Source organism: Pteropus alecto, unplaced genomic scaffold (assembly GCF_000325575.1).
Source record: "Pteropus alecto unplaced genomic scaffold, ASM32557v1 scaffold3, whole genome shotgun sequence".
Classification (NCBI taxonomy): domain Eukaryota; kingdom Metazoa; phylum Chordata; class Mammalia; order Chiroptera; family Pteropodidae; genus Pteropus; species Pteropus alecto.
Window position 1 is genome coordinate 65,683,310 of NW_006442484.1, and position 63,273 is coordinate 65,746,582.

At 36.6% G+C, this 63,273-nt stretch overlaps 1 protein-coding gene across 1 annotated transcript; it reads left to right on the top strand.

The window, feature by feature from the left end:
- Positions 1 to 8,181: 8,181 nt before the first annotated feature.
- On the top strand, positions 8,182 to 36,473 carry CD28 (CD28 molecule). The gene is made up of 4 exons (XM_006921375.1): positions 8,182 to 8,348; positions 29,466 to 29,822; positions 30,071 to 30,195; positions 35,665 to 36,473. Exons 1-4 carry the CDS (start codon positions 8,294 to 8,296, stop codon positions 35,791 to 35,793), a joined length of 666 nt encoding a protein of 221 aa, XP_006921437.1. The 5' UTR covers positions 8,182 to 8,293; the 3' UTR covers positions 35,794 to 36,473.
- Positions 36,474 to 63,273: the final 26,800 nt, after the last annotated feature.

Here is a 63,273-nt window from a genome sequence, read left to right on the forward strand (position 1 = left end):
AGAAGATGGGGAAAAAGATGTTTGTTCACGCCTCCAGAGATTTTTAGAAATCAGATTTAAAGCTGAAGAGGCCATTCACTCGCTCCCATCCTTCATTCTCCAGGACACACACTGAGTCATGGTTTCTGAAAATGCCTCTCCCATTGATTCACATAGTCTAGCGGAATTTGTTCCAAAGCAGTGGTTTAATGGCAAAGAGTAAGGAGTCAGATAATTTGTCAGCTTTCCCAAGATCACAGTCTCAGAGCTGGGAGAAGTGTGTTTCAGTCTTTTTCTGCTACTTGGTAGGTCTTCTCATCTATTAAATGGACCAATAAGAATGGCTCTAACACAGGGTTTTCATGAGATAATATGTGCGAATGGAAAAGTGCCTGGTCAACGTGCGTTAATCTCTAACTGCTATAACTTCTGTTTTCCTACACAAATATGATAGTCGCAAAGAAGTTTTCTCCTTTTTAATTAAAGCTAATGTGTTAGCTTATATCTGGGTCAATTTTCTATCATCTCTTTTCTTTCCCCTACAGACTTTGCTCGCTCTCTTATCGCTTTCTGTGATGTTTTCCTTGATAGAGCATGAAAACATACTCACCCGTCTCTCCCACCTTAAACAAACCCTCTCTTGACCTTACCTATTCCACTGGCTCCTGCTGCCTCCTGTCCCCACTTTGGGACCTGTCATCCTACAGTGAGCCAGTGTTCTGCTCTGGATCTACTGGTAACTTAGTGGTGAAGACTCTGTCATTTTGGCATGTCCTCTGTTTTTCTAGCAATGCCTAATTCTAGAGTGCTTTATGTGGCCGTACATTTTAGCCATATTCTCAGGTAGTACGCTATCACTGGTATTCACACCTCTGTCAGCATGACTCCTTTGTCTTTCTTAGTCTCTCTTATTAGATTTAGAACTGAATTAACAAGAAAGGAGTAATCTGTTGGCCTCCTCAAACCCCAATTGTGGAAAAATGCCAAGATTTAAGGGGCAGGTGGGGAAAAGCAGCTGGTAATCTGATCCGTGTTCATGGCTTTTTTTATGATCTTGATCAGGGAGCCACAGTGGGCCATGCCTATCCTCCCCTTCGGCCTTCCCATGCTCCCATTGAACCGGTATGAGGGCTCAGTGATTCAGGCAGCTGATATCAATCAATAGGAGTTGATGTAAGAGATTAAACCTTTTTGAAAGCCTGGATCTAACATGCTGATGCTTCCTAAATCTGTAACAATAGCCCAGACCTGTGCACTGACCCATACTGAGAGGGTTCTTCATTGTCCTCAGTACAAAGAGTAAACTTCTTATTGTGGCCTGACTACCCGTGACTGCCTGTCACTTTCCTTGACTTTGCTCAGAGTTCTTTCTGCTCCGGTCACACTGAGCTCTTAGTTCTCTTAGGAACCTATGCACTTTTAAGCTTTCACAAATAGTATATACTTTGCTGGGAAAGAAAGTTTCATTCTTCCCCATTTCTGGTCTGGACAATTTTGCTTATCCTCCAAATCAAAGCGTCCTGCCCTGAAAACCTCTCCAGGCATTAGAAACTTCTTCCTCAATGTTTCTTCCAGATTTGAGTTCTCTGGGGACAAGTGGACTGCCTTAACCCCCTGGATCCTCAGGGTGTAGAACAAGGGTTCTCTATGGTAGGCATTGAAGGCAGGTTTATTGAATAAATGAATGCATTTTCAAGGTGACTATAGCTTTTCCTATTCTTGTTCTGCTTAGAAGCCCGCTGAACAATTTCAATTTTTCTAGAAGAGTCCTATGACAATTTGGCAGAGCAAAGCTTGGCAAATTTCACACAATGAACAACAACATGAGACATCAGCGTAGATTAGATTCCTGATGTAGATGAGATTTCCCTGTGTTTCAGTGACTATTCTGGCCTCTCAGTGTAGAAAACGATGAGTTAGTTATGCTTTAGTCATTCCAAATCTGAGTAGCCTACAATACAAAGGGAGCTAAATGCTGTGAGAGCAAGTTTAGTCTGGAATTTTCCTCAAGACCATGTATAAAAGATGTCGCATGCACTGTGGTGTTAATGGCTATTTCTGGATGGATTCTTAGACAAAGACCAGATTGCCTCAGGACATAGCATCCTTATTCTTGCTCCTTACCATTACTGTTAGGCTTCCTGTAACATCTGGTACAGCTCCCCCCGGCCCCCAACTCAAGTTCCTTTCCCATCCTCCAATATTTATTGAAGAAGACTCAAAATCTTTCTTTAGTTTTATCACCTGTATTGCATAGGTTAGTAAAGATTTTTAGCATGTATACATGTATGTGTGTGTGTATTAAGATGGTGGGTATTAAGATGTGGAAGTACATGACTTAGAAAAAAAAGCACTACATTTTCCAGAACTTAAATGAAAATTTAAGGCTTAAAAACCTGGCTTTTAGCTTTGTATTATATCTGGCACAGAGCAAATGCTTCATAAATTTTAGCTATAATTATTATAATAATTATCAATATGATTATTAGCAGTAATAGGATACAGCACTTGAAAAGCAGGTTATTTTTCTATGAAAGCAAGTGTGAGGAATATGCTCTCCTGGTTTTACATTCTCCATAGGAAGTAGAAATTGTGTATATTAGCTGGAGTTCACCCAAGCTACTTTTGGGATGAGTAGGATCATGTGTTCAGAACAGAGGTCAACAGCTGTTATTCCTCTGTGGCATACTGGAGATGTGGACAGATGTATTCAGATTGACTTTCCTTATTCAGTGAGTGTGGGAACTGGTGGGGAGGGGTAGGGAGTAGGGAAGTACAGCAGTGGGGAGGATGAGAAGGTTCCCATGGGGGCCCAGTAACATGAGAGAGCATTTAAAGCAATGTTGAAGTTAACAGTTCTATTTCCTGAAGTTTCTGTGCTAAAAAACATATAAGGAGATGAGAGCCCTTAAAATTTTTCTGAAAGGAGAAAAACCAGGCATGACTGTTTTCCCAAGGCCAAGACAAGATTGTACTTCCTGAAGAGGTCAGAGGTTGACTCCTTACTATTCCACTGATTGCACAGTAGGGAATAGAAGACGGTTGATGTAGGGTTCAATACAAGATGTGGAGTGAAATACATTCCTTACCTTGCCCTCCCAACCCCAGTCATATTTAATTAACATTCCTCTTTCTAGAAAATATCCCAGTGTCCCAGTGGCTTCAAAAAATTAACAATTCAGCCTGATACAGGGCCCTTGATACATTTGTGTAATGCCAGCAATAAGACAGGCAGGTGGTCTCTATGAGACCAAAAGAACATGGCTCCATGAGACATTAGATTTTCAGAATAATAAGATTTGAGAATATCACAGTAGACTTTTCTGATAACAATATCTTTGGGTCCTAAGACTCAAAGTTTACACTGTTATAATGGTTTAGCCAAAATCTGCTTGGTAATTGTCTCTCTCAGTCTTTAATGATGACGATTGATGTTTTCAGTATCTGCCACTCCCCCTCTGCCTTTTTCAGATTACCGAATGAATGAACCTGTTGTCTTGGAACTGTCTTAAAGCTCAGATCAACATTGCCTGGTTGCATGATAGCTCCTTGCTGACACTACACAAATTTCTAGTCCCGTCATCATTAATTCCTCTAGGATGATGTCAAAACTGCGCAAATATTGCTTCTTTCTCTTGACAGGGTCTGCACGAGTATAGTATCAGCAAGGAAGCAATGAGAGCCGTAGCCTCCTGACTGAAGACATTGCGAGTCACATATAGAATTCTTGATTAATTTTTATGAAGTTGGTGCTCAAGGTCAGATGTGTCTATCAAGAAGATACATTTCTCTTTAAAAACCTTATTCCTAACCACTGCACTATCAATTGCACATTCCAACTATGGGTTGATTGTGATTATGTCTGCTTCTCCCATTATGTTTAGAGTTCACTTTTTGGAATCAGACTAAATTGAGTTCAAATCCTTGTTTTGCTACTTACTGTGTGATTGTGAATAAATTACTTGACCTCTTTAATCTTCTTTTTCTTACCTATAAAATGGAGATATTATAGTACCAACCTCCTAGGGTTGTTGTGGAGATTAAACGAGATGATGAATGCATAATACTTAGCTCAATACCTACTGGCAGAAGCCTCCAGGAAATGTTAGCTACTGCTTTTATCACTTGGAGCCATAGGCCTGCCTCTGTAAGTAGTCAAAAGGCTTTTAGGTAATCATTTTAAGCTACTTTTCATCATATTTTTCATATAAACCTTCATGAAGTCTCCTAGATTGTTCCTGCAAATATATCTTTTTGTAATATTTGTTTACTCAGTGGGATTAGTCAATCAACATGGCAGTTACTTCTTGCTTTTTCATTACTTTTAGGCATAGCATAATTTAGGGGGCTTTAGTACTGCTGGTTTGTGATAATACGAATGATTTTCTTAACTTCATCTTTGTCTATTATTTGAGTAAGTTTTCACTACCAACCGCTGGGATAATACCACACAGCTTGAAGAGAGAATCTCAGGCTTCATTATTTTTCCATGATCACCATGCGAGCATGAACCTCTGTATGGTACAGCTTTAGGGAATATTAGAAACTAAAATGAAAGTTTCTAGTTGGAATGTGGATCAGAGAAGATATCCTAGTAGGCTTGTCCTATATTAGAAATAGAAAAAGGGTGTCTCGTTATTGACTGACTTGACAACTATAATTCTTGAAGACTCTTCAGTGGCACTTTGTAGTTTATACTGGTTATGTTATTACCTAAAGATTGTGCATCATGGAAGAATTCTATGCTAAATTCTAAAATAAGGTTCTGGTGGCAGTCATGCTATGGAGCACAATCAATCCATGTAAATATATCAAACATATATTCAGTGATCCATTTTGGCCGATCCAACAAACATTTATTCCTTTTCACATTCTAGTCACACAGCCTCTAATAAGAAATCATGTTAGATACCTTGAAATAGAAAGGTAATGTATATTCTCTATCCAGAATTTACAATACTGAAGAAGCGTGGCAGTAGGAAGGCAATATGGAGATGTGATTAGGGCATAGCAGTTGAAGTTAGAAAGATCTAGATTCTGATGCTGACTCCACCCCTTCCTGAGATTTCTTAATTCTCTTTCAGGGTCAGTTTTCTCATCTGTTAAATGGGGATAAAAATAGCATGTTCCTTACAGATTGTGTGAGTATTTAATGAGATCAGGCATGTAAAGTGCTTGGTACATAAATGCTAGCTATTTTTATTATGAGAAATGCAGTAAAGTCTTAATACTCTGTGCATTGATGGCTTTAAGATTTCTTATTTCTTTTTCTTTTCTACTTCTTTGTATATGTGAATGCCATTGAATTTCAAGAGCAAATGTGAAAGGACCCTAATGAAATGATTTGCTTCTTTAGTGTGATACATATTTTTTAAAAAAGATGGTGTGTTTCCTTTTTACTCTAAAGAATGAAAACCAAATATAGTTAGTCAAGTAATAAAATCAAATACACTTAATTATTGTTTTGTGGGTTTGTATAAATCAACTAACCTTTCTGGGCTTCAGCTTACTTCTCTGCAAAATAAAGGAGTTAGACCAGATAATTACACTGTTTCTTTTCAGCTAAATTTTATTTAATTAAGCACTACCATATATATAGTAATAACTAGATGTTTTACAGTCATCTATTATATGCTTGAAGACACTTGTTAATTTGCTCCTTAGCTTTTGTTGTCAATCACAGGAAAGTTCAGGGGGTCTTTGTTTCTACTGTGCATATTTTGAATCTTCATGATGAGTTTCAGAGCCTCTTGTTCTAGAAGGCTCTAGGTGGTCTAGTGGCTCCAGAATAAGGATAACCTTTTAGAGAATGGCATCATGCCTTCTTTAAATTGTCCCTGGAAAGACATTAGGCCCTGGGTAAGATATAGGTCCCCCTAACTGGATATAGGGTATGAGCCAGGAATACTGGGTCAAATTCTAGAAATGAATTTACTCCAGGACTGGGGGCATAATTTTATTATTTACCTTTAATTCAGAAGTGTAAGTTAATCATTTTCAAGGACAAATTCCTCCAAAAGGCAGAAAAATGTGTCAGTATGAGACAGTCACAAGGACAGTGTTTGTGAGAGAACGGAAATGTGGACAAAGGGGTCTACCAGGAGAGGAAACACTTTTTATCTGTCATTTAGAAGAGGTAGAAAGAGGAACATGAAGACTTCTTCCACTTATAGCTAGGTCATCAAAGACATTCACTGTAGCATTTTAAAATAGTAAAAAATTGGTAACAATACTAGGGGATTCTTAAACGACCTATGGTATGATTATAAAATGGAGCATTATGCATCAATTACAAATGATGTTTATAATTAATATTATATGTCATGGGAAAACATTCAAGATATACCTTTTGACCCAGCAATTGCACTTCTGGGTATTTATCCAAAGAAAGCCAAAACAATAATTTGTAAAGATCTATGCACTCCAATATTCATGGCATCACAATTTACAATAGCCAAGATATGGAAGCAACTTAAATGCCTATCAACAGATGATCGGATAAAGAAATTATGGTTCATATATACAATGGAATATTATTCGGCCATTAAAAAAATGAAATCCTACCATTTGCAATGACATGGATGGACCTAGAGGTTATTATGCTGAATGAATAAGTCAGACAGAGAAAGATAAATACCATATGATTTCATTTATTTACGGTATCTAAGGAACAAAAGGAACAAACTACTCAAAAACACACTCACTAATATAGTGAACAACTGGGGAGGGGGGTTGGGGAGGCGAAGGGTTAAAGAAGTATAAATTAGTAGTTGATAGTTGGTCATGGGCATGGGGAGCACAGCATAGGGAATGATGGCTAAGTGGAGGGCCAGGGGAGGAAGGGAGTATTTGGGGGGATTTTTTTATGAGCAATATAGATGTCTAACTGATGTACTATATACCTGAAACTAATTTAAATAAATAAATTTATTTAAAAAATTATGAAAGGCAAAATAATTGTAACTGTATGGTGAAGGATAGTAATTAGACTCGTGGTGATCATTTTGTAATATATACAAATATCAAATCATTATGCTGCATATCTAAAATTAATACAGTGTTATATGTCAGTTATATCTCAATTTAAATAAAAACATACAAAAGGAAAAAAAAAAGTAAAAATCTTAATAGAAAAACACATGGAAGGCAATGGACCAGAATATTAAAAGTGTTTATATCAGGGTGGTAAGATTATGGGAGAGTTTTGTTTTAATGATTATTTTAACATTTAAAAAGGTAAATGTATCTTTTAAAAAATTTTCTGTATGAAATATGTCTTACTTTTATATTCAGAATTAAACCACTACAAATTATCTTTTTTAAAAAAACTTATATACACAAAGCCCAAACTAGGGTAATCATATAAAGCTTAGATTTTCAAGAAAGCAGAAAAAAAAATTACTGGAAAAATTTTGAGAAAGCCGTCAAGTACAATATCCTTACCCAGGTGCCAGAAGAGGAGAGTGGGGTAGGCCCCATTAGTGGAATGACGCTAAATGCAGAAGAGCTGGCCGGCGGGGAGGGCTGCAGAGGCTTGCTGACTACCTTGGGGAAACTGCTCTGGAGTCTCCCTCTCTGACTATCAGCCTATCACCTAACCGCGAATGATTTCTTGAGGGACACAGAAAGCATAATATACCAACGGGCTTTTGGTCACCTTACTGTCTCCTTAAGGACACGTGATGTTGTTATTTTCCCTTTGGTTAGGGAAATTCCTCTCTTCGGTGGGTTTGGTGCTTGTAGATCAGCTGGGTTTCTCAAACTTTCTCAAAGTGAGTTGAAGGAGGGTGTGCTAAATATTCTGTAGGACTATCTATGTCCAGCACAAAAGTTCAATTCCTAATATTCATGACTCCTTCCACACCGATAATATAATTCTTATTGGTGTCTATCTCCATCCTATGAAAATCTCTCCTCCGTGGGAGGCTTTATTCCTCCTGCAGAACATCTTGTTTGTATACCTTTAAGTTCCTGCTGGATTCCAAGCACCCATTTTTCACAGCTCTGATATCCATCCACGGAGAATAATTTTCATGATCCCATCATAGAGTGACTGATATTCTTTGTCACTGACAAGAAAAGGCTGCCTTTAAAAGAAAAGTCTAAAGTCATCAAAAACAATGTAATATCCTGTGTGAAATGTTACAGTCACGATGCCTTGTGGTTTGAGTAACTTGTGGTTGACTAACCCTCGAATTGGAGGTGGCCGTGGATGACAGTGACTCTCTGGCCTCAATAGGTGCATCTTCAGCCTACCTCACACTTTGGGCTCCTCAGGGAGGAGGGGCTGCAGCCCTAGCCCACCGTCGGCACAATGATCCTCAGGCTGCTCCTGGCTCTCAACTTTTTCCCCTCAATTCAAGTAACAGGTAAACAATTTTGATTTCTTTCCTCTAAGTTTTGCTTTTGAGGTCTTCAATTAGCTTTGTTCATTTTAAATTTCAAACAACTTATGAAATTTGGATATTCGAAGTATAGTTTTGCTATAAAATGGCAACCTGTTATTTGGAAGCTCACTGACTCTCAGACTACAGTAAGTATAATATTTTAATGAATAGTTTTTGTAATTAAATAAAATTTATGTAGCTATTAGTTGATAGTGTGATAGTGCCTCAACAATTTTTAGACTATATATATATATTAATTTAAGAAAACTACTATAAGCAGATTGATTCTGAAATCTCTAGACTGAGACTCCCTGGGTTTGTATCACAGATCCATTTTTTACTAGCTTGGCTTAGGCTAGTGTTTAAATTCTTTAAGCCTCAGTTTCCTTCTATGTAAGATGGGGATGATAATAACCTCATCTCAAGGTCATAGTGAAGATAAAATGAAATAACTTATGTGAAATCCTAGTGCAGTCAGTGCTTTGCTAGCAAGCTAAGCATTATTTGTAATTACTATGTCTACTGGAATTGAATGAATGCCAAAATGAATTCTGGAGTCATCATAAATACTGGTACAATACAAATGCTAGTAAATTAGTTTTCTTTTATAATTGGCTGAAATTCATTTTCTTAGATTAAAATCTTTTAAGTTCCCAATGATGATGATGAGGATGGCATACGTAACACTATTTAGAACCCCCATTTCGGATAAAGAGATGGAGGAGTAGGAATGCTAACTTGCCCAAGGATAGACAGGTGCTAGTTGTTCGAACCAGGGTTTGATGATAGAGCCTATGCTTTTGACTGTTATACTATCCTACTTAACGTGATGCAGTTTATAATTTCATAGCTCCGGATACAACCAGGTTTAAATCGTCTTCAGAAAATCACAATTCCAAACAAAGAACTTGTTGCTCTGGTGGGCTGGCGTAAGGCGTTTGTTCAGCTTGTTCTCAGAGTTTGAAAAGGGTCCTGCTTGGCTCAAAAATTGAACTGATAGAGGTTAAAGGGCATGTTTAAATAAAGATAGTTATTTTTCCCTTGAAAATATATTGAAAACCAGTTTCTTCTATTTTCTTTCTCATTTATTTTGGTGGTGCAGAGATTGTGTTATTTGTTGTTATTCTTAAACATCATGTGCATGTGCTCCAAAGGGTATAATTTTCCAACCTGCACAAGTACAATAGTTACATGTATACCCATTTATTTCATTGTCTGGTGTGCCAGTGAGCACATGTACAAATTATGTGTATTCATAAAAGGTGTTGATAGAATGAAAGTATGAACTGGTGATGAGATAGGTTATACCACAGTATCTAGTACCAAGCTTTTAGAGCTACTAAATTCACTTAAAAAGTATCTTTACATTTACTTTTGCAAAGCTCTTTGAACTCCATTTTTGAGGGATCTTTAAAATTTTTTTTAAAGAATATTTAAATTTTCTTAATATATTAGACAGTAAAAGATAGGCAGAAAGGAAAGAGAAGCCTTGCTCTGACAGAAAACAAAAATTGGTAATTGTACACAATATATTTTTCTGATGTGCTTTGTGAACAACCTTCTGTCATCAGTTCATATGCTCTCCTTTGAAGATATTTTTTGTAAGACTCAAAGCTTTATATTTTTTTCTTTAGAACACCAATTAAAAGGTGGGTAGCTGAAGAAGCGGTTGGAGAGTTCACACATGCAAAACCTTTGTTTTCTACTTTAAGATGCATCTACTTTTCAAACATGAAATCGCCCTTCTAATAACTTTTCAGATTTGTTACCGAGTGGCCATTCAATGAAGTAGGAAAGAAGTTGGGGTAGAGAAAGCACTTTTGAAATGCTTCTTCCAGTAAGAAAACTTATGAGAAAAAATAATCACAACATCCACAAATGTATGATCCATTCTAATTAATGGTACAAAACTTTCAATGTGCTTTTTGTTTCTCTGTATTTACCCTCCACGAAGAAATTAGAAAGATAAGAAAATTCTCTGGTTAATGTGTATTTGTCCTCCCTAAGATTGTGAGACACTACTGGTATATTTGTGTTCAGGGTGTGTGTGTGTGTGTGTGTGTGTGTGTATAAAGAACAGTTCTTTTTTCCACTAATTTAATAATTCTAACTCATTGGTTCACAGCATAACTTAAAATACTCATTCTATGAAGGTTAAACCTAACCTGATTCTTTCTGATTTTAATGAAACTCTAGAAAGATCTTTCTGGTTAAGTTAAAGGAGTATGATTTAGAAAGTGTTAGGAAACCTTAACTTAGACAATTCCTTTACTAAAGTTATATGTTTTCTACCAGGTTGGGGTAATTGTGCAATTGAGATCCACTATAGAGGATTTTGTTGGACTTTGGAAGAAGAATCCAGCTTAGAACTGCAGGCCCTTGAAAGAGACGTGATTTGTGATTGATGATAGAAGGAGTTTGCATATAATACACAGTGTTGTTCATAGATTTTTTTTAGCCAGTATTGGTTATTTTTCTTCAAGTTAATTATTCCGTCTGAAGACAAAATCAGGATGATATCATTTATTTTTCCATGAGAGTATTTCTTTTAATTTCTCCCCAAACTGTAGCAAGTAAACTGTCAAAATGGCCAGTCTGAACATGATTGATTTCTCCAGTGTCGCTGCATTTCCCTCAGCATTTCTTTTTCTAACAGAGGCACAGAACACAGAAAAATGGTATGTAGTCATTTAAATCACCAGCAAAGCAAGGTAATTAAAAACTTTACTTTCGATTCAGCAAATAACCCCTCTGAGGTAGTTGTACACACAAAAAAGTAATTTACCTCTTATAGGAAATTGTTGCTCTGAGGTAGGCTTGGGAAAGTAAGGTAAAAAAGATCAAGGTCAAAAATGCAATGTAATCAGTAGATTGATGTATTTGCATGACATTCGATACACTGTCACAAGTTTTCCTGACTGTTAAAAATTGGGGGAAAAATTGACTGGATGTTTTGTCATTTCAAGTAAATTTGATGGGCATGTCAAAAGTATAGATGTAACTGAAGAATTTTTTTACTCTACTCCTATTCCCTATAAGAAGATATTACTTTTTACTTTTTTAAAGGCAACCATCCAGAAAGGACTTTTATAGCAAGGACTGTAAAATTAATATTAATATATAATTATCAGGAAATGGAATGAGTCATTTTCACAGATAGATTAGAAATAAAAATGAGTGTGTGATTCTAACGTTGAAGCTCTCACATTCAAATCTTTACTGTGGGTGGGAAGGGGATCTCACTGTCTCTTCTTCAGACATAGACTGTCCTCCTTTTTAATGTCTTTATTTTCATGAGTGTAGAAATGCCACATGTCTATCATTCAGCTTTTATCATGTGTGGATATCTTCTTTCAAATATTTCCTGCATGCAGTGTGCTGACATTTACAAAATGAATTTTTTTTATGCCACCAACATCCCAGAAGAAAATTCCATTTGTGGTTTATCATCTTTAAAACAATAGCTCTTTATTAACTGGTGTAGGCATCGATAAGAATGTACAATTCATTGCAGACCTTCCTGTCTAAAAATCAGAGAGCAGGCACTCCTTCAAAGCAGTTATGTCACAGCTGGTATTGAAAAGGATAAATCTTTCTTTCTTTTTTTTTTTTGGTTAAATTTTTTTTTGCCTTATTCTTCAATAAATTTATTATTTATGGAGCTTCATAGAGGTTTGAGTTTTCCTTCTCAGTAGATAGTTTAGTTGAACTTTAGGAAAAAATGACACCTGGTTGTCTTTGTAACTGATTGAAAGAGTCTCTGGTTTTCTAAGCTGGGATAAAGAATGTATGTCTCTTTTATGGTGATTTCTTTAACTCTGTTTGGTCAATGACATGGTGTTGCCATCAAAAAATGTACCCAGAAATTTCAGTCTGAGAATCATTGCCTGTGAACTTGTTTCTGAAGCCGGGTGGGGGGAAGGTAACTCAGATCCAACTGAGAAGTGGTTGGAAAGCAAGTGTCTAAGTTCTCCCTTGTTACTCTCATTCTAAGCACTAGAGTTGAGGTACACTGGATGGAATCAACTGTTACTCGGTTGCTTGAAAGAGGATGTGAAAAAGAGACTTTAGACTCCTTTGACCTTAGTATTTTAATACTAATTTTTTGGCATCTTAAATTTAGTCTGTGTGTCACCATGCAGGTTATGTGTGCCTATGTTTTTGTTACTGGAAGAGAACCTGAATGATGGTGGGGGAATTTCTTACTTAAACTTGAGCTGCAATTTTATCTCTACAACATCACCATTACCATTATCTTTTTTATTTGTCATCACCTTCATTATCTTGAGGACTCTGGCTGCCAAGGTAACCAGGTTAATGGTTCCTGATGGTGTCATAAGAATCATCCATTCACTTGTCACTCTGATCTCTGATCTAATCGTGATCCCCTTTCTACTGTATTGGTGTCATTTCATTGGCTCACAACCCACCATGTAACACTTTGATTGCAGCAGTAACTCCCATTTATCACCCACTCACTCACAGGTGAATGTGAATTATTGACATGTCTTACATTTTAACAATGAAATAAATTTCCTTGTTAAGAACTTAGGTGGGTATCTGATTATTTTTTTCTGAGAAGGTACAGGGTTGTGTTATTCATTGCTTAGGGATACTTGACACGTGATGAAACATCAGAAAATGCTGTATTTGCAGCTGATGCCTTTCTTTGATATTGAACACTACTAATAATAATGGTACATAATTTAAGATTCGCTTTAGGAATGTTGAGTCCTGGAGGGTTTCATTTCTGATTCACAGACTTTCTCCCATAGAAGGTGGGATAGTGAAAATGGACACACATGAGGAAAATAGTGGGTGAGTGAAAATGGACACACATGAGGAAAATGTTTTCTTTCACCATGAGGGACAAAAAAAGAATGTTAGTAGGTTACCGTTCTCTAAAGTACTAGATTCCTGATCTCAAAGTGCCTGCCCCACTGATGCTTTGGTAAGACAGGTCTGCATTCATGTGCTCATTCAACAGGTATTTATTAACATCTTCTATGTGACAGATAAAAAAGAAACCCACTTTGAGCTTCAAGGATGTAAAAATGAGAATAGTGAAATCTTCCTAGAAAAAATTTTTTTTTCAGTTAAAGGCTGCCTTAATGATACTCTGTTCATACTTATTTATTTTATGGAAAACAGTTATAAGCAGAAGCATTGTTGAATTCAACCACAGACATTTAGAGTTGGGAGAGAATTTAGACATCTCTCAATGTATAGAAAAGAAAGTTGTGTTGCTGGTTTCTAGAAGGTGCTTATTGCAATGACATTGCAATGTTTCCTGACATTTTTGGATGCTTTTAGACTGGGCCCATCTTACTTATCCAATCTATATTCTTTCATACCCTAACATAAGATCCTTAACCCCAATGTTACAGCTTTCTTCACTGTCACACACCTGCACTCTGTTTTTATGACATTTCTGATGCTGTTTCCCTCTCGGAATTCCCTTTCTTCTCCAAATCCTAGTTATCTTTTACTTCATGTTCTTAGTGCAAGATTCACCTTCTTGAGGATGCTTTCTCTGGGTATTCAGCCTTCATTATGCTCTTGTGAGAGGAGTTTCAATGGGAGCATAACTCAATCTAACAAATATTTATTAAACTTCTTTTATATTTTAATCTTTATTTGGATCTGAGAGAATATAAAATGAAGAAAAGAAATATAAAGACTTAATTAGCACACAAGAAATACTCATGTAATTAATCAAGTTCTCTTTGCTTTTATGGACAATCTTTTACAATCTTCTTGAGAAGACTACATATAACAGGATATAACAGCTGGAAACAAATAACACTTGGCAGTCCCCTACCTCACCATGTCATTTGATATCTTAATGGCTTTGCATATATTATTCTTTTTAAAAAAATTATTTATTATTATTTATGCCCACAGCACCTGGTCTTCCTAGGTGGTCTCCTATCCAAGTACTAACCAGGCCCAGTCCTGCTTAGCTTCCGAGATCAGACATTAGGCTTGTTCAGGGTGGCATGGCCATAGACCATGGACTGTGACTCCACTGGGATGTGAATCCAGGACCTTCTGCGTGTAAAGCAGATGTGCTAACCCCTACACTATGGAACCATGTCCACATATATTATTCTTATAATCTGCAATGTCCCCTACATTTCTCAACTGGAGAAGCCTTCTCTGGGATCCTAAATGGCAAAATGAGATATTTCTTTTCTTGTCAGTGTTCTCAAAATTATTACTGTGTTTTAACACATCTGTTTTTTCCCACCAGACCGTGAGCTTTCTGTGGGCAGGATCATGGCTTATTTATCCTTATAACCTTGGTATTATGCATAGCGCTGGAAGAATTGTAAATGTTTAACAAATATTTGTTGAAGGAAGAAATGAGTAAATTAGTACTAAAGGAAGCATAAAATAAATACTTCAGTAAACTTTTATGGAGAGTTGAGAATTGAGCTGGACCTTAAAGCAAGATAGGATTTAAATAGATGATGTTATTAATAATAATTGATAGCTAACATTTATTTTGCACTCATATTGTGCAAAGTACTGTCTTACCTGGTTTTCTCTGTATAAAATCATTTATTCTTCCCCTAAGTTCTATGAGGCAGTTGCTATGATTGTCCCCATCCTATAGATGGGGAAACTGAAGCATGGAGCAGATAGAGCAACTTGCATGAAGTCATATAGCTAGTAAGTAAATAAATCCAGACATTCTTACTCCAGGGTTTATCTCTTACCAATGCTATGTTGTCTCAGGAAGACACAATACATATAAAGAAATTAAACCAGGAATACTGTTTTATGTTCTTGGAACAGATGGCCAATCTGAATGTGTGGTCACCTGGAGAGGTAGGGTAGAATCAGATCAAACAAATGATTGATTATTAATAACAGAAATTCAAACTTCATTTTCAAAAAATGTGAAGAAGCTGAAAGCTTTGGAAGCAAGATGGTCTAGAATAGGTATGGTATAGAGACTGATGTCAAGGAGCTCATGTTATAATACTCTGTCACTTTACGAGGAGGAGGGGAGTAGATTAGGACTTGGGTGGCAAAGGTGGGAATAGAAAGAGGTGACTATTATGAGAGATGTTTTAAAAGTAGAAGTTTCGGGACTTAGAGCCTAGTTTGGGATGAGGGTGAAGGAGAGGGAGGGAACAAGAATAATGCTAGGGTTTTTGGCTTAACAGAGGAATGGTGATATCACCATCTGAAATCAAGATGTTGTGTAACCGAGTTTTAGAGGAAAACAGTGTTGGGCTTTAGACAATGTTGAGTTTGAAATAACAGCTCGAGATGTCAGCAAAATGTCCAGTACAAAGCTGAAGATATGGGAACTGGGTAAGAATATTTAGCAATCTTTATCTTTGGAATGACGCTGAAGTCATGGGAATGGATGGCTAACAGAAAGAAGAGGGCATAAGTGTAGAAAAGCAGAAGTTGTACTGAATCAAGAAAATACTTCTGGTTAGGAGTCAGCTGAAGAGAATGATTAGCTAGTGAAGAAGAGAGAGAATGTGCTTGGAGAAGTAGTGGGGTAATGAAGCTAATGAAAGTCAAAGGAGAGAAGAGTTTCAAAAAGAACAATGATTAAAAGCACTAATTGGATGAGGAAAGGAGAAGTGATTGACTTGGGAAGGCCACTAGTGTGGTTAAAAGGAAGCCAGTTGGGACTTTTGAATTTACACAGAGTAGTGGGGAAAGAAGATAAGACTTCAAAGGCTTAAGAAAAGGGCAGGAAATTACTGTATAAAGTGAAGACAATTAGAGACGTATATCACTTATAATGTTTACCATGGTATTTTTGTACACAGCAGGTATTCGGCAGACTGAGTGACTTTATTATGTTTGACATGTGGAAGGAACCAAATGCAGGTCTTTGTGTGTGTGTGTGTGTGTGTGTGTGTGTGTGTGTGTGTGTGGTGTTGCAGGGTGGAGGGGAGAGCTATTAGGGAAAAGAGGAGGAGGAGGTAGAAGAAAAAAAGGAGGATGGAGGTAGTTTTCTCCAGAAGATGAGGAGGGAGATGATTTGGAGCATGGAAGATTAGAGAGGAGAACAAATCTCTAAGAAGAATGAGGAAGAAGAAAAGAGATTTACAGGGGCAGAGATGTGTTAGAATCAAGCTAGGGTAGATGAGTGATTTCATGCTGGCAAACTTGGTGTTAAAGACTATTTTGTTAAATTATATACATTTATATATAATTATATGTATTATATATTTATTATTATATTTATATATTATTACATATTTATATATAATGATATATTTAATTCTATTTATTTAATGATATATAAATATAAATCTCTATATTTACTTATATATAAATATATATATCTTTAATTCTCTCGGAATAGGTCATTGTGTTAAATTTATACCAACAAGGCCACTGGGATAATACATACCTTGATTTTGAAGCTCACGTGTACTTTGAATTTGCTTGAGCCTTCAAAAATGCACATTATGCTGGGCTTGGCCTTAGCATGTGGCTGAAATAACAGGTCACAAAGTTCAGACTAATCCTGTCCAACATCATGGATAGGGCTCCATTTTCTAGTCAGGGAAGTTAATTTCAGCATCTTCCTGTGTGTTTTGGAAGAAGAATGTGGCTATTTGCCTTTGGTTTTGTGAAGGCCATGTTTATTATTCTTTTTACCTTACTTTTTTCAAATTTAAAAGCTAAAGCTACTGATTTTTCAAGGTAGGGGGTATGATTGGGAGTCACACTGTGGCACAGCTTTTCTAGGCCTTTGCTTTCTCATCTGATATATGAGGGAGTTGGACTTACAGACATCTCAAGTCTATTTCTGACTTAAAAAATACTTCTTTAAGTGACATAAAAATACTCTGGCTTTTATCAGCTTTAACAGGGCAACTCAACCACCCTGCCTCTTTGTGGATGCTCTTATGATCCAATAGAGAATATACAAATCGTTGCAAACTAGCCATCTCCAAAATCTCTTGGAGAGACTGCAAACCAGGATCTTAGATACTAATATGCTTAGAAGTGACTGCAACAGTTTAAGGGATAATATTGTCTTTGCTCTCTCCCCCCATCTTCCTATGTAATGTTAAGGGTCAATGCAGTAATTATTTTCAAACTTCTAGGCTGACACTTACCTAGAAGATTCTGTATGTGCCAAAGTGGTCCTGAGCAGGCTCTTTGGAGGTATAAGATTTAGGGAGAATGAAACAGATAGGGAAAATGTACTCTTTTTATATAGAGTTGTTTTGAATGAGGGTTCAGAATAATGATGGCTCAGGCTGAAAATGTGGTTCTCAAATTTGGTTATTGGATTAAAAATATATATATATTTAGAAAACAATATATTAATATAGGAAGTCCCTTGATACCTGTGGGATTTATTTCTGTTAGCTGAATTACTGTCATAATATTTATGTAAAAAGTTATAAAGCCCTGGTTACTTACTATTTAAACTACAGACATCCTTTTAGGGTAATAAAATTTGATTTGGGGATTGGTCTGGTGACTTTTGGTATGGGTACCTTATTCATATAAATTAAGGTGCTGTGCCATTGTCTTCTTAGACTGTCTTACCATTAGGAGCTGAGAGAATGATTGCAGACTTTTGAATGGTAGGGGCTGGGTCATATTGTACCCAAGTTAATGTTGCTTTGTGTTCAGGAAGTTTCAGTCCTGGAGTGCTCACACCCTGCATTGCTGGGTAGTGTCTCTGAATGGGAGAGATGGATTATAGTACAGGCAATGGTTTTTAGCAGGTTTAATATTAAGTGTCTGTCTAATACAGATGACATCCAAATGTACATATCTATCTATGACTTTCTTAAACTCTAGTTTGACATATCTAACTCTTGGAACTTTCCTCCAGAATTCCTTGCCTTTCCTTCAAACTCAACATATCTAAAACTGAACCCAACAGGTTTTCTCCAGATTTTCTCTATTTACTTACCTGATTTTGTCAACAAGTACCTCCACTCTTGCCCTTACCTAGCCCATGAACTCTGTGTTATTTTTGATTCCTATTCATCACCACAAAGCACAACCAAGCTCCAATGCCTTGTCCATCTTTTCCATCCCAGCTGCCACCTCTACAGCTCAGGCCCTGTGATCTCACAGCAACATTATTGCAACGGCATCCAATGGATCTCTGCCTCTGCTCTATCCTTACTTCAAGCCAATGCACTCTACACTACTGTGTTAATATCCCAAGGTGGCACTTATCACTGCATTCTCAACTCAGATGTCTTCAATGTTTCCCATTGCCTGTCTAGTAAATTTCTTTTGCCTTTTCTTGGCATTAAAGACTCTCCATGATTGAAATCAGCCATCTTCACCTACTTTCCTGTTATGTAAATTTAATACTTTCTTAGTCTCCAGTAAACTCTTACATTTTAGCTTGTCTAAATTTGCCCCAGACTTCGTGGCTCAGCTGCAGGCCAACCTGCACAAAAGCCTCCAGAATCATCTTGTTTGGTGATAAGACCTCTTTCATGTGACTGTCAGTGAATCTCTAAAGGGCTCATGTACCATACATGGCTTTGGAGTGTAGCTAATTGTGTACCTGCCTTAGTATTTCTCTTAGAAGGAAAAGGCTGCATCTTTTACATCTTCCCATCTCCCAAGAACCTGATACATTAGGTCCCATTATGTATTTGCTGAATGCTTGCATGACTTTGTTGTGTCAGAAGTTAGAATAACAAATAACAATTTTCTGAAATATGAAAAAAAATTTTCAGAGAGTACTTACCAATTATTTTGATAAGTTTTCTCTCTTAAGAATTAATGACAGGTCTTGGTTGCTCATACATGACTTTTTGCTATGAACTATTTGACCTCTGAGCTACTTTCTGATAGTTTCATGTAACACAAAATATTTTTTAAAAAATTATAGTTGGCATACAATATTATATTAGTTTCAAGGGTATACCAATAATTTGACATTTATATACCTTATTAAGTGATTACCAAAGTAAGTCTAGTAATCTTACCTGTCACTATACTAAGTTATCATATTATTTACTATATTCCCTACTATACATTACGTCCCTATGACGTATTTGTTTTATAACTGGAAATTTGTACCTCTTAATCTTCTTCACCTTTTTCACTCATCTTCCCACTCTTCTCCTCTCTGGTAACCATTAGTTTGTTCTCTGTGTCTATGAATCTGTTTCTGTTTTGTTGTTGTTGTTGTTGTTTATTTATTTGTTTGTTTTGTTGGATTCTACACATAAGTGAAATTATACAGTATTTGTCTTTCTCTGTCTTACTTACTTCACTTAGCCCAATACTGTCTCGATCTATCCATGTTGTCACAAATGGCAAGATTTCATTCTTTTTTATAGCTGAGTAATGTTCCATTTTAGATATATACCACATCTTCTTTATCCATTCATCCATCAGTGAATACTTAGCTTGGTTTCTTATCTTAGCTGTTCTAAATAATGCTGCAATGAACATAGGGGTACATATATTTTTTCAAATTAATGTTCTTATTTAAAAGGACAAAGACAAACGTCCTTTATACTAGTGTCTGCTTGTACAGAAACTCAAGTCAGTGTAAAAGGTAGAGCTTAGACTAGTATTGACCACCGGCAGCTTGTTTAGTATATTTATTAATTAGACTTCTATTTTTTATTTCTATTGTTACCTGTAATAATTTATACTTGTTTAAACTAAGATTTATTTAGGTTTGTTTAAAAATTATACTTTCTGTCAACAAGAGTTAATGTGCTTGATATAACTGATAGTTGTACATAGACAATCTTGGGCTGGATAGGTTGATTGGCTTGACTGTTTCTCTCAATAGAAGTCATTGCTTCTGTCATGGTGACCTCCTTTACACAGCTCTTTCCTTCCACTTCTGGTAACCTCATCGCAGCCCCCCCCCCCAGCCCTTGTCTCTTTAAACTGAAGGGTGGTCAAAAATCTGCTACTATGAGCTACAGCTTCTAGCAGTACCCCTTGTGGTTCTATACCTTTGCCAACACTTCTTTTGTAAATAAACTCTCCTCCTACTGTCTGATATTAAGTGTATCATTTGTTTTCTGCTGGAATCCTGAATGAGACAACATATATGTGTACATGCCATGCTTTTTCAAAGTCTTTTTTTTTTTTGGAGAAAATTTCCTTAAATCTTTATTCCTTGGAGAGAATTTCAAGATGACAGTCAACAGAAAACTAGATAAAATGACCATGAAATTATTTGGAAAATGTAACCTGCATGACTTTTTTTTTTTTTTTTTTACATTTTAACATGAATTTTAGAGAGTCTAGAGCTTTTTGAAATGTGATAAATCATTCATAGCTTTGTTTGTATCTTCCTAGTCACTCAAATAGGAGGGTGAAAGATGCTATAGTCTGATGAGTGTTTTGCATTCCTCTTTCTCACATCTGTATGAGGCCTCAGCTAAAGTTACCAGAGCCACAGATGGCTGAGTCTTCCTTTACTCCCAGAAAACACAGTTTGTCTTACAGATTCCTTAGTAAACCCTGGATTAGTCTGTGGGACAGCCTGCTTTTTACAGAGCCTGAAAAGAAACAAGTGGTCAGATGGTCATGTGTTGAAGAGTATCCTGGGCCTGAGCAGGAAATGTACTCAGAGGAAAGTTACGGTAACTTCATCAGCTCTGTGGTCAGGAGGGAGGTGTTCTTCTGTGCCAGGGAAACCAGCGTCACCTTCACAAAATGTTCACAAACATCACAGGGCAAGATGGTTGAAAATAGAAAGCTTTCATTTGCTTTGGTTCCTGCCTAACATGTTAAATTCTGTTTAGTCAGAATTTAAAAAAGGAAACAATGCGATTGGGATCTCCTAACCTGATTTTTAAATTGCAAAAGAAACTCTAATAGTGATGTGCATGGATGGAACCCAACAAAGTTCTTAAGAGATTCTGAAGAAAAATCACATTGCTAACTAAATATGTGTTATATCTTTTCTGCTGATTCCTTAACTTCCCAATGCAGATTTCAGTACTGAGTGCTGCCTACTCTTCAGTACTGAGTGCTGTCTACTCTACTCTCAGGTTCACCAGACTCTATGTGGCATTTTAGTTCTCTGTGGTGCGATGATAAAGAAAAGGAAAGATGGAATATCGTACATTAACATGACAAATAAATGTAACTTACAAGGACTCTGAAGTTAAGGATTTCCCCAGTGACGTTTAGACAAAAAGTGACTTTATATACTGACAAATGCTCACGTTCGAACCCTTTGGTACACTTGGGCAAGCTGAAATAAAAGAGCTGTAATGACAAAATTATTGCTTGTGGGTCTGAAATAATTTATAGGAGGCATTTCATGTGATCAAGGCCTTATTTTGGATCCATCTATGAATTTCAGGAAGTCTCTGAAATTGTAAGCAAAATGTTTTGTGGATGTGTGTTAGTGGCATAGAAAGTTTGGAGACATGCTTTTTCTGTATATGACCATGAAATCAAGTCAATTTTGCTGAATGCACAAAGTTGGTTTTCTATTTATTCATGATTTAAAACATTAGTCCTAGAATCACACATAAATTATATCTTGGCTCTTCCACTGTTTGTGTGACGTTGTTTGAAAAGTCACTTTTTTTTAGTTGCCTCTTCTATAAAATAAAGGATTAGCCTAGATCATCTCCAGCTTTCCTTTTAACTGAGTACTTTTTGCAGGATGGGACTTCAGCAAAATGGTAAAGAAAATAAAATTTATCTTGGTCTTGTCTTTTCTCACTCCATTTACTTCCCTGGTCAATGGTATTCTCCTCTCTAACTCTCATTTCAGACACCTAGTACCATCTAACTATAAAGTCCAACTTTGAGAGGATCTAAAATCAATCACTGACATTGTGTTGAAATTGTGATGTAACTTGTCAGAGACAAAAGAACAGTAGATTAAAAATTATGAGGGATGAATGAAGTCTTAAGGGTCACTTACTTGTCCTGTAACATTAGGCAAGTCTCTCACTCTTTTTTAAAAAATTTCATTTATTTATTTATTTTTTATGGTGACATTTGTTAACAAAATCCAATAAGTTTCAGCTGTACACTTTAATTGTAAGGCATATAAATGTTTACACGGTTCACCTCCCACAGCAGGCAAGTCTCTTGACCTCACTGACTTCAATTTCCCCATCTATAAAATCTCCAAAAGATCAATGTCTTGCCTATTTACTTGACAGGTTAGTATGGAGTTCATATGAGATAAAATAGGAGAAAATGCTTTGTAGCCTTATATGTGTAGTCCTTAGTTGCTAATTTAAATTGATATGCTCCTCACACTGCATTTTAAGTCATCTTCTTTTTAAATCTAAGCATTAACTGAGCTGGTGAAGAGGGTCCTTTCAGGGTCAGAGTTCCTTCCCTGCTGCTTGGAGCCACACCTTACAGATGGTTATCTACTCCACCTGTGCAGAGAGTTGACTTGGTTACGAATATAGTAATTGATACAGGCAAAGGGGGAAAGGTTTTTTGTTGTAACCAAGCTTCCTCTCCCACTCCATTCTCATGGAAGCACAAGCACCTTTCAATTTTCCAGAAGTCAACTATAGCACAAGACTCACAGATTATCTGTGGGAAATCTTTTAGCTTTCACTCCCTTGCTCATAAGCAGCAGATAAGTACCTTCTCGCCTCCAATCTTACTCTTCATGTTATCAATAAGGAGTTGTGCAGGAAAGAGGTTTGAGGTTACTGCTTCCTGTCTCCACCTGGTTTAGCTGCTAGGAAAGGCTTTGAAAAGCAACGCACTAAATTCATCATCAAAACAACCTGTCAATTCAGTTAGAGAAATGTCAGTCAAGACAATCTTTTGATACCATAAGCAAATACAATTGATGAGTTGACAATGTTTCTCTTTTAACCTAGTAGATTTGACTTAGGTAGACCTTGCCTAACTACTCACAAGAGGAAAACCAAATAAGAAAAAGTCTAGGTCTACTAAGACCAAATTAGCTTGAGAAGGATGCTTTCCATTCCTAGTATGAACTGGAAAGCAAAGGGGAATCAAACAGAAGCTAAATATTTCAGTAGTTTCTTCTGAGTCTAGATGTGTCCTTAAATTTATAATATTATAAATTTTATAATATTTTATAATATTATTTACAGTGTAAATAATATGTCCATAAACTATGTGAAGTACTATAAATTCCCTGAAACTCAGAGAACCAAAATACATATCAAAGCCGAGTGTCATTTGATGTTTCAGTTATCGGTTGCTTTGATTTATCCATGTCGTTACTCCACTCCCACTGAGAAAGCAGTGTGCATTTTAACACACGCTCCATTTTAAGAAAAAAATAAAAGGAAGTGGAATTATTGTGTCTAGTGGAAGTCACAATGATCACACAAATTCAATATCACTTGGAGCGACTGGTTAACTCTCTACTAGCAAAAATATATTTCCTTCATATAATTTCTCTTTAAAACAGATGTAGATTTTGAAGTCCTATGAGATGGTTTCTCACTTAGGCTTCTCTGAATAATCGACATAAATTAAAGAGGGACCAAGTACTATAAGGGTATAAATGTTGAAAAACAAGAGGTTCTATTGGCCAGTTCTGAACTCAAGTTGAACCCTAATCTAAGAGGCTGTTAGCCTCACATTAACACATATTAAGCAAATTACTTCAAGCATAGTATCTATGTTTTAGGGTCAACTAATTTTAAAATGATCTATGTTGGTGTCCAAGAGGGATAAACATCAATTGATAAATTGGATGTTTCTTTTTTCATCAAATGTCCATGAAATCAATATTTTTCAAGCAGTCCCCCCCCAAAAAAACATTAATGCAGAGTCACACAAAAAAGGACCTTTCCTACTTAAAAGTTCTCATTATAAGAAAAAGAATCTGTAACTATGGTGATGGATGTTACCTAGAGTGATTGTGGTGAACATTTTGCAATATATGCAAATATCGATTCATTATGTTGTACACCTGAAACTAATGCAATGTTATATGTTAATTATACTTCAATAAAAAAAGGACTTATCCTTGCTCAATTGTTGGATATGCCAACAATTGTTAAAAGGGCCACATTATGTGACTTGCTGTATTATAGATCATGAATGAAGAACATAAGGAGAAATCTTTTGAAGTTATATATTCCATAGTTATAAAAATATGAATAGAGAGAAGGTTTTATGGAAGACAGACTGGTAATAGTAAGAGGCAAAAAGAAAAAGCAGCTGAAGAGACCTCTAAACTTTTAACTAGTACATTGATGCTGCTGTCACCTAGACACATGCTGTTGGAGTGACCCAATGTAGATGCTATTTTCTAGAACCAGGAGAAACTGAACATGAAACAAGTAGCCTAGATATTGGGATCATGGATTGCTCTTCCCCGAGAAAGGTCTCAACTTGTAGTGCTGAGGTAGAATGGGCTCAGGAGAAATCTGATCAGTCTTAACAATGCTGAGACCCTATGAATGAACAGAAAAAAAAATCTATCTTCCAGTTATCTCACTCTATTATGCTTTGCAAAGGAAAAATAGTTTTGGAAAGAAAGACCACTGCTTCCCCCTTGTGAAAAACAGCAAACACTGAACTAAGTGCCAGGGAGTCAACTGTTTCCAGGAACCTTTGAGGTGATTTGTATTCTTTGCAGTGATCCCTCGGGCTGGAAAAATGTCTTCTTCCAAACTTCACCTCAATTTCCCAACTATCTGTTCTCATCATGTAATGAATGAAGAAGAGATGCAGACAACAAAACAACAAAATAACAAAACAATGTTACTTACTGGTTGGTCTGTGTGGCCTGATGACAGTCATTTTTAACTCCTCCTTCTTATTCAACACATCTAAGCCAATGCTGAGTTCTGCCAATTTTGGCCTGTAAATATTTCTTGAGTTTATTCATTTCTTTCTAACTGTAGTTCTGTAGTTCTTTCTAAACTTATCACCTCTTGCCTTGACTATTACAATTGTGTCCTAACTTGTCTCCATCTTTTTACTCTTGTACCCTTCAAATTTACTGTCCATGTGCTTGCTAAAGTGATCTATACAAAATGAAAAGTTGCACATGTCACTTTTCTGCTTAAAATTCTTTGATAGTTCCTCATCGCCTACAGGACAGATCCCAAAGTATGAACTATGCTTGTGTTGCCAGTCTTGTCTTACATAACACATGGTCCAGAAAAACTGAGGTAATTCCCTACATCTATCATACTCTTTTTCACCTCTTTATCATCTCTGACTAGACTATTCTTTTTCTCTCTTTGTCTTATCTTCCCCACAGTCCTCTACCTCACCTCCTACCCTAACACACATACTTCTACCTCATTCCACCCTCTAATACAAAGACTCTCCTTAGTTAGTCTAACTTTTACTCAATAAAAACTTGTAAGACTCAGGTCAGCAGTCACCTCCTTCAAAAATCCTTAGCTGATCCCTCAATTGCCCTTAGCAACACTGTATAGATCGCTGTGCCGTTATTTTTTAAGTAGCTGTCTGTTTATGTATCTTTCTTCCCCACCAGACTAAACTACTCAAGGAAAAAAACGGAGCTTTGTTCATCTTTGGGAAATCAATTTTTCTCTCCCACATGCATCTTGGGAAGATGAGCTAGACAAGACATAGTAAGCAAATTACTGGGATACAGTTGCTAGAGCTTCTCTTCCTTCTTCCCTCCCTCTCCTTTTGCTTCCTCCGCCTCACTGTGGATGCTGGGAGAAGGAAGACAAACTGGCTGACCTTCTAGGGTTTCTCTCCAGCCTTTCCTTGCCTAAGTCCCTCCCCAACCCCACAGCCCTTCTCATTTTTTTTTTCTTCTATCAGCTCTCAAAGGCAGATCAAGAAGAATCTGAATGCCCATAAAACATAATTCAAATAATTAGTAACAGAAACACAATTCTTGGAGGTCTGGGGTTGTTTTTTCCAATCAGAACTGGCCCAATGATTCCTTTTAAGTAATCAAAGAAAAAGGCCAAGCAAAATAAAACCAAACAGAAAACAAGCTGGATTTTCCTACCAAGACAGATTGAACTTTTTGATTTTTACATATACTTTTTAGTGCTTTTCATGAGTATTTGTTGAATGATTAATAAATGAAGCTAAAGTTATCGTTGAGAAGCAATTTTGAATAAGAATTTAATGAGATGGTAGTCAGGCCAAGCTGCTGATAAGAATGATACAGTCCAGTCACCACCTTTCACTTATTATTTAATGAGATCCTATTATTTGCACAGTAGTATAAAAAAAAAAAAAAAAAAAAAAAAAAAAAAAAGTCACATATGGTCCTTGCTCTCAAGAGACTTGGAAACTAGGATTCTAGAGGAAATACACGCAAATCAAAAGATGAACAAACTGAAGCACGTGAAACAAGAGGTGTTCAAAATGTAGAACCTGACCAAAGGGCAAATGAGTGACACAGACAGTAACTGTTCTGAGACCTTAGAGAGGAGAGGCACTCTAGGCCCTGGAGTTATTGAACAAAGTACGGAGAGAAGAGTGCTCACAGTATGTTCCCAGAATGTTGGTTTAAATGGTCTAGCTAATTGGAAGAATTTTGGTTTGAGGGGGGTGAGGTTAGAAAAGCCTGTGGAGGACTATGAATTGAGAATAAGAAATGAGTTTTCATCTGTTAAGCCACTGGTTATCAGACTTGACTTCAAATTAGAATTTCCTGAGAAACTTTGAAAATACTGATGCCTGGGTACTATACCCACAAAATTCTGTTTTAACTGGCCTGGGAATCGAGGAGTTTTTAAAAGTTCCCCAGGTGATTCTAATATGCTTTCAGCCTGAGAAACCTATTGTGTCGTAGTGATTTTCAACTCTAACTGAATATTAGAATCAATTAGGGGAATTTTTAAGACAATATCAAAGACAACCCAAGAATGAGAGAAAATACTTGCAAATCACATATCTGATAAGGAACTTGATTCAAAAATATATATATAAAAAATGTTGATAATTCAACAGTAAAATGACAACCCAGTTAAGTGGGCAAATGATCTGAATAAACATTTGTCTAAAAAGGCTATATAAATGGTTGATAAGCACATGAAAAAATGCTCAACATCATTAGTCGTTAGTGAAAAGCAAATGAAATTACAATGAGATACTACTTTATATCCTCTAGGATGGGTATAATAACAAAGGTGGACAATAATAAATGTATGACAAAGATGTAGAGAAAATACACTATGCATTGTTGGTGGGAATGTAAAATAGTACAGTTGCTTTGGAAAATAGTTTGTGAATTCCTCAAAAAGTTAAAAATAAAGTTACATGGCCCAGCAATTCCATTCCTGGTATGTACCCAAGAGAACTGAAAACATGTCCATACAAAAACTTGTACACAAATGTTCACAGAAGCATTATTTATAATAGCCAAAAAGTGGAAGCAAGTGATGATTGGAAAAATAAAATGTGGTATATCCATACAAAGGAACATTTTTCATTCATAACAAGAAATGAAATTCAGAAAACATTATATTAAATGAAAGAAACCAGACACAAAAGGCCACATATCTTACGATTTTTTTACACGAAATATCTAGGAAAAGCAAATCCAGAGAGACAGAAAATAGATTAGTGATTGCCAGGGGCTGGAGTGGGGAGGAACAGGGAGTGTCTGCTAATGGGTATGGTATTTCTTTTGGGAGGGGATGTAATAAAAATTTTCTGGAATCAGATAGTGATGGTCCATTCACAACTTCACGAATATCCTAAAAGCCGCAGAATTGTACACTTTAAAAGGGTCGAACTTAAAAAAATAGGGTGAGCTTTATGGTACGTGAATTATATCTCAATAAAGTTGTTATAAAAAATAAAAAGAAACAAAACAAATACTCTCTCCTCCACAGCATAGACCAATTTCTGGAAATGGGATCTGGGCATAGGTTTCTTTTTTAAAATTTTTTGATGTACAACCAGCATTGAGAACAATGTAGGAAGTGAAAAGCTATTAGTAATTTAATTTTATGCAGCTCGCTTTTTCCAAAAGCAAAAGCAAAACACCTGACTACATGAATGCAAATCCAGGTTAAATTGTAAATTTCATTTTAATAGATTCTGATTTTATTTGTCTTTTCAGTATGAGTGTATGGAGCGTTGCTTCAAATAACCTTGTTTTAAAAAAAGTAAGTAGGTAGACAATTGTTAGCGTGCCACCAAATGATAGCAAAAAAAGTACTGAAATTTGAATCAAAGATACAAAGCGATTTACTGTTTTAGAGAAATTTTGGAGAGTCTTGGTTGCATAGTTGGTTTTCAATGCTTTTAAGTGGTTTATTTCTCAAATGGTTGTAAGTTGACTTGGATTTTCGTCCTAGCTTTGCTCACCATCTGCTCAGTGATTTTAGGCTTCAGGCAGTCAGTAGAAAAAGAAAGGAATATATTGTCATGTACCAGGGGGTTATAGCAATGGGATTATAGTGGGAAACAAGACACAGCAGATGTATTCTCTTCCCTCATGTGGTTTTGGTTTTATGGCCTAGCTTCAGATTCTTTGCTTTAAAACTGAAGAGATTGAATTAGATGGTCTCTCGATTCTCTGGTCTTTTACTGGACTAGCATATAGGTACAAGATGGACAAGAGAGAGTACTCTTGTGGGCCTCTTCCATCTTCTCAGATTTCAAAGAACAAATATGCAAATTTCTTGAGAAGGCTGTTCTCAGAATTGGCTGTGTAAGATAAATTATGCTCTTTGGGTTACATTTTCTTTTACCTCTTTATCTTACTCTTGGAATGGCTAATAAACAAAGTTAAAATGTTTCAAAACACTTTAATTCCTTCCTGAACGCCTGTATAACAACTTAAAAACAAATCTATTTGTGTATCTATGTCATGTGTTAAAAGCCATTTCAGTCAGGAAACTAACACAGTTAAGCATAATTAACACCCTAGAAGTCTCAGTACAGATTTAAAAATTCCAAATACATATCTGTGGTGCTCAGTGCCAACAGAAGGCCACTTCTGCCTTCCAAGTGAAAACATGTTCCATTGTTTCATTCAAGGAAGGATGAAAATAATATCAGACCATACACCTTTAAACTCTTGGTATAATTATCTCCTAAAGAGCTCCTACATCTTCATCTGCCAAGAGAGAGCTTTTGATGGAGAGGTTTATTTTGTTAATTAATATATCTTGATTTCAGAAAAAAAGTGCTTATACCCTTGTTCTAAGCAACTGATTTTTCCCCCTCCAGAAAACAAGATTTTGGTGAAGCAGTCGCCCATGCTTGTGGTGTACAACAATGCGGTCAACCTTAGCTGCAAGTATACCTACAACCTCTTCTCAAAGGAGTTCCGAGCATCCCTTTATAAGGGAGCAGACAGTGCTGTGGAAGTCTGCGTTGTGAATGGAAACTACTCCCATCGGCTTCGGTTTCAGTCAGCTCCAGGATTCAACTGTGATGGGAAATTGGGCAACGAAACAGTGACATTTTACCTCCGGAATTTGTATGTTAACCAAACGGATATTTACTTCTGCAAAATAGAGGTCATGTATCCTCCTCCTTACATAGACAACGAGAAGAGCAATGGAACCATTATCCACGTGAAAGGTAACATGCAAATCTACCAGTGTATCACTCTAAAGTAATGGTGTTCAACTATAGTTTTGAAACTAGGTCATGATCAGTGATGGGGTTGGATAAATTCCAAAGAAGATAAACCAAAGAGGAAGTCTATACATTCTAAGCTAATGATATTTTGCATATTTTGATCCCATTTTCTCATAATGTTCAGAAGGAAGAAAATATACTCAAGTGCCATTCTCATATTGTTTAATCCGTTCTGTTCTATTTTTCAGAGAATCACCTTTGTCCAGCTCACCAGTTTCCTGACTCTTCTAAGCCATTTTGGGCACTGGTGGTGGTTGGTGGAGTCTTGGCTTTCTACAGCTTACTAGTAACAATGGCTCTTTGTATTTGCTGGGTAAGAGAAGCAGCACTGCTTTTATGTAACTTTTCCATTGCACATGCTATCTGATCATATTTAAGTATTTTGCCTATGTGGTTTATCATCTGTTTAACATGTGATTTATTTTTATTTTCTTTTTACCTGCTAGGTTAAAGTAGGTTCTCTTTTAGCTTGTACAACTTTATCTGAGTTAAAAATCAGTTGGTAGTTCTATTTTCCAGACACACCGGTTAGGTGGCCATGCAGAATAAGAAGCTAAATGATTAAATTAGGGTGGGGCGTTAAGTGCAGTTGCTTTTCTTCTCCCCATTTTGCGGTATCATTACAAGATATAACATAGTTTTAATATATACATATATAAAAAAACCTAAGCAGTTTGGGAATCTAGGCATCCGAAGTCAATGAACAACTTTGGTTCAGATTAAAAAATCATGAGAAATCTGGCTACTGAAATTATGCGTTCAAACCTAGCAGAGAAACTAGGTCTGTTTATCTGAGTCATATTTTTATCTCTCCTGAAGCAGTTGAATTTAGTGAGGCCAAGTATGGTGCTGTCATTATGAAACTGTAACGAAAGACTTTTCTGAGCTCTCATCACTGAATTGGAGCTTACCAACTTTTGCAAATGTTCATGCAATAAACCAGGTGCATTTTTCTTTACCTTCTTCAATGTTGAAATTTTGGCCGAGGTTTGAACATATCTTGATGATCGTCTTTATTGTTAAGAAGAGACCTCCTTATCAAGGATCTTTCCCTTACTCAGGAACTTCCTGTTCTTAGATATACATTAGAGTACAGAATATCTCATTATTGATTCCATTTTGTCTTCAAATTTTTTTTCTAAAAGTTAGATGCATGTACAAGTCATTCCTTCAACAAGAAATGTATGCTCCTCAAGGACAAAGAACCATTTTTCTTTACATTCACCATCCATCTGGTATTAAGTACATTTAATGCTTAATGAATGCTTATTGAATTGATAACTTTATAACCTCCATAGAGGCCAAAATAAGGACTTATGTGAACATGCCTGAAGGCATACTCCATCCATTTAACTAATCCATACATGAGTCAGTGATTTTTGGAAGCTATGCCACATGAAGCCATCTTATTTACTCTAATCTTGGTGCTAGGAGGAGGTGGGCAGCTCTGGGTTCACAGTCATGCCAATAATAGATCCAACCTGGGACTCTTTTAAATTTTCATTGGCCTATTGCCAAAGTTTGCCTCTTGATTGTTACTCACATGCTTTGCCCATTTCGGAAGACCCTAGGGTGCAGGCGGACATTGGACATGCTGCTTGTTGCCTAATTTCTACCTTCTGCAGGGTAGGGAACAACTGCTGGTTCCTGGGAATCCTTTATACTAGATACCATCTTGGAATACTCCTGCTTTGCCTTCTTCAAGTTGCCAAAACCTGATAGAAGCTTTTTATGTAGCGAAATATTGCCTAAGTTCTTCTTCTGATGTTAGCCGAGTCCCTTCATCTTTCTGGATCTTGGTGTCTTCATCCAAGGTACCTTCCAACTTTTAACCACTATGGTGTTTGCCAATGATTTCAGAATTTAGAATCTTAATTCTTGTTTATTCCTGATCTCACTGAGAATCTCAACTTAATTTAAGAGCCAAGTGCAGTGGTTTTTTGGGTATCCTTCCAGGACAAGTGCTCCCCTATAATATGCTGACCTAGGTCAATGTAATTTACTAGCTTTGCAGGAAATAGTTTTGGGAACTGTTTAACTTTTAGTGGCCAGAAAGGTACAGCTCATCATTTAAAGCTTATTGTAAATATGCATCAGAGTATCAGTTACTATAATCAGGTACTAATTTGCTAAGTGACTCAAATCATCCAAAGGGACAAAAGCAGCTTCTCGTTTTCAAGGAGTTTTAACAGTTTACTGTCAACTCGGAAACAACATAGACGCTATGTGTTTTTCTTTGACAGCACTACCACTTCCTAGCAAAGTTCATCTTGCTTTGTCTTGAGAAACTTATTTTGGTCTTATTCTGTCTCACAGGTTCCCTGTAAATTGGGAAGTCCCAGTGCTTGACATCTCTTATCATCTGTGACCTTTTGTAATCAATTCAGTTACCTGATAACTACCCTTTATTTACATCTCAAACCTAGGTCTTTGTATTTTCTGACCAAAATGGTAATATATGTGTGTGTGTATATATGTATATGTGTATATATGTATATGTGTATGTATGTATGTATGTATGTATGTATGTATGTATGTATGTATTTCATAGAATAACACAGCATTTTTACCCTGGACTCATATTTTTCTGCTGCTGCTACTATTTGAGCAACCAGCACCTTGCTGAGCTAGGCAGCCAGGTCCTTAGGGATCCCTACACTTTATCTATTTCCTGTATATTTTTCTGAGATCCTATTTTTGGCTGGTTTGTGCCGTGTCTTGGCATAAGTTTCTGTTTTCTGGAACTTCCTGAGGGCTTGTGATGTGCTACAGTAGGCAGTTCTAGGCCGAGTGGGTTTCTGGGAGCAACTGCAGATTCTATCTCAGTTCTTGACCTATTGCTGACATTTGAATAAATAGTGAGCTCCCCTCTGCCTGGCTGCCACTCACCAGCACCTGTTACTCTCACTCAATCTTCCATTCATTCAGCTGAGCTGGTAAGCTTGTTCCCTTCCTTAGTCTAAAGGACCCTTTTAAAAACCATTGTCTTCTCCACTATAAATCACAATGTGGGGAATGTGGATAGTGTGTGTTCAGGTAGTATCTGCCTTTAAATCTAATGAGTTCTTGAAAACTGTGTGATTAAGTGAATTGCATGGTACAGGCATCTCATCTTGCTACTGCTCCTAGGAAACAAGTGGGTAAGGGCTGCAGTGAAGAGAAGGGCAAGGGAGGAGTGGTCCTGACATCATACATCTTTAGTAGATATTGAATGGTGAAAGGGCAGAGTAGATGACCCAGTCACACAGACACATGAGGTGAGTATTATGCAAATATGTATGTACATACTAGATGCACATGGATACTGTGGGTTCTGTATAGTATTCCCAGTCATTTACATCCCACTGTTGAGTTTAGAGTTAGGGTGATGATGACTAAATCTACCATCTGATAACAGCATGAGGATAAACTTTAGAGCTGATTGCAGCAGATCTTTTATAGTTTAATGTGCAACCTGGATCATCTCAGAACTAAGACATCTTTTTTATTAGATCCTTTCTACCAGCTATAGTTTTATTTGGGTGTCCAGAGGCAAAGACTGTCACTTGGGAATCTGGCAAGGGGAGTCCTCTGGGTTAGAATAAGTATTAAATTGCAACTCAGGGTATCATCAACAGCCTTCTATATTTATTTGGGATCAGACATTTCCATTTTCTTTCTCTTGCCTTGCCATAACCCTGTGTCCAAGAGAATTCTAGTTTTTCATTTATAGAAAGGATATAGAACCAAGATGTTTGAAGAGCAACTTCCTTTACCTGTTTGGTTTCCATGACTGCCTCCCTCTAAATGAATTCCCCAATTATGTATTTTTAATGCTATCTTCTTCTTAGTTCCACTGAGATAACTCATCTATCATTTCAAATTCCAAAGGACTGAGTTTATAATTTTCTTCAAATCTACTTCTCCTGTCTTGCCTTATATCTATGGATGGAACACCATCTTCTAATCACACATGCTCGAATCATCCGTCATCCTCGGATATTAGCAAGAAGGAGAAGACAAGCAGACTAATAATATTCATTCCAATTTGATGATATATTTTGTTTCCATTGCTTCCTTTCCATTCCATTCTTTTTCATGATCAGACTCTGGATTAGAATTTCTCAGTCTTGGTACTACTGATGTTTTGGCTGGATGATTCTTTGTTGTTAGGGGCTGCCCCGTGCAATGCAGGATGTTTAACAACATCCCTGGTCTCTACCCACTAGATGCCAGTAGCATTCTTCTCAGCTGTGACAATTTAAAGTGTTTTCAGACATTGTCAAATGTTCCCTGAGATAGGGGTAAGAGGTGTCAAAAATGAGGCTAGGTGGTCTGGCTTGGGCAACTGTGTATATGTAGTGTCAGTCACTGAGATGAGAAACACTAGGAGAGGACCAGATTTTAAGGGAAGATCTTGAGTTTTGTTTTGGACATATTGAGTTTAAAATGACTTTGAATTCTAGTCCAGAGGTACAAATTTGAGTGAACAGGTGATAACTGAAGCTGTGAATATTGATGAGATTACCTAGAGTGAGTAGAGAAGGCCTAGGACCGAGTTCCTCCTAGTGAGGAACTCTAACATTGAATAGCTAGTTAGAGATGAGCTTGCAAAGGAAGCAAAAAAGAGTGACCAGAGAGGCAGGATGAAAACCTGGATGGTACCATCTTGTAGAAGGCAAAGTGGAAAAATGTTTCAAAAAGGAAAGAGTAATCAATAATACAGAATGCTGCTGAGAGTTCAAGAAGATGAGGACTGAAAATGTTAGTCATATTTAGCAATGTGAAGGTCAGTGTTTTTCTAACCTCTCTTTAACACTTACTCACGTTCCTTTGACAGGCAAGGTGTGACATGCTCAGGTAGCAGTGCATGGAAATAAGGCCAGGGCTGAAATCTTGCTTACTTATTTATTCAAGTGTTCATATTACTCATGTCCAAGTTGTCTACTTATGTATCAGGCCTATGTGCCAGGAAATAGGCATTTTTTTCATAATAGAGAATTCTGAATTCAGAAATCTGGATGGTGGCTTTCCATTTTTAGAATTTTTGTGGGTCTTTTACCAAATGTTAAAATTTTACCACAACATTGACCCAGAAAAAGTGCTTTTAACCCCTAATCGAAACTTGGCTAAAATTCATGGGCATATAAATCTTGCTTCAGGTCAAGTATTACTTTACTTCTCTCACTTCTGGTAGAAATTCATTCAGAGAGAGCTGAGCCTGAGGAACAAAAATGAGTGACTCTACTGTCTTTATGGCAATGCGCATACGTATAAAGGAATAAAAATGTAACTAATTTCCTACAACCATAACTTCCCATTAATTTGGACTCCACTGCTATGCAGTTATGATTACTCCAGACTCTGGAGGTCTGAAGGTCCTCTTTGGTTAATTATGGAAAAAAGGCTTGTTAAGCAAATGACTAATGTAAGAAGACTGCAGTGGGGATGCTTAACCTTAAAGAGGAAGGGCCTTCAAGAGTATTTACATACCAACAGCAGATATGTTAATTAGATATGCTTTTGAAATTCAGGTCAAATGACTGCATTGAGAGTAACATGGGTGCATTTCTCTAAAACACTTTCTTTGATTCAGATTTTTCAGGTTAATTTAGACGAGTCCAAAGTCGTTAGGTTCGATTAGTCATAATCTAAGTCTAAAAAGCTCAATGAATTCTGGTGTGTTCAGCTTTATTTGACAGTCCACGGTTTGAAGAGTTGGCCCCAAAGTCTCAGAACTCCTCCCATGATATCTCTCTCCATGTCCCTGGCTCTTTCACAGTGATACTTCTCTTTTCTGCAGATGAAGAGTAAGAGGAATCGGATCCTTCAGAGTGATTACATGAACATGACGCCCCGGCGGCCGGGACCCACCCGCAGACTTTACCAGCCCTATGTCCCAGCGCGTGACTTTGCAGCCTACCGCTCCTGACATGGACGCCTATCCAGATGCAAGCCGGCTGGCACCTCTTCACCTGCTCAACACCACTGCTCTGGATAGGAAAGGACAGCCTCGTCTTCAGCCAGCCATCTCAGGCTCCTATTAGGCCATCAATGCCGATTTTCCTATAATGACTGGACCAAAGAACATCATTTTGAGACTCTGAAATGAAGTTAAAGAATCCTCCTGTGGCAGGCTAAATTTCGTAGTGCCATGACCAATATTCAAACTTACTATGTATTTATTGACTTAATTGAGAGGTTAGCTTTAAAATTTGCTTCCAGTTTTACTCCTTTCTCACTCATGTGCACATTGTGGTCGAATAAAGTATGATATCGAAAGACATTTAATGGAGAAGAAAAGTTAGAAAATCATTCCCTTTGGTTAAATGGGGGTTTAGAGTAGGAATAGATTAGAATGGGAGTAAGGAGACTTAAACATTTTTAAAACCATTATAACACTGTCTTTTACTCATGAAATGAGCCACTTCATTGATATTTAGTGCTGTTTTCCTTTTGGTTTAGAAAGATGTAGATATTGTCTTTGATGTATTCTGGTCATATTCAGTTATTTTGACCGATGGAATACCTTCAAAACAATGCAAGGCAAACCAACTCGCTTTCCTTACTCCCTGTGATGGGAAATCAATGTAGTCCTCACAATAAGATTAGGAAAAAAAAAAAAAAAGATGGTCTTCCTACACCAAGGAAGAATATAGCTGGAAATAAGCCCACTTGATGTCAAAATTATTTGAATATCGTGAAGGGTTATCTGTTCAGTGGCTCATTCCAGTCAAATCCTGTATATTTGTTTTTTGTTCAGTGGCTCATTCCAGTCAAATCCTGTATATTTGCTTTTCTGTTCTATATATTTCAGATTGCACAGTTAGTCTCTTTATTGTCTACACTAAAGAGATCTGAAGTGGGATGCTGAAAGCACATCCTTAGGGGAAGGGATGATAATGTGAAAAAGGAATGTTTGCATTCATTAGGGTGAGGAGGATGAGTCCCAAGACACTTTTTCTGAAAGAAGGAGAATGGAAGGGAATGATGGGATTCTTGTCATGTGCCAAGGAGCTGGCCAACAGCAGGTGGAAGTTTTCCAGAAGACAGCAGGCAGAAGAGCCCTGGAGGAAATTTCTTTGTAGGGACTTTATGGGCTTTAGGGCTCAGAGCTTCTGAACTTTGTGGATTCAGCTGCCTGTTTACCCTAGAAGTCCATCTACAAGGAAAAGTATTTTGGAATGTGTCTTTTGAGACAGCATCAAAGTTCTCAAGATACCTTGCATGGACTTACCCTGGAGTAATCATGGACGTGTTTCTACCTTCAGTTTGAGTTAACTGAAGTATGCTTGGGGACCTTGAAGAACGGCTCTACTGCTGCCTTCACAACTGTTTAGTATTTTGATTTATTCAGATGTTAGAGAAGTCTAGGTTTTAAAGGTAAAAAGGCCTGGTCCAAGTCCCATTGCTAGTTGGCTTCAGGCAAGCCACTGTCTTTCTAAGACTCTGGTTCTTTAACTATAAAATAGAGATAATGATCACAATTGTCTGTTCCTATACTATAATCTCCATGAAGACATGGCCCAAGTTTGTTTTCTCTCCTGCTTGTCCTTGGCACTTAGCACCATGCCTGACATGTAATGTTAGCTATTATTATTATTGCCATAGAGATAAACTATGTGTAAAAATTAAACTGGGAAATGACCTGAGAAGAGAGAGAATATTGTAACACAAATTTAAACCTAGTACCCAGGGACGAGGTGCTATAAAATTTGAGACCTTCTTAACTTTCACCATTTTCTGTTTCAGAATATTTTAGCTTATAATGAAATGTACAGTATTCCTCCTCCTACTTTTATGTATATAAAGAGAACTTTTAATTTTTTTTGTAATGTGGAGAGGGATAAGAATATTATGATTTCAGACAGAAAATATTGTACTTTGGTTGATTTTTAAGTGGCCTTCCATTCCATGAATTTAAATAATCCAAAGAAGACCAAACCCAGAAGTATTTGAGGAATGAAGAACTGTTGAATTTATACTGGCATATGTACTACATTGCCAGCCTTTTGGCACACAAAGTTCTTTGATCCAAATTATCAGATTGGATTTGACAATGATAGAACTAGAGAATTTTTAGAAAGGGCAATGGTGATAAATAAATAAACAAAAAATAAAAATGGAAAGATTTGATCTTTGGTAATAAATGGTTTTATTTTCTGATGGGAAAAATAGATTTACTAAAGATGAATCACACTTTAGATTTTTCTTACTCACTTTGAACAGAACCACAGTAGAAATGTTAATAGGGAAGTCCTTTTTCACTATGAGTATGAAGTAAGAAATGGTTTAAAAACAGTGGTTGGAGCCATGCTTTTATAGTTTCAGATATAGTAATTATGAAGAAAACAATGTCATTTGCTGCTATTATTCTAACAGTTTTATACTTAATAGTATTTCTATAAGTTTTTATTGTGAACTCACTTATTTTGGGCTGAGCATGCCAATTTAAAGAGACCAAGTATACATTATGTTCTGTGTATTCAGTGATAAAATTACTGAACTACCTGTGCCTGCTTTTAAATTTGAGCAGATATGCTTCACTTTTAGCAATGAAACTGGAGGAAACTTGCTATTTAAAAAAGATGTGGGATAAATCCTTTTAACAAATCTTCAGTTTTAGCCTTTTTTAAAACAAAAACCCAGATCTTCAAACATTAGTTTCACTTCAAGGAAGGTATACTTCTCGTTTGTTTGCTTGGCTTTAGTCACAATTTCTCCTCAAAACAGTGGTTTACATTTCTGAGATGCCAGGGAGGGCTTACCTGTGCATTCTATGTGATGCGAATGCTCTATGAGAGAGATCAAACTTCAGCCTTAACTCTATCAGTCCCTTAGGCTAACTAACAGAGTTCTCATGAATAATTTAATGGGGATATGGATGATTAAATAGATGCCCTCGCCCCTGCCTTTTGCTCTGCCAGATAGGAACCACAACCAAAGTAATAAATTCAACTACATGCTGGAGGTTAAAGGTGGTGGCAATAATGGACCTAGAACCAGAGTCATCACTGCCACAGACCAATAGCTTGTGAAAGTTTAAAAATAAAAGAAAAACAACAAACAAAATGTGGCACTTGGAACAAGTTGAAAATTCAAATCAGACGTATTAATCGTCACACATATACCCACTGTTATTATCTTGTGGGTAGGGGAAGGCCCTTAACAGGAGACACTAGAGCTGGTCTGATAATTCACAGAGCAGCTCCTATTTATCTCATTGTAATCTACCTTTAGGAGTGGCCTGAAGTCAGATAGGTGTAATATGAGTTCATCTCCACACTTGTTCTTTTCTTTGTTGAAACAGAGCTCATTAAACTTAATAAAGGTAATTAGAACTTGAAAAAAAGATGAACTTATATGTCTCCTACTCCAAGAAAGACTGAACTCAGCTAATCGCCCATGAGTTTAATAGGACAGATCTAATCAATTGGAACTAGATTGGTAAAAAACAGTCAGTAAATGAATCTACTCAATAAGCACTCCTTTATTGGGCTCATAAAAATAATGTAACTTACTTCTGTAAAAGATTCTAATATCTTGAAACTCAAGTTCAAAATGAAATAAAGTGCAAACTTTATGACTTCACCTAACAGACCTCCTATTGTATTCTAGCTACCTAATTATGTAAATAGTGTAATTGCCTGCAGTCTTGAATTCATTTTTACTCCTGGTCTGATAAAACAGATCGATTGCTTTTAAAGTAGTACCCCATTCTTCTTGTGTGGAACAGAGATAATGGATGAGTGAGAAAAATTAAAGATATTTCTTAATTCATCCTGTTGGGGGCCCGACCACCCACTAAGCAGCAGGAAACAGGATGTTGGGAACCCTACCAGGTCTTGCTTGGTAATTTATCTGTGTCTCCAAAACTATGGAGCACTGCCGACCTTGACTTTTAAACAGTGGTACCCAGAAGTTTGGTTCTTCAGGAACGAATCTGAGTGAGCGAACCTCTCAACTTTCTCTGATTTGGTATCCCAAAGGAATGCGTGCTTTCCCCTTGAAGATTCATGGACTCTCAGCACTTAGAAACCCAGGCCGCTGTCCAGAACAGAATGTGGCACATTTTTTCAGTGTGCCTTCTGTTCATTTCAGGACACTGGGCTCCACATTTGAAAAATGCTTGGGATGAAATATGGGTGACCCAAGAATGTTTTGGTTTTTTCCCAAGCTGACATCATTATTGAGGCCAGTCTAAGGGCCAGAATGTGTGCTTCTCAAGCCCCATTCCCTATCCTATTCACCTATTTAAACTTTGTGAAAGATTTTGGAGGGGACAAAAAGTCGCAGAAAAGTAAATTTATCTTAGAGTAGGGGTGTACTGAATTCTACTTTACTTCACCTGGCAGAGCTATCTCAATGACATATTTAAACACTCTTCTGGCTCCAAAGAACAAATTGTGAGAACTGGGTGGAAATGTCAGTTTAAACAGAAGAGCAGCAAACAGCTTTGTTTTCCTATAGTTGTGGTTTTACATGGTGACGATGACACACGAAGATGAAAATGTGCAGCATGAACTCCAGTTGTTATCTGAGTGAGCATCTCTGCCAACACTGAAGGATATGTGTGGGTGTTACCTGCAAGCAAAGAGAGAAAGAGAGAGAGAGAAAGAGAGAGAGAGAGAGAAAAAAGAGGCCCCATTTCGGAAAAAAGAGCCAGTTAATCAAAGATCGACAGTGACAAGTGGTGCTGTTTATTTCATGAGCTTTATATTCGATTTCCTTCCTCTCACTAATCTCCAAGTCTGAATTTAGTCTCTGGACTAAATATGTAAGTGTCTGGTGGCTGAGGAAGGGGGTGGAAAAGATGGTTTGAACGGGTATCAGGGCAGTTGCCATAGTTATTTATTCATTTCTTTAGTCTCCTGGGCACACACTTAGCATTTGATATGTTAGCTTCCAAAGTGTGGACTTTTGTTAACTTTGGGGAACCTGGGACGTAGTATACAAGAGCGGACAATCTTCAGGTTGTATTTGGAACCCTCTTTTACTCCCAACCCTTATTTCAGTGCAACTCTTATTTCAGTTGTTTTATATTTCCTTCTCCTCCCTTCCTCTTCATTCATACAATAACTACGTAATGAGTACCTGCCCAGCTCTAAGAAGTGGGCTAGGTACTAGGGGTGTGGCAGTGAGTAACACTAACATTATTATCGCCATATTTACCACCTGTAGCGTGTAGAATTTGTATATCTCTTCCTCTATTTTTTTTTTAATACCCTGCTCCTCCTTGTAATCGCTTGGTCTTAATTATGAGCTCAGACCTTAGTGTGGCTATTTGATGGCATTTCCCTTGGTTTGTCTGAAATTTATTCCTTTGAGATGTTCTTATTTAACATCTCTAATGCATTTAATGTCTTAGATCAGGGTCTGACAAATTTTTTGTTTTTTGTTTTTTTTTTTCCCAGAAAGTGCTAGATGGCAAATATTTTAGGCTTTGCGACCTTACCTTCTCTTGCATCTAGGCAACTCTGCTATTGCATAAAAGCAGCCAGAGACAATACGTCAACAAATGAGCATGTCTGTGTTCCAAGAAACCTTTGCTTGTGGACATTGATATTTTAATTTCATACAATTTTCACATCACACAATATTAGTATTCTTTTTGATTTTTTTCCCTAAGCATTTACACATGTAAAACCTATTCTGAGCTCATGGGCTAGTCAAAGGCAGGCAATGGGCTGGACTTGGCCTGCAGGCTGCAGTTTGCTGACTTCTGACTTAGACCCAAGGCTGAAATTTTAGCTACAAGGTGGTCTTGGAGTTCTAGTCACCAGCTACATTTTTAAGACTGAAAGGAATCAGTTTGGATGTGTGTAAAGGCTTATAGGAATAGTGACTGTTAAGTATCTGTTTGAAAGAAGGACATGGATCAATGAAGAAAAAGGAAGGAAAAATTTCATCTGAGGGAAAGTCATTTTAGGCAGAAGCAAGAAATTAGAAGCAAAGAAGAGGAGAAGCTGTTTCAAGATGACAGAGTCCTTTGTACATTGTCGCTAAAAGCTTAACAATCTTGGGAATACTGGTCACTCTTCTCTTAAGCTCTGTTTGCCCTTTCTGCTGTTTTCTAGGTATCAAATCCTTTCAATATCTAAGGAAACAAAGTAAATTTTGAGCCACAACCGGCACGGGACAAAAACTGGTTGGCATCTACTGTGATGAACAGGACTGCTTTCCCTGTGAGGTCCTCCCCACACAGCACACTCAAATCCAACTTGGGGCAGGTGGAGCAGAGACCAGGAGCAGCTGCCTCAGAACTGGCCTCCTTCTTTCTATCACAAACTTTCAATCTGCACTTGGCTGCTATATTATGGGTGACCAAGAATGAACCCCTCCCGCCCCCAATCTAAAGTAGGGCTCAGCATATTACAGGTAACTGGTAAAATCAGTTTTACTCAGAAAGAAAGGCACTGACCCAACATTTACCATTCCTTTACCTCCATTCCCCACTCCTGTCTACAACTGCTGGTTACACCCAAGGTACAAACAGTCCCTGGAATCAGCCCAGTGTATGTGGGCACTCTGAGCTACACACCCATTCACACCATCTGGGCAATTTAAAAATAGGGCCAAATGTAGTGTTTAGACTGATCTATCCGGCTAAGATCAGGGAATTGCCTCTAAAAAGTCAGATGATTAATATTATTGTGTCAACGTCTAGGGTGTCAGTAATAAAAACAGATTCTGGCTGCATGAATTCATCTTGACTTTGTACATGACATTCAAGTTCTGGGTCTGGGAGAATTCCTCGGGAGTTCCAAGATTTTTCTTTTGTAGAATGCAAGGCCACTGTGTACATTTATGAGTGGTATGCCCTGCGCAAAGGCCCCTAGCCAAGGGAGTAGGGGGAGCTGAAATGCAGTCAAGATGCCCTTCTGAAACTATGCACCTGCAAGAGCTATGTCCACCTGGAGAGGGCGCCTTTCTTTAATGCCCATCGTGTTGGCTATTCAAGCCCTGACAGAATGCTTGCCTTTTTGCCACTTGGTCACTGGTCTCTTTATAGAATAAGTTAGATCCCCATTCTCAAAACAGGAATTATCTAGGATGAACCAAAGTTAAAATAAAACAATGAAAAATGGAATGGCTCTTAATACCGTAAAAAATGTCTTTCCTGGGTCTCATTTTAGTCATTTCTTCCTCTCATTTCTTTACACTTTAATTCAGTTGATAGGTTTTTCCTGACATACATCTGGTGGGGTTGTCTTTCAGAAGTAATATAAAAGAAACTTTCTGGTTCAGATCTCAGAGGAAAAACAAAGAAGTTTTTGTGACATGGATAATACTAGGTTTTGGGTTAGTTCTTGAGGTGTCCCTGGGACGTTTCAGTTAATGGCAGAGTCTACTTTTATTTTATAGTTGTCAGTACGTGAGTGGGTAGACTAAATACCCTTTGGTCTCGTTCCTATAATAGTTGTCATACTTCTTATTATAACTGTCCCAGGATAATTTTCCCAAAACAAATGCCAATGTTTTGGGTTTTCTCCTATTATCACATTCCTAAGTTTTACAGATATCTATGTCTATACAAACACACACACACACACATATATAAACACACATATATAATGTTTGGTATTTATCAATCAGGATTATTTGAATAAAGTTATAATTTCCTATAACTCTTAAATTTATCAAAATTGTTTCTATCACTTTTTCTTAAAAAATAATGAATTTTATTTGTAAGTTTAGGTTAGAAATCTTGAAAATTTTGTGAAACTTATAAATTTTTTTTTGTGTGGATTTAATTTGAAAAGCACATTCACATTATAGGATGAGAGAAGCTATTACATCATTTTTAAGTCTAGCATTTTCCAAATAATAAACTTCTTGAGGACATAAACTTTACATTATGGATTCTTCCATAGTGAACTGTACCTTGAATATAATAGGTGCTCAGAGCATCTTAGCCAAATGGATAAATGGATGGGTGAACAAATTACTATCTTTCATTTGATAAATATCTGCAAGTTGTTTGGTCTTTTACAGATTAGATGAACTAGGAACTATGAAAAGACTTGAGAAAAGTGAGGACTACTGATAAAGATTCACCGTTTCTTAAATTGTTAAAAAGTGTCCTATTAATATACATTTTAAGACATTATCCAGACATTCAGAAGCAAAAACTCTTTATCCTTCCTTGGCAACAAACAAAATTCTAATTGTGTTCAGGTATCTACCCTCCATGTGCTTTTGGGGCATCCCAGGGTGTGAGTAATGATTGGTGTAAACTAGATTAGTGGTCCTAGTCTTCTTATCAGTGACTGTTTTAGACATGGACATGTGACAAAATTCTGACCAATAACTATGACAGTGTGTTCTGAGGGGCCTCTGGGAAAGTTTCTCCTTGTGGAATACAGGAAAGTATCTCCCGTGGTGATAAACAGTCTCTTTTCTGCTACAGTGTTGTGTCTGTAAGTGGCATCTGGAACAGCCATTTTAAGGCCATGAGGGGAGTTAGCCTGAGAAGAACATGCTGAGGTAGGCAGAGCAGAAAGAGGGGAGGACCCTGGGTCTTGATGACATTGCTGTGCCACAGATTGAACCAACACTGAAACTGTTCTTCCTTCAAATTCTTGTCATGTGAGACAATACATAGTTTTGTTATTTAAGCCATTTTGAGTTGGATTTTCTATTGCATGAAGCCTAAAGCATTCTAACTGGTAACTCCTTCTTTATGTTTATTGATGTGTATAAATACTCATAGAATATGTTACTTGGGAATACAATGAACTTGGCTCAGTATTTTGTCTTATTGACATGCTCAATAAGTCCCTGATAGTTCTGAATAACTAAATGTTATGATCATATTCAGGACAGTATCTATATCTGACAACATGAAATTTGAGCAACTTGCTTCTTTGAACAAATTGCCTATTTTAGGCAGAAGATACAAGTTCCCCACCAGAGCTCATTAAGAGTTTCTCCTTCTCTTCCTTCTATTATATGAATTAATAAGAAGGAGAACTTCCTGGAAGGTGACTGGGGAATTTATAGTTATTTTGAATTCAAATATGCATGTGAAAAATGAGAATATTGCTTTAATTCCTTGCAGCATAGGATAGCATACACCAGTAAATTCTTTTAAGATTCTTCTAGCCGAGTGATCTCTTTCTACCCTGTATTCCTTAATATTTCCCTAAACTCCAGGGGCCAATAGAAGAGATAGGTCTTAGAATGTAGAAAACAATACATATTTAAATAATATATATTAAAATTAAAATTATACATATATTTAAAATACAAAGATAAATATTACATTATTGATTTAGATCAATGGCTTAAAAATATTTTTTAAAGTGGCAGAACCTTCCTCCATTTTTCTTCCGATAAAGTCTTATCAGAAAGTCAAAATAAGTATACTGGGCCTGGACTCTCATCCTTTCTATCTCTCTTAGCTTTTGGCAGTGGCTCCTCAGGCAACACTGATCTTCCTCGGGGTTCCTGGGATGGCACATTAACTTCCAGAGTGGCTTTGGGATTTCCCAGAGGAAGATTTGTGTTCTATGACAAGGACACAAACTGAACACAACATGTATTCAGTATAGCTATCGACACTTAGAAGGACAGAGAGGTTTAAGACATAGTCCAGACTTCAGAAATTTACAATCTGTTTGAAGAAATAACCAGTTGTGAAGGCAGTACATACTGAGCCCTAATTAAGTGATATACGATGCAAATTCAGAGGTGAAAGATTATTATGGACTGAAATTCCAATCTCACTCTGAACTGAAATGGATGGTATTGTATATACCTCTCTTCATATTTGTGTGAAGTAGAACTGCTCTGAGGAGGAGTATTTGTATTTTGATTTTTAGAAATATTGTCAATTTTTTGCAAAGAGGTTATATTGATGTACGCTCCCATCAGTTATACGCAAGAAAGCCTGTTACCCTATTTATTCTCAGTAACAGTGTTATCAACACTTCATCTTTACCAATTTGATAACTTAAAATGCTATGTCACCATAGAGTTAATTTGCATTTTATTTTTTAATATATATGATTCATTACATTTTTATATTGTTAAGAGCCATATGTATCTCTTCTTTTGTGAACTGTCTATTCATATTCTTTGACCATTTTTTTTTAGTTGTATTGTTGGCTTTTTAATATAAGATCTCTTTAAGAAAACTAGCCCTTTGCGTATAACTCCTTAATTTTAGATATGAACAGATATAAGTTTATTGTTTCATTGTTCATTCTTCAACATTTATTGAGTACCCATTCCATGCTAGGCACCAAAGTTGGCACAGGAATTAGATATAGCAACTATACACAGGAGGCTTTCAGGCTATAGGAGATACAGTTCTTTTCCCATGTTTTATGTTTCATTTGTTATAGAGTTATGCATAGGGAGTTATTGGAGCTCAAAAGTTTTCTGTTAATGAGCTGAAATGATTGGATGAACAATAAAATTAAGACATATAATATCCTGTTTCTTAAATTGGGCACTGTTTACTATTCACTCTGAAAATTCACTGAATTGTACATATACGATTTATGCACTTTTCTGTATTGTTATATTTTTGCAATAAGTTTTAAAAATTTATGATATAGTTATTCCATAAAGTTTATTTTTCTTGCTTTTATTTCAACACAAATCATAAGTGTTATAATCGAGATTCTTTTTTACATAATTTGTGTACTGTTGACTGTAATGTTAAATAAGATAACTTATCTATACTCATTGTAGTTTAGTCTCAATCGAGATTGTGCCTTGATCTCAAATGGCCAAAAAATAGTTTCTACAGAAATTTGTTTTAGGATTATTTACAGGTGAGTCTTCTCCTTCATATTCATGCAAATGATTTTTTTTGTTCTAATTTCTTTATAATTTATTAAAATGCCACTTTTCTTGCATTTTTTCACATGTAGTTTCATTTAGAAAAATGATTTACTCTAAAATTAAAAAATACTTTAAATTTCTTTTAAAAATAAAACATCTGCATTTAGATCTGTTTCTTTTTATAATAAATAAGAAGTAATAGTTCACACCAAATAACTGTAGCCAGGACAAACACAGAAGAAATTCGTTTTCTAACAAGGACCACAATTTGCTCTTTATTTGAGGATCTTTTGTTGTTTCACTTAATTTGTCTATTGTATTCTCTATCTTGTCTATGTTAACTCTAATTGCTTTAATAGTATTTAGTTGGCATTAACATCATGTATTCAAAAGTGACTGTAAGGTCAAATTTCCTATGTGTTTTATCAAGACTTCTATCTTTTGGTAGATCCATAAAATATTGTGTGTAGTCTTTGAATTTTGCCAAAGAATGTCGTCACTCTCAGCATACAAGAAGTCATATCTCTTGGTATTAAATATAAACAATGAGTCATATGTGACTTCTGTATTTTTAACCAAGATTCTGCCTTGTATACATTTTTCTTTCTGATTATGTTAGTGTCATTCTCCTAGGCTTTTATTTGATAATTGAAAAAAATTCATTAAAATAAAATTAAAATTGTTTTTTAAAGTTTTTGAAGACAAATAAATGGTTTTAATATTTTAATAAGTATTACAGAATTTGCAATTCTTTCTTGTATTGTCCATTTAGTTGCCCATGTAAATGTGATGGACAATGAGATGTGCCATCTGGATCCCCTGCAGGACCAAGATCTCTCATCTGCAAGAAAAAGATGTTTGTTTCTGTTAACTTCCTTTCCAAAATTTATCTCCGCTGAAAGGAGCTGCCTCACCCAGGGTTCTTAGGCCTTCTCCCTGAGAACAGCCTTTGTTCAATGGTGGGTCAATTTAGAAGCACCACCATTGGGACAATTTAGAAGCACCACCATTGGGACAATTTAGAAGCACCACCATTGGGACATCCTTGCTCCAGAGCTTCCAGTAGTATTATTAATACAGCTTCTGTTTCAATTGTAACTGTCTCAAAGTTCAATTTCCTCTTATGTTCAATCCTTCTTCCTTCCCTGCCCCTCCTCACTGAAGGTTCCCCACCCCCTTGAAAAAGTCAATTAAACTTCAGAGTCTCAGAGTTTGTTCTCAGGAAACCCAACCTAGAATAGTAAAGAACCAGCAACAATCTTCATGCATGTTATCTAGGCTTACAGATAAATTTTAGAGTCATTTAAATAGTTTAACATCATAAAATGTTCCAAAATATGTGGAAATGTCACAAATACTGTGCTAATTTGTGAACACCTCTGGGACTACAAATTGAAACTCAGAAGAAGCAAGAAAAAGGATGTTTAGCAGTCATGGGAAATGATTTCTTGTTGTGTAAGAAGCTAATGCATTCATGCTATCTGAGAGCAAGAATTTAAAAGGTTAGTTTTTTTTCCCCTTTGATGAAAAGTTTCTGGCACTCAATACTTCCCAAACTTGGAAGCAATATCTGCATCTAGGATTGGTAGAAGTGCAACCTCTACCACCTACTATGGCATGTGGAGGCAGTTGCCCAGTGTTTTGAGGTCATAGGACAAGAGATATGGAAGAGCATTTCCAGAAGCCTGATATGAATGATTCTCAGGACAGTAACATGTTTCCTGTGGGGTTTTCAGAATGAGAAGAAAACACAGGCTCCTGGAGAACACCAACAACTAAGAGAAGGACTGAAGGAGGCAAATCTGAGACCCACGAGGAGCAGTTAGAGAGGAAGAGAGTAGGAGAACCGTCAGATTGAACCATGTGAAGTTGCTGATATTTGACTTTTAAAAAAATTAATACACAAGTTTTTAGAGATCAGTTTTAAATTCATTGTAAAATTGAGTAAAAAGTACAAAGAGTTCTCACATATTCCCTCCCTGCCTCACCTGAAACAGCCTCCCTCATTATCCATCTCTCCCATCGGAGCGGTACATTCGTTACAGCCAATGAACCACCCTTGACATCACTACCAACCAAATCCATAGTTCACATTAGGGTTTGGTTTTGGTGTTATACATTCCATAGGTTTTGACAAATGTATAGTAACGTATTCATCACTATAAACATCACACAGAATAATGTTACTGCCCTAAAAATTCTCTGTGTTCCACCTACTCATCCTTTCCTCGCCCAGACTCCTGGATATTTGACTATTTTTGATTTATAAAAACTCTTCATGTGGTTCAATGTAAAGAAGAGAAAGGATCACATTTCTCTAAAGGAGAAGAAGAGCCTAAGTGTGAGTGTGGTTAATAATGCTCACTGGGTAAGTGAGATGAGGGATCAAATCAGCTCTTTGGATTTTGCATCTAGGGCCTTGACAAGACCAGTTGCCGTGAAATGGTGGGGCTGGAAGTGAGGTCCTAGCAGGGAAAATTGTGATCAGACAGTGAAACACAGGCAATCAAGAGAGTAGAACTTATGACAAGAAGTTTCCTTGTGAAGAGAAGCTTCTTGGCATCTCAGATTCTTTATTGGTTTGGTTGTTCCTCGATGGTATCTCAAAAGTCCAGGAAACAATGAAATGTTTGCTGTTTGGAGAGCGAGAGGAAAACAGGAAGGTCAAGTTTTGTTGTTGTTAGAAGACAAAGACTTAAGGTGTTTAAGAAAAAAGGGCATTGAGTAGAAAAGGAAAAATGAAAGCTGAAGGAACAAGAGAAAATAATAGATGATAAAATGTAAATAGAAAACTAATAGGAAATAGTGCTTTAGTAATGAAATGAGTGGTAGTGTTGGAGAAGATGAGAGAGTGGAGGGTTGGGGATGAGGATCTAAGCTTGGGTGGAGCAGTGAATCTTGACTTGGAGAGGGATGCTGGTCTCCTTCTCACACATGTGCATTTGTACAGAGCAGACAGGGCATTCATTATTTATTTGTAGAGTGCTGGGAAAGACTATTTTGACCATCTACTGATTTTTTTGCTGTACTATGCACAGAATGGAAAGAAACAGGTATTTGCTTTCTGCAAAGCAAGCTCTTCTATTTTTCCTTGGTGCAAAATGCACAGGATGACTTGATATCAGAGGAGTGAAGACAAATCATCAGAGCTTGCACTGTATTCCTTTTATGTATGACAGGACTGTTGACCCTTCCCTACATGGGATCAGTTGGTTCTGTGTGGGTTGTTGCCTACACCTACAAATAGTACCCAGAAATGTGAGTGTTTTCTCCTCCCTCTGTATCCCTGCTCCAATCTGTTATCTACTGGTATATAACAAACCACTCAAAACTTAATGGCAGGGTGGAGAAATGACTCCTTGCTTCAATTCACACTGCCTATTTCCCTCCCATCCATACAGGAAAGGCAGGAGAGTGCACTCCTAGTAGAGATGGCATTTCCTTATTACATACCATGACAAAAGAATATTCCTCAACATGTTATAAAATTCTACTTGATATCTGAGTTGACTACAGGCATGGAACATCTCTTTTGTGTCACTTCAAATCTTCTCAACCTTGCCTGTCTCTTTTTTCTCCCTCCGTTGAGGCAACCAGCTTCATGCAGTTCCAACCAGACAGTACCTTATCTCAGATGCCCTCTGAGTGCATCTTATCCACTCTGGGACTTCTATGTTGATGCCTTAGTGTAGATTCCTCAGGAACACATTTAGTGCCCACACATGCTTAGCAGAATAGATTATGGCTGCCATTCTTTACTTCCTTCCCATAATAAAATTACACACTGAAATTCATTGTCAATTTTTTTTTTTTAATGCTTCCCAGTAAAATAGGTGGATATTTTATCTCTGCATGTTGATTTTGGGTTTTGCTTTGGTCAATGGAATGTGAGTGCATGGGATACAGGCAGAGGTTTTAAATGTGCTTATGTGGTTTGCCTTGGCTTCATGTTTCTGCTATTCACCATGAGAGAACATATACCAAGAAGTTTCTGGTGCAAGAGAGACATGTGGAGCATACTTGAACTCAGCCCACTCACAGCCCGAAGCAGAGCATGGCCAGCTGACTTACAGACCCATGAGTGAGAAAAACACAACTTTTTATGGTAAGCCTCTATATGTCACCTGGCCACCATGCCTGCTTCCGGGGTCCCACTCTCCAATAAGGTATTCGTGTAGAAGATTTTGCTTCACACTCTTCTTTCTGAGGAACCCAAGCTAAGACACTATATGTTCTCTTCTAATTTTCATTGGTTGCAGGTTTATATACATTGTTCAGATATTGGAGGTTCTAAAGTGTTCACCACCCATCACCCCTTCACACTTTTGCTAGCAACTAGAGAGTCAAATTCTTTCAACCTTTTTGAACAAGCTTAGGGGACTTGAGGATAGAGTATGCATGTATAGGAGGGTTAGTGAGCAGGTGTTGACTTGATTGAGCCTGAATTTTATTTTCTCATCCTATCTGTCTGAATCCTCAGTCTCCTCTGTTAGTCATTAATATAGCCCTTGCTACCATCTACCCCTAGTTTCTTGCTCCTAGGAAGTTGGCAGTCCCAGCAATAAGTCCTCTGTGACTCTCAGAGGACTTTCTAAAGATAAAATGGCCTGACTAGGGAGTTTCTCATCACCGAAGGGGAGTTAAGATAGCTGGATGACCATTTGTTAAGTATGTAGAAATTAAATAAGTAAATAAATAAAATCATAGCTTCTACTTGTTTGGTGTAAGGTACAATGTTAAGCATCTTAAATACATAACCTTATATCTTTATAATAATCCTGCACATTGTCTGTTTTCTTCCTTTTTCATTTGAGGGGTTTGAGACTCAGAGTAAATAGCTTGTCTCAGGTCATGAGACCAGGAATAGCAAAGCCAGACATTTTGTCTAACTTCAAGGCCTACTCTTTTTTTCATTAGTACATATGTCAACTTCATTATGGGCTAGGGGCTTAAGTCATCTTGACCTTAAGATCTCTTAAATGAGAGATTTTACAAGTTTATGAACTTTTGTGTTAAGGCATGATAGCAAAAGGAAATAATACTGTATGAAGTTTCCTTCTCACTTGTTTTTCTTCATTTTTGGGGGGGTTGGGAAGGTCTAGAAATTAAAATGATTAACACGTCTTTGTAACTCTTAACAAATAAGTGAGTACAGTGGTTTTCACACTCAAATCAAACCCAAGGTTGTTTTCTGACTCTAGAAAGCCTTTGCAGAATCTAGTCATTTATCAGTTAGGTGAAACGTGTGCCTGGCTGCCCCTACTAGAGTGGAGAGAATGAGCCATGGAGGTCTGTGGGAGTATGGAGGTCATGCTAAGAGAGATGTAGGTGATGTTTAAAGAGACAACTTTAAACATAGTCAGAGATATCTTATACCTGTGTGGCTTCTGGGTGTTTGGTAAGGATTATAAGTACTAAATATAATACAAAAGGGAAAAAAGGCAGGGGAGTGAGTTTGGTCCAAGGACTTATGATCTGACTCACAGAGACATGAAAACATTTGAGAGAAGAGGAAAAAGGAGTGTGTTTTAGGCAGATATGAGTGCACACACAGGACAACAAATTTGTGACTTTGAGAGTGTGCTGGAACTTTTTCATACCCCAAGTAAGAAAGTGAATGCCACTTAGGCTATGCTAAAGCCTGAAATATGCTAAATGAAAATACTCACTGGGCATTCTGTTTTTATGTTAGTATGAAAACCAGTGCCAATTGAACCCCACTTTACAGAGTACAGGTACCTAAAACTACCATTTAACTTAAAAACTGAGATGCTGGGTCTTGAAAATCTATAGTAATGGGACTTGTGATTAAGACTGAATATCATAAGTATTATTTCACAAGAAAGAATAATTAAATATAAATTATGATGAATAATTAATCACCTTTACGAAAACCCACTTTGTAGGTCAGGAAGGGGTAAGTATTGCTGTAGTATAACTCATGTTTTTGTGGTTTGAGATTCCCACTAATATTTTGTTTCCTTGAGTTCCTATATACTATACTATATTATATAGAGTTAGACATGTAGTTTTTGCTCTAATAAAATATTGCTTTGGAAAATCTGTTATTCTCTGCCTGTTAACAGGAATCCAATATAATACAAATTAGAGAAGGTACTGTAAGAATTGGGTAAGAAAAATATAGGAAGGAGGTGCAGAAATGGAAGAGAGTGGACAAAAGATAAAATTATACTTGCTAAAGATAGCATTTTGCAAAAAGAAAACAGATATGGGGTCCAAAAATTTGGGGAAACACTACATATGCTATTCCTTTCAGACAGTCACCGTGTACATTAGCATATTAAAGGTTCTGAGACCTGTTATAAAAATGATTTAAATTTAAACGAATGTTTACCAAGTAATTTTTATCCTTTTACTTTTTTTTAAAGCACGCAATGTCTATTAATAACTCATAGAACTAATGTTTCATATCACACTTGGGATGCTGGTTTAGGACCCTTCTTGGTTCTATCCTTGGCCTCTGTAGGTTACTAATACCTGCCTTAATCAGTTTGAAGCCGAGACTTAAAAAAATTAATAATAATAATAATAATAATAATAATAATAATAACAAACAACTTAAAATTATATAGCACTTTTCATTTATGAAATGTTATCACATACTTTCTCTGTTGATCTTCATGGCAACAGTCTGTGGTAGATATCGATTTTCTAGATGAGGAAACTGAGGCATAAAGAGTTTAAGTGGTTATTACGATAACACATGTGGAAGGGAAGTGAGTTGAACCCTAGTCTCCTGCACCTAAATAACAAACCCATATTGATCATGCTATTGAAAATGCTTTTTTATGAACCTATGTACTTGATTGAACGTACATAACTAGCTGTGAGGGAGAGGATGGGAGAAAGAGAAGTGTGCAAACATCAGTGAAGTTCCTAACCTTTCTGTGGATGACCAGCACTCCCTGCTAGCGCAGAAGTGGTGATGTGGAGCATTTTCCTATTTTCCTTAGGCCAGCATCCAGCTCCAGAGAATTTTCCTAAAGAATACTGAAGTAGATAAAGGAGAGAAAAGTAGGCTGGGCCACTCTGGAAGATCAGACCAAAGGAAGCAGAATCTATCCATCTTCAATATCTTTAATGGAGTAAATTGGAGTAAATTGAGTAAATTGGACAATTGATAAAACAAAGATGGTAACATTTGTTAGTTCTCAGAAGGATTTGTAAATAGTCACAACCAAAAGTCTTTAACAAGAATTCTTAATGGCATACGAAATTTAAAATTTTATAATTGTATTCTCAAGAATTACAGGTTTAATCTCTAATACGTATGCATGTATCTCTCTCTCTCTCTCTCTCTCTCTCTCTCTCTCTCTCTCTCTCTCTGTGTGTGTGTTTGTACAGCCACATGAAGCATGGTATAGTTAGACTACAAGATTTTGATCAGTAAAGAAACATAATTCTTAGGTCAAGCTTTTGAATTCAAGGTTGGGGGAGATTTTCATTGTATGAATCCAAAAACAACCGTAAAAAAGACTTATGAATAATGGTGGGGAGAAATTCAGGTCACACTATGTCCAAATTCATACTTTTTTCCAAATAAAGAGACCTCTAAAAATGTAATCTTTTTAGATATGGAAAACATTTTCATACAGTTCTTTTTTAGGAGTCCATTTGCAGATAATCTTCCAGAACATATTTCCATGTAGGAGCGAGCTTTGTTGGATTTTCCTGAATTTTCAGCATTTGCATGGATATATGTAACAATGTGTAGGAGCACAATGAGCTGCAATGACATAGTTAATGAAGCAAGTGGTTGAATTAGAAAATGTGGGTTAAAATGGAACTTCTAGTGGGCAGAGAAATTGAGAATGTGTTGTAATTGGTCTGTTGCTACTAGATTTGATAGAAGAATGGGGTATTTATCTACATATCACATTGGCATGTGTGACCAGAGGATTGAGACAGAAGACTATCATTGGGGACTAGAATCCTGAGCATTTCATTGATATTCTATCCTGTAGGATTTCATTCAGCTGAGAATAAAAGATAGCCTTGCATTAGTAACAAATTGTTTACATCAGAAGAAGTTTCCTAGGCTGTCCAGGGCTGGTACAGGGGCTCAACCACATGACCAAAAACCAGGCTTCTTCTATCTTCCCACACCATCATCTTTAGCATGTGGCTATTGTCCTCCAGACTGTATGCTATCGGTTTTATTTCTGGGAATCGGTCTATACAACACTCCAAAAGAAGGTTGAGAGGTCAACAGGACTTCGTGAGTTTGTCTTTTTTTCTTAAAAGTGTTATTTTTATTATAAAATATATCATACATACAAAAAATCTTAATAATGTAAAAGTAGTGTGGGTGCGTTTACACACATACATGTGATTCAAAGTAAAACATAATAAAACCTGTGAACACCTGCCCTAGAATAAGAAATAGAGTATAACCAGTATCCTGGAAACTTCCTGTAATGCTCCTCTATTCCATTTCCTTCTCTCCTGACCAGAGAAAAATATTGGTTTATATTTTGTCATTTTCTTGCTTTGCTTTAATTTTGTCATATAAATGTATATATTTATGCATCTTTCAGCACTATATTTTTTAGTTTTGCATGTTTTTGACGTTTATGTAAAAAGTCATATTTTATGTTTTTTTCCTGTGATTTATTTATTTATTTTTGCTCACTATTATATTTGAGATATTTATCCATTTTTATGCAATTCATTGTCACTGAATTATGATTTCTTTATTGTTTGACTACATATCAGTCCATTCTCCAGTTTAGGCTTTTTCTGTCCCCCCCTCACCCCATTTTAAGAAATGAGGCAATTATCTCCTTGTGCATGCTTGGATTCTTTTAAAGAATCTATACCTAAGAGTGGAATTGCTGTGTTACAGTTTATATTAATTATCAATTTCTCTAGGTAACAGCAAATTGTTTTTACTTATTGTATCAACTTCTTTCCCACCATCACTGTTTCAGATTCCTGTTTCTCCACATTATCACCAATACCATTGTCACTGAATTTTTGTAGACTTATGGGTGTAAAATAGTATCTCAATGTGTTTTACTTGTATTTTTTAGGTTACAAATGAGTATATTTACTTCAAAATCTTTTGGCTATTTTTAGTTTTCTTTTCTATGAAATGCCTGTACGAATCTTTTATCTATTTTCCTATTGTTTTTGAGATGAAGTCTGATTTCTCATTTACTTTAAGGAGTTCTCTATATTTTCTGAATTTCAATTCTCTGTTATTTATATGTGTTACAAATATATTCTCCTATCTTGTGGCTTTTTACCTGATCTTTATTGTGTCTTTTAATAAACTTGGCTAAGAAAAAATTTGTAATTTCTGTTCGTAAATCTTTCCCTTTGGTTTTGTGTGTTTTGTGTCTCAAAAAAAAAAAATCCTTCTCTCCTCTGAGATCATAAACAAATTTTCTTCTAAAGGTTTTTAATTTGCTTTTCACATTTATGTTCATAATTTATTTGAAATTTATTGATTTTTGAATATAATATGAGGTTGGAATACAGTTTTATTTTTTCCATATAGATCCCCATTCATCTCATTATTGTTCGAGGCTAACTTTTCAAGCTTCCATATGGGTATAGAGCTATTTCTGGGCTCTCTATTTTGTTCTAATTGTCTAGTTTATTTTGCTAAGCTAAAACTACTCTCCCATAATTACACTCTTGTAATTACACTCTTGCTTTTTTGTCCTTCTTCATCAGGAGTACCTTAGCTATTTGGTCTTCTATAAAAATTTTAACTTGTCAAGTTCTATGAAAAATTCTGTTGGGATCAGATTGATGTTTCACTGAATTGGTCACCTTAGGGATAATTAATATATTTATAATATTAAGTATTTCTAACTTATTATATATTAAATACTTAATATATAATCACATGTACTTAGTCTTTTAAGAATATACCATTTAAAAATATGGTATCTAGGAAGAAATTTGGAAAATATATGTAATGACTTAAAAGAAGAAAATAGAAAAACTTATTGAAGATATGTTTTCTAATGTTTTGTTACTGGTGTACAGAAATAGAATTGACTTTTATACATTGATCTTATATCCAACAACCTTGCCAAGCCCTCTTTTTAATTCTAATTATTTTTCTCTCTATTCTTTTGTGTTATATATGTTCATATGTTATATATTCACGTGTTCATAATCATGGTTTCCTTTTCCTTTTCAATCCTAATACCTTTTCTTTTTCCTGCTTTTGTTGTAGGAAAAGCATCAATACAATGTAAGAGCATCAATACAATGTTGAATAGAAGTGGTTAGAGCAGGTATTCCTATATCAATCTTTATTTAAAAGGGAATGATTTTAACATACACCATTAAATTTGAAATTCACTCTAGTTTTTTTTTTTCTTTAAGTGTGTTCACTTTGAGCTCTATTTGCTAAAGTTTCTTTTAAAATCACAAATGGACATTGAACTAAAACAGGTATTTTTCCTACATGGTTTAAAGTGAATAGCTCTTCTAGTCTTTATTAATGTAGCGTGATGCCCGTAAAAACATGTCACTCAGCTCTCTGCTGCAGGGAGCATAATTGTCTGTGACCACCCCCTCACCCCCACCACTCCCACCCCCACTCACTGGATCCAATGCCATGGTCGCACTGAGGCCGAAACTTCCTTTGGGCTCCTCCAAGCCAATGACCAAACAAGGTGAGAATACTAATGCAGGTTATTTCCACAAAATGTGAGAATCCCTGATGAACCACTATGGCTTGAGAACGCCACATTGGTGTGTTTATTATGCTGATGTTTATTACTGGGTATATATTAAATCTGTTTATTTTTATGCACAGAACAGCTCCATTAGATATTTGTCGGAAGTCTCAAACTTCTAAAAGAAACAATTGATACATATTTCCTTTTTTGAAACATGGTTTACTGGTGACTGGATCCTTCAGGATACACAGGATAAAATAAGAACCATAACTCTGGAATAATTGTTCAGCAATGAAGAAATAGTTACACTGAGAGTCAAGCTAATGTTGGGGGAAAAGAACGACTGTACTCCATTTGAGAGATCATAAAGTAGTCAAGGAAGACAATATTGGACTTAGTCTGTTTTACAAAAACTTATTTCAAAATATTTTGGAGGGTTTTCACATTGTCAGAGTCTCCAAAAAAGGAGAGAATTAAAAGTGGATGGGTATCCCTTAAAATGAAATATTGACAATGTGATATGAAATGACTATAGTAAGGAAAATATAGAAACAACCCAGAATGAATGAGGTTACAGGAGGGCTTGCTGGTGAGCTCAACATTGAAAAAGCCATATACAAAAAAATGGAAGGTGAAAAAGTAGGCAAATGTCAGAGAGTCATAGTTCCAGATATCGATTCTAATGTTTCTTTTTTTGTCCCTCTATTTTCTCTTTCCACCTTTCTTTCCTCTCTATTCAAGTAAGAAAGTGACTCTTAGCTTTATTGTTTCAGAAGAAATTTGTGGTTAAGGTGGAACATCTAAAAGACTGTCTAGTTTTTGTTTCCAAGAATTGAAGTCCTTAGGAGCCCTTAAGCAAAAAGGGCAGATTGTCTAGGAAGGGTGGGACTTTTCCAGGTTCGAAAGAGATAGTCCTTAAGATGTCAGGAAGCAGAATGGTCTACAGATGCTTGAGTAGAGGTGACCTGTGCACTGCTTTTTGGCTATCCTTGTTCCTGGCCACATCCTGTGATCCTGTAGCACAGAATTTACTACAATCAAAGGTTCATAAATATTTGTTAAATATATGTTAGTGTAAAACCTAGAATGAAATGACTTGAGAAGAATTCTAAGTATAACAAAAAGAACTTTTGAAGAGCTCCCTAATAGAAAGGAGAAAAAGGAAGGAGAGGATATCAAATGACAATAGGATGACAGAATTACTAAATTCTTATTTCATTTCCCAGTATTTTAGAATAGAAAATTATCTGTCAACTGAGATATGTAAAATAAACATGGTTAAGAGAATTTCTCCGGGTAAATGTGCTGGTTCATCTCCATCTCTATCCTTTTCTGCCTGGCTCCATACCCTGGGAGGCAACTCCAAATGGATCCTATCACATAGCCTCTTTTGCTAACTGGCTTCTAGTTGGGTTTGGACAATGAGAGGCAGTGGTAAGAAGTTGAAAGCTGTATGAGAGAGGGGTGGGGTGTTTCCTCCCTGCACCCTCCCCTGCTTTGCACCACATCCCTTCATATCTATAGCTTTCCAACAGATGACCCCTCTTCTGGTTCCTGTTCTAGTTTGCAGAGGGCTCCAGTAACATTTCTTCCTTTTGTCCCTTTGGGCCTACGAGGCTTTTCTGGCTATTCTTTGTTCCTCTGGATCTACTCATCCTTCCTTTCCACTTTGCTCTGTACCTAGAAGGCTAAGGGTAGGCTTTCACCAAAGGCCTCCCTGTCCTCTGGCTTTCAGGTGAGTTCGGCCAATGGGTGACATCAATGGGATTTCAGAAGGTGGGGGTGAAGACGGTGAGATTGAGGTTTTCTTTCTCCTGTACTCCCATTCATCTCCGTCCTCCCTTTCCCTGCCATGCTGGGTTGGCTGTGGGCAGTGGCCTCTACCAAAGGCCACATACAACTTCTGTCAAGACTATCTCATTCCGTCATTTTTGTGGATCTTAGTAACAGTTCCCTCCAGTTACTTATTCAGGCTTAAGGGATAGTCACCTGCCCTGCTCTTACTAGTTCCAGGATGCTGCATTATCCCTCCTTCTTTATCCTAAACTTTGCCCACAGTTTTGTAGTGGATCCTTTCCTCAATTACTCAGTTTAAATGTGTCATTTATTAAAATAAAATTAAAAAAGTAGTAAATGTGTGTCATTTCTTTCTTGCTGGTATCCTGGTTGATTCAGGGTCTTACCAGCTTCCTATCATCTCTGGCGTTCTTTGTTTCCTTAACTCTGCCCACATCCTTGTAAGCAGTCCTATTAAAGTCTCCTTGTGTTATCCCTCCTGGAAGTGAGGAGGGAATTCTGTGTCCTGCCATGATCCTGACTGAGACACTAAGTGAAGATATAGTAAAAAATTTCCTTGTCGCTTTAAGGGCACTTGCATTCTTAGACACAGACAGAAATCACTTACATTAGCCTTCTAGGAATTATTATCAATAATTTCTAAAGAGATGTGGAGGATAGGAGTCATGACAAGAAAGTAGAGATGACAGTTGTGGTCCTCGAAGTTCCAAAAAAAAAAAAAAGAGAAAAGTGGCTTCCAGAAAGTTTATGTCCATGAAAATATAGGCTCCCAGAAAAATGCCAGAATGAAATATTAAATAGATATTTTATGATTAGTTACAAAGAAAAGCGATCGTCACTAAGAATCTAGCATAGGTTCATTAGAGAAAGGAATAAATAAACTTTTTACATTTTACATAGGTGCTTTGGTCTAAAGAGATAAAGAATTTTTGTCCATAGTGTATATGAATTTCAAATAAAATTTGATAAAATATATTGTGATTTTCTAGTGAATAAATGAATGCTGGCTGAGAAATATTTAGGTGGATCAAGTGGTAGTTTACCACTGGAATCCAAAGACTGCTAATTTATGACTAGTTTCAACTTGAAAGTATGTTTCCTGAAGTGTTCTCCATACCTTTGTCTCATTCTTCTCTTGTTTAAAACATTGTTTTTGATTTGAATGAAGCACATAGAATGCATGTTTATCATTCACAAATTTGATAAATTGTTGGGGAAGCAGATAATATTCTGGCTTAAAAATATCATGATTTGAAATTGACACAGCCAGTTGGAATTTTGGACTTAAAACTAAAAGATAAAATACAATAAATAGAGTTAGGCATAAGGACTGGAAAGGAAAAGAAAAAAGTGCCATAAAAAAGGAAGACAGGATGACATGATGACATGGTTTCATATGCAGAAAGTCCAAAAGAACCTACAACTGTATTAATATGTGAATTAAGCAAGGGCTCTGTACACAAGGCATATATATAAAAATCAATTACTGCATTTTTATATATCAGCAACAGACAATAAAGTAAAAAATATCATTTATAAAACATTAAAAAACATTAAGTGCCTAGGAATAAATTTAACAAAAGATATGCAAGACTTTTACCTCAAACACCACAAAATACTATCGAGAGAAATTAAAGAATGCTTAAACAAGTGGAAGAAGATACCAGTCTAATGGATTGGAAGACTCAGCTTTGCAAAGAAGTCAGTTTTATACAAGTTAACCCAGTCAAAACACCATAGATTATTTTGTGGAGATTGCCAGATAATTCTAAAATACATATGGAAACACAAAAGACCAACAATACCAAAAGCATTGTAGAAGAAGAAGAACAAAGTTGGAGGATGTACACTACCAGATATGTCAAGACTGATTAAAATAATGTGTTATTTCCAAAAGAGAGGCCAAAATATGGCCAAAGTAACAGAACAGAAAGTCTAGAAACAGAATCCACATATACATATTACCTGATTTATGACAAAGAGTCACTCAGTACAATGAGGGAAAAATAGTCTTTTCAGTAAATGGCATTGAGTTGATTGGCTATCCAAATGGAAAAAAAACTATATCTGATTCTTGCCTCATACCATACCCTTAAATTTAATTTTAGTTGAGGTACCAATCTAAATTTAAAAGGTAAAACAGCAAAGTTTTAAAAAGAAAATATAGAAGAATAACTACATGATCCTGGAGCAGGCAAGGATTTCTTAAACAGGACATAAAAAGTGCTAATTATAAGGGGAAAATAGAAAAGGTAGACTATATAAGAGTTAAGGGATTCTGCTTTTATAAAAAATATTACTAAGAGAATAGAGGCAGCATATTTACATAATAAAGTATTATCCAGCAATGAGAATGAACCAATAACATTTAGTCATGACAATATAGGTGAATTTCACAAACATAATGTTTGGCAAAAAGTGTACATATTGCATGATTCCATTTATATAAAACACAAAAGCAGATGAAAATTAATGTTTGTTGTTAGAAATCAGGGCACTGGTTGCTCCTGGGCAGATAGTGTCTAGAAGGAGACATGAGGGACTTCTGAGGTGCAGCTAGTGTTCTTTTTTTTTTTTTGACCCAAGTGTTAGTTACATATGTGCATTTGGTGAGTAAAAATTGATTAAATTATTAATTCAATTATGACATGGAACTTTCAGTAAGCATATAATTAATAAATAAATAATTTAAAAATTAATAGAGATAAATATAAAGTTTTGAATTAAAGTGTAAACAGGAGACTTTGCGGAAACATGTTGGAGTGAGAGACGTCCTCAGATCTCTCCCCTTGAAACAACAATAAGCTGAACATCTAAAACTCAACAAAAAACACCCAAACTGCACACCATGTCTGAGAGTGAGATCTGTGCATAAGAGTTACCACAGGTCAAAATCCCAGGTGTTGGGCAGTGGACTGGGACAAATAAAGAAGCTGCCTCTTGCAGACGTGAGAGCTCCTTGTAGGAGGAGGGTGAGAGCTGAAGGTGCAAGAACTTCCCTGAACAGCCCTGCCTGAGACTGCTGTGAGCTTCCCGCTCTGGGTGGAAGGGCCCAGTCTTCAGGGCAGGAGACAGAGAAGTGGGACGGGACCATGGAGAAACAACAGCTGATTTTTTACTGACCACAGTTGCAAAATGGAGGCTGAGCAGCAGCCCCCAACCCCTAACCCAGAGGGCCCCTCCTCCCATTCCCTCTGAGACCGATCACCGTGGAGCCCCAGGGGAATCTGAGCAAACGCAGCCGAGTCTGTTGCTGACACTGACAGGGGCTGAAACTGAGGGTAGTGAGCATGATTAAATATCTAAGGGATCCAATTAGATGCCACCTACTGGAAACCAAAAGAAAAGTGCCTTCTTTGCAGCAGGCTAAAGAAAAACCTTTATATAATAAACCTTCTTTCTGGACTGGAGACACTTCCATTGATGCCCGGGTGGAGAAATAGTCCATTAAACACCACAAACAACAAAGGTGACAAGTTATTTCAGGAAAAAAAAAAAAAAAAAACCCCCAGAAAAAAAGCCTATAGTCCTAGAAATATGTGACTTAAATGACAGAGAATTCAGTATGGTACTTCTGAAAAAAGTCAATGAGGTCCAAAAAACACTCAAATAACCAATTTCAGGAATTGAAAATACAACTAGGTGAGCACAGGAATTCACAACTTAATGAGCAGAGCAAGGAGAATGAAACCTTCGAAAAGAACCAAATATAACTTCTGGAGATGAAGAACACACTGCAAGAGTTGAAATGAAAAATAGCAAGCTTGGGAAACAGAGTCAACCAAATGGAAGAAAGGACCAGTGATACAGAAAACAGAAATGTAGAAATAAATCAGAAAGAAGAAGAGAGAAACTGAAGAATGAAAAATAATGAAAGAGAAATTCAAGAACTAGCTGATACCATCAGGAGTGGAAACAAGAATAATGGGATTACTCGAAGGCGAGGAAAAGGAGCAGGGACTAAAGAGCATTTTCAGACAAATAGTGGACGAGAATTTTCCAAATCTAAGAAATGAGCTAGAACATGGAATTCAAGAAGTCTACAGAACACCCAATTATTTCAACCCAAAAAAGCCTTCACCAAGACACATTGTATTAAAGTTATCAAAAATTATGACAAAGATAGAATTCTCAAAGCACCCAGAAAGAAGAAAATG

Coding starts and splice junctions, on each gene's coding strand:
- CD28 (XM_006921375.1), top strand. CDS start 8,294: ATGATCCTCAGGCTGCTCCTGGCTCTCAACTTTTTCCCCTCAATTCAA. Junction 8,349..29,465: donor CCCCTCAATTCAAGTAACAG/GTAAACAATTTT, acceptor TTCCCCCTCCAG/AAAACAAGATTTTGGTGAAG. Junction 29,823..30,070: donor AACCATTATCCACGTGAAAG/GTAACATGCAAA, acceptor TCTATTTTTCAG/AGAATCACCTTTGTCCAGCT.